This window comes from Larimichthys crocea, chromosome XIV, assembly GCF_000972845.2.
Source record: "Larimichthys crocea isolate SSNF chromosome XIV, L_crocea_2.0, whole genome shotgun sequence".
In the NCBI taxonomy this organism is placed as follows: domain Eukaryota; kingdom Metazoa; phylum Chordata; class Actinopteri; family Sciaenidae; genus Larimichthys; species Larimichthys crocea.
The window spans coordinates 65,890-135,780 of NC_040024.1; the positions used below are offsets into that span (position 1 = coordinate 65,890).

A 69,891-nucleotide genomic window follows, 5' to 3' on the forward strand; every position below is an offset into this window, starting at 1 on the left:
AAAGGTGAGCGGTGTGAAGGTGTTTTTGTCATCACATTTTCACATTTATTTTTATTAAAGAGAGGGTGGGGGGCTTGACAAAGCTTGAAAAAGGCCTAAATAAATAACATCACTGACATGTCATATTCACTGAGATGATCCACATAACAAAACTTATGAGCACATAAACAAGTCTGAAACTTGCAGACAGCCTCTTTAGCCTCTGTCACACATTATTGCTGCTTTAAAGAACAACCACACAGAGCTGAATAAACGAGAGGTTTGAATTCTACAAGATGCTGTAAATGACTGAACCAGATGAATACTTTTGACAGGGCTGTCACATTTGTCATTAATCTACATCTTGCTGAGTAGCATTAGCATTAGTACATTTGGGGCAATTGAAATGAACAATCAATACAGTGTGTTTAACCTCACAGGTCATTTAGTTTTAGTTTAGTTTTTCTTTTATTGACTCTTTCCATTTTGTTAGTTCTTGTACCAGTTTATAGTCTACTTGCCAGCCCATATGGCCCTATTGTGAACCCGGAAATGTTGAGTATTCGTGTGTTGACTGACTGATTGTGTACTGATGATGTATGTTCATTGATTTTCAAGTGATTACACACAGATTCTTTTCCTCCCACGTCTTGGAGACATGAAATAAACACGGCTCTTGGGCAGCTTGGTTCTTTTTTTTTTTTTTTTAGTGTTTCTCAACATGATAATCTGTGTTTCCAGGCAGCTCCGGGTTATCACACTGCCAAGATGATCATTAAGCTCATCACATCGATTGGAGACATTGTCAACAACGACCCTGTGGTGGGAGACCGCCTCAAAGTCATCTTCCTGGAGAACTATCGCGTCACTCTGGCTGAAAAGGGTAACCTGTTGATTTATAATCTTGTAATAATAACGTATGTTGCTTTTGAAATTTAGGACCTGCTGTTATGGCTTATTGTTGATAATCAGTTATTATATCTGAGTCTGCTTAAGTCTGTATGTAGAAGTGAATAAAGAGAGAAACTGTCTCCTGTCTCCTGTCTGCAGTCATCCCTGCGTCTGACCTGTCGGAGCAGATCTCCACAGCAGGCACTGAGGCCTCCGGCACCGGGAACATGAAGTTCATGCTGAACGGAGCCCTCACCATTGGCACCATGGACGGAGCCAATGTGGAAATGGCGGAGGAAGCTGGAGAGGAGAACCTCTTCATCTTTGGCATGAGGGTGGATGATGTGGAGGCTATGGACAAGAAGGGGTGAGTGTCATAACAGTGTGACCGGAATGATATTAAACATGGACTGAAGTCATCAGGTATCAGGTTTATTAGGTCAAACTAACAAAGAGAAACTAATCAGATGGACACCCATAATCCACGCTGTAACGTTTGCATGAACGTCTTCTGTCCTCAGCTACGACGCTTCGTCGTACTACAACCGTATCCCTGAGCTGAAGCAGGCAATGGACCAGATATCTGGAGGCTTCTTCAGCCCCAGTCAGCCTGACCTCTTCAAAGACCTTGTCAACATGCTGATGCACCACGACAGGTTAGAGCACGGCGACGCTGACCAATCAGAGCTTTGTCTGTGCTGACAGCGCCACAGACCTGCAGTGTTTCCATTCTGAGTGTGTGTCTGTGCTGCAGGTTCAAGGTGTTTGCTGACTATGAAGACTACATCAAATGTCAGGAGAAGGTCAGCGCACTCTACAAGGTCAGTATGGAACCAGTACAGAAGATCAGTGTTTCTAAAAATGATCATGCTTTATGAATGTGTAATAAATCCAAGATCTTTTGTTTGCTCTGCTCGCCTCAGGGAGCAAACACACAATGTCTGACTGATGTCATCTCCTGTTTCAAATTTTAATATTAAATGGAAATTAAATTCCAGCAGGCATGGTTGTGTAATCACTCGTTTGTTAAGTGCAACCTTATTACATTACACACTGTCAGGGCCGGTCTTAGCTATGGGCAATGTGGGCGGCCGCCCAGGGCGCAGTCTCCGTGGGGGGCGCACGATCGCCCAAAAAAAGGGGGGGGGGGGTTCGCCCAGGGCGCAAATGTGGCCAGGACCGGCGCTGCACACTGTTCTATGGGCTGAAATATGTGCCACCAGAAACTGAATTTGAATCATTTATATTTGAAATGTTCAGTTTGAATCATTGTATTGAAAATCTGAATTGTAATTTGAAATTGAATTTATTAGTTTGGAACTGAACATTCAGTTCTCACAATTAAAATAAAAAAAACCAGCAGCGAGACAATTTTTTATTAATCCTCTGCACTGCACTTTTATTTCCTGCAAAACTATAATAAAATGATTTAAAAATTTACTGGAACTCCAAACCACACCACGCTGACTAAAGACAGCTGGTGAACCACAGCTAGATGCTAATTTAGCCCCACTTTCCTCTCTTTGATTAAAAAAAAAATCAATTTTAATACCCCAAGATCTTCATGGCAGTGTGTAAAAAGGCGGAAACAGTGTGAATAAACTACATTTGCTTCAAATATTTAAACCTATGAATGAATTTCTGAAACTAGTGGAAGAGGAAGACACATTCTGTTTGTGTAAATTCACATTTTACAATGTGTAAACTCAAACATCAAGTTCTTTATATTAACATCCCTGCTTTGAACTACATGTTACTGTAGTATAATATACTGTACCATATGATATTCTGCTGTGCTATAACTCATGGTACTGTATGGAACTATCTGAAACTACAGCTGTGGAAAGAAATGGAGGAACTACTGCAAAATGATCAGTGTTCTTCTGCTTTTACTGCTTCCATTTTTGTTATTCTATAACCTGCTGCTAACATTTCTGCCACATTTGACAGGCAGGCAGGGAATTCAAACTGTATTTAAATATATTACTGTTAAGAAGTTAACCTGTGCTAACATCTATACAAATAGAAAACTATGTAAAAGGTAGGAAGTAAAAGTAGAAATAGTTTTCAACAAATGGGTATAAAGAACTGTGTAGTCTGCTGCTTCACCTTGTTCTTATGAACCTCAGTATAAAGATGGAAGTGACCTGACACTCACTGTATCCCTCTACCAGCAAAGACAGAAGTGAACCATCTCTTCCTCATTCAGAACTTTTCTTTTCAACTCTTTCTATAGTTATTCTTTGATTCCAGTAACTTTTTAGGTACAATGAGAACTGTTTGGTCATCCAGAGGACAGTGATGGTCACAGATGATGATTGTTTTTTTTATACTTTTCTTTGTTAAATAAGATTTGTTTCAGGTGATCACCTCATCAGTACTTCAAGTAGAATGAGGTGTGCCTATGTTGGACTTGGACTCCTACTTCTGTCAGGAATCATTTCAGTCCCCTCTTATGTGACACTGACTCTTCCTCCTCCTTGCTCTGTGGTAACAGGACCCTAAGGAGTGGACCAAGATGGTGATCCATAACATCGCCGGCTGTGGTAAATTCTCCAGTGACCGCACCATTTCCCAGTACGCCAGGGAGATCTGGGGAATGGAGCCCAGTTTGGAGAAGATCGCTGCTCCTGATGATCCTCGCTAAAAACCACATCTGCCTCCTCCAGCTCGCTGTAGCTCACCGTGTGGTCCAACCGCTGAAGAAGAAAACCCCATGTAGCTTTTCACTGTGTACTGTGGCATGTTTCTTTCTTGTATTGAAGTGGGCTTACTCAGAATCTATATATTTTTCCCTCTGTGCACCAGCAATGCATATCCTCACTGTCGAGCGAAAACCTCCACGTCAGCCTTTCAGCAGCTAAGAAACAGCCTAAATTCACTGTGGAATCATGGGATTCTTCAACATTAAAGAAATACCTCCAGTAGACTTCTGTCTTTAACTGAACTTGGTCTTCCCTTCTCCAGTTTTCATGCAGTGGTAACAATTCAAACTGCATTCCCCTTCCAAAACCCAGCAAATATGCCAACAAACCTCAGCACTGTCATGGTTTCTAACCAACCCATTGTCTTCCATGTAGTGTGCTCCACAGCATCATGGCAGCACTGTGACTTGATGGTGTTGGAAGGAAGCCACGCTTCCATATTCACCACAGATTAACCTTCATATTAATATTTCATATTAATGTTTCTCTCCGACTGCTCTGTCAGTGTTTTCTAGTGTTTGCTAAATATAATAATTTGTGTGTGTGTTATCATTAACGGTCAGGGGAGCCCTGTGATGTCCTCAGCATGTTTGTGTCTGTCTCACTCTGCTGTACTCCTCAAAGTGGCCTATGTTAGAACATAACAGCCTTCTCTGCCTAAAACCCAAGTGACTGAACTTATCTTTGAGAGATGCCTGTGTTCTGTGGTGTGTGTGTCCAAGACACTGTGATAACAACATATTGTCCTGCTTCAGCTACTGTATCCGACTGTGTGACTGCTGTGTTACTGCCTGCAAATGCTGCAGAAAGAAGAAGCTGTCCACTAGACTGAACCTAACATTTCACTGTCAGTCAGTGTTTTACTTGTTCTTTTCTTTTTTTTTAGACAATAAATGTCAAAACTTCATCAACCGTCAGACGTCTCAACTCATTTCTGCACCTCTGTAGAGACACAGAAACAAAGTGTCCAACATCAGAATCAGAAATACTTTAATAATCCCAGGAGGAAATTATTTTAGTTGCAATACTCCAGTATAAGTAAAACAAGTAATCATCAATCAATTACGAATAAATATTATATATATATAATAAAAGGTATATACAAGATCATTAACATTACATAAATAAAGTACAACAAATGCAAAAGTAAATGTCCGTGTATATGTCAGCTGAGGGAGGCATTATAGAGTTTAATGACTGCAGGCAGGAATGATTTCCTGTGTCGCTCTGTGGTGCATTTCAGAGTGAGGAGTCTGAAGGAGCTCCTCTGCAGAGCCAGTGTGTCGTGGAGAGGGTGTGAAACATTGTCCAACTTTGAATGAAGCCTGGACAGCATCCTCCTCTCTGCCACAGTCGTCAGAGTGTCCAGCTCCTCCCCCACGACATCGCCAGCTCTCCTGATCAGTTTGTTTAGTCTGTTGGTGTCTTCAATCTTCAGCCCAGTGCCCTGGCATGTGACAGCGAAGAAGATCACACTGGCCACAACAGACTCGTGAAACATCCTCAGCATTGTCCGGCAGATGTTAAAGGACCTCAGCCTCCTTAGGAAAAAGAGTCGGCTTTGGCCCTTTTTGTAGACAGCCTCTGTGTTTCCAGTCCAATTTTTTATTCAAGTACATCTCAGGTACTTATACTCCTCTACAGTATCCACAGGGACCCCCTGGATGGAAACAGGGGTCACTGGTGTTTTTGCCCTCCTCAGATCCACTATTAGTTCCTTCGTCTTTGTCACATTGAGCTGCAGATGGTTCAGCTCAGTTCAAGTGACAAAGTTGCCCACAACAGTCCTGTATTCACTATCATCACCCTTTTCAATACAACCAACTATTGCTGAATTATCAGAGAACTTCTGGCAGTGTCAGGATTCGGTGCAATAGTTTAAATCTGAGGTGAAAAGGGTGAAGAGGAAGGGAGAGAGAACAGTCCCCTGTGGGGCCCCAGGGTTACTGACCACCCTATCAGACACACAGTTCTGTAGGTGTTCGTACTGTGGTCTGCCCATCAGGTAGTCAACAATCCAGGACACGATGGGGCCCTCCACCTGCATTGCAGTCATCTTCTCACCCAGTAGAGTCGGACGGATGGTGTTAAATACACTGGAGAAGTCAAAGAACATGATTTTTACAGTGCTCGCCGGGTTGTCCAGATGAGTGTAGACTCTGTTCAGCAGGTAGATGATGCCGTCCTCAACTCCCAGTCGGGGCTGGTAGGCGAACTGTAGTGGATCAGTGAAGGGCCTGACCATACATGTAGGAGAGATGAAGGTTTCTCAAACACAAAAAAAGAAGCAGATCAGAAAGAACATGGACCAATATGATCATATTTATCAAATTTAGAAGCAGTATGTAAATATTTAATTGTTATTCATAACACTGCAGAGTAGTTGCATGTAAATAGTAGAAGTATAGTTATTAATAGGAAAATAATTATAGTTAATGTATGTCAACAGCTCCTCCTGTGGATATCTATATGTGGAGGCTGCTAAAGATCAGTGACAACATTTATGTTGTCCTAACATAAAATATGTCATATGTACAAAATTATAATTGTTACTGTACATTAATAAACACTTAAATTGTCTTTATATCCGCTGACAATGCTGACAGGGTGCTTCACTGATCACTGTGCTGATCATGGTTAGTTCTACTCATCCAACTTCTGCCCTGATGTCACAGTGATGTCATCATCAGATGGGCTCATTTTTAACAGAAGGTCTGTTTTACAAAGTGCTGTGGCATTTAAATACTATGTAGGGGTCTAATTTGGAACCCCCCAAACTTTTTAGACATGTAATATTAAATCAGCTGTACGTGTCATTGCCCTATATTTATTGTAGAGATACATGTTTCCTGGTAGGGTGACATTCAGACAATCAATCAAAGTCACTCTTCAGCTGCTGCAGCATAATCTACTTTAAAGGAAGGCAATGTAGCTGAGCCTCCTTCTACTGTCTGCCACCAGAGGGCGATGTAGGTCCTGGATAACAGAGTTAATGTTGCAATCATTAGCTCATATTAAAAACATGCCATGGTCATATTCTCTGTCTATCTCTAATGGCAGAAAAGAGAGAAATATTTCATGCTGTTTCATAGTGCTGTAACCATCTGTGATATCCTGCAGAGAGACAAATGAGGAAGCTGATTCATCTGGATAAATTACTATATTAGTAATTGTCTCCGTTCTTAGTTCTTTTTGGCCTTTTAGTGTTTTTGTGTGTGTTTCTCTTGGACTTTAGAGAGAGGTCTAAGATTTGAGATTTTGGAAAGAACGTCCCCATACAGGAACCAAGGATTCACTGAATGCTTTGATGAGTATGAAAATGATGTGAATGGTCCTCCTGTATAGTTCCACATGCATGGATGAAACTTCTCTGAAGCCACTTTACATGAACATTACCCACAGCTTGTCCTGTCTTAAAGGACCACTGTGCAGGATTCAGATGCATCTATTTCAATTTTTCAGTTTTATTTATATAGCTGAAATCATTTCATGACACAGCAGGTCTAGACCGTACTCTTTGTAATATTATTTATAGAGGCCCGACAATTCCCAGCATGAGCAAGTACTTCCTTTTTTTGTATTGATGTAGTTGCTGATTTCAACCCCTTTAAACATGAAAAACTCTACAGCCTGTGTTTCGTTTGTCCACTCTGGGCTACTGTAAAAAAAATGGTGGTTCAACATGTGAAAGTCGATCTCATGAAAGTCTCATTCTAATGGAACAAAAACATGATTCTTATTTTAATGAATGAAAACATAGTTATGAATGTTATATTCAATTTCTGCAAATAGATCCTTCAAAATGTTACACACTGGATCTTTAATTTCACTTAAGATTCAAAAATAAGAAAAATCCAAAAAGCGATTACTACACTCGTGTCTACATCTATTAAATTCAAATAAATTGTCTTGGTTGTCAATACATACCTATTAATACACTACATGGTCCAGGAAACTAAAAGTGTCATCAAACCTAAACACCTTAATATTTTAGTGTTCATGTTGTTCCAACAACCCAACAATTGTGGCGTTAACCCATGTTTAAATGCAGGACAGGACATTCTTCTAATTCTTTCAAACCCAATAAAATCCTCAAGACATTAGTAAATGAAGATCTGCAAGAAGTATATGTTATGTAAATACAATAAGGACTCTGGCTATACTTACTTTACCACTTTGACAAATAAAAAAAATCGGATCTAAAGGGCAACTTACTAAATTTCTTCACAAACTTTAAGCCTTTATCAACTGATGCTGTTTGCTCAGTTGCCATGATTCAGCTGTAAAGACTGAAAACTGTAAACATGAAGCGTTTCATGTTTATGATGTGATTGTCACATGTCATAATGACATGTTCTAACAATATAACAAGTAAAATAATTTATTGTCAAAACAACAAAGGTTTCTTGTTATCATGTTGTATGTCATATACATTAGTTAGAGTGAATTCAACAACAAACATTTCACTCTATTTTAAGACTATTAATTATGTTGATACAGCAGAAACGTGTTGACTTCTTCCATTATTCAGACACTAGAATTCTTTAGGGTAACCCATCAGCAAATAAAAGTTGTTACAGTGTGACAGTTTTGTGATTTCACACTAGGCCTCAGACCTGTTCCTCATGCCCCTCCCACATCCACATGATTGACAGTTGTCCATCACACCAGGTCCCCTCCTTCCCTCCCATCCATCATAATAAAGCCCGGTTCCCCCCTTTGTGGTTTCAGTTTTCTCCACCTGATCCCCAACTCCTTACACACTAAGATGGACTGCAGCACTTACGGTAAGACCAGTGTTCGCCCACGTGTTCAGTGTTTGTTCAGGATGCTTCTGATGCATTTCTTGTTTGCTGTGGTCATTGTTGAGTACTGACCTTGACTGAAGGTTTATTAGATGTTCTGGCAGCAGTTTACTTTACACCCTATTATTATTGTGTCTTGACAGACAGTACATGAACTGTAAAGACTTCTCTGGTTGTTTATGAGACATTATTATGAGGTTGTATGCAGATATAAAGACATTTTTAAGTTTTCCTTAGTATATTTGTCAACAATGATTTCCTCTATGACCCATCTGGTATATAAACAGATAATAAATGATTTATTCACAGCTTTAATCATAATGACATGAGATTACACACATAAACAAAACTTTTTTGTGTTATTAACCTTATTATCTAGACATTCACAAGCAGTTTGAACTCTTGACAGATGTGTTTGAATCTCATCATGACGCATCAAACCTGAAGAATCATTCTTTACCTTTTAAATAGTAGTCTGAAAAAGAACCTGTTCTGTTGCATGACCTTCATCAAAGGATGGAGTTGTAAGTAAATTAATAGTTTACAATACATCTAAATAGAATAAACTAGCATCTCCTTTAACTTGTTATAGACGCAGTGGGAGTGAGTGCTTTAAAATCACTGATGTCATCATATGTCATCATAATCAGCATATGTACTGTACAGCTGATCTGTGTGCTATAGTAAATATTTACAGGTGTTGTGTTATAAATACAATGGAGTGAACAGCCGTCAAAGATTTTATGTGTTACATGACTTATAATAACTCATAACTGTTCATGTCATCATTATGTCATTATTACATTGATCAGTTGATCGGTGAGGGATGCTAAGCATTTTTAAAAATATCACTGTAGTTTGTACTGTATATAATTAATATACAAGATAAGAATACAATGCACAGTATATATCGATGGGATTCCTTAAAAAGCTTAATAGCTCAGATGAATAAAGAAAATAAAGCTCCTGTCTACAAACAATATTGCACAGTTTGAAATATTGTCTCGGCTGCAGTGAACTAGGAGGAGATGACTATCAAATCATGTGTTTCAGAAATTGTTCATCAAATATACAAACTGATGCATATAATATAAAAACACAGGAAGCTACATCAAAGTGGGCATGCACTATATATATATATGGATATATATGGATGGTATACATAGAATAAACAGCTTTCAAGTGACCGGAGTATGTATGGCGACACAGTGTGACTGCTGCTGCAAAGCAATCACACATATTTCACATTTCATATTAATGTATAATATGAAGACATATTTCATATGATTACTGGATGCTATAAACACTTGATTTACTGTTTATAGCTAAATGGGGATTGAAATAAAGCTGTAATGAAAATATACTGTATGACTGTTCTGCTTTTAATGAACTTTCACATGAGGGTCCTTGTACTTTATTGTTGTCCCAGAGCTGGATACCCTGGAGGTCCCTCCTCTCACCCCAACTAGCAAGGAGGTTCTCAGCCAGGCAGTGAAGGCCAGCTTTGCTGGATTTGCCCAGGAGAGAATCAACCATCACTTTCCACAGGGTACAACCTGAACCCATTTCATTCATCAATATACAGCAGGAGGGAGAGGTAGGAACAGGTTCTACAGAGCTATAGATTTATTCATATTGGTGTTTGTCCAGATCCTACCTTATGGTCTCAGTGGGAGGTGAACTACTGGTTGGACTGGTGCCAGGCTGAGTTTGGTCTCCACTGCCTGGCTTCAGACCTGAGAGGCCTGCAGGGCGGTGATCTGTGTGGCCTGGACAGAGAGGCTTTCCTGGGCCTGATGTCCGACTGCACTGCAGGAGAGATCCTGTGGGAGCATCTGGACCATATCAGGAGAGGTAAAGGAATGTTTCAACCAAAAAAACAATTCTTCCAAACTCATGGATTTGTTTGAAATGTGCTTTACAAATGCTTTGCACCCCACATTTAATAAAGTTCTTTGGCCATTAAAGTCTAACTGTGGCATTCATTCATGTCACAGGAGGTTTTAAATGAATCATTACATTTACACAGTACTGGAGCTTCCTTCATGCTTTTTAAAGTCAACATCACCATCAGCATGGACAGATATTATTGGTGAATATAAACCACTTAAAGTCATAAATGGAACAATGTAATGAATCATACATATGTAATGTACTCTCATATTCCTATCATGAAATAATGTGAAACATGGCCTCCAACAAAAACATCTTTTGAATGTGATTCTCCAGAGAATGAATATGACTGCAGTTCTTTGTTACCAACATGCACAATGCCATCTTACTGCCAGCTTCAAATCATCAAAGGTAATATTGTGTCTCCTCCACCTTTGGCTGTTGTAATGTTCATAATTACCATTATTACATGTAATTAGTTCATTGGTACTTGTCATGATATTTTTCTGATTAGATTTCTGATTGTATTGTTTCCTTAGAAAACTACTCAGACTATGTTCAGGAGCCTTCAGACAAACATGGTTACCATGTTCAGTATGATCCTACTGGGAGGACAGATGGTCACCCTCTGGACCCTGTGACTGTCCAACATCAAGACTACTACCTGATCAAATCAGAAGATCCCAGCAGGAACATGACCTCAGCTGCTCTGCTGCAGGAAACAGGTGAAAACTGTTAAACATTATATATGTTACAGTATTTATAAATGACATCACAGCAAATGAATGCAATGTCTTTTTTGTAATATGATGCAGCTGTGATTGCATTTGACTTTTGTTATGTCATGACACTTTCCATATAAAACTGGTCTAGACTGTATTCTATAATATTATTTACAGACCCAACAATTCCCACCATGAACAAGCACTTGGTGACAGTGGCAAGGAAAAACTTCCTTTAAGAGGCAGAAACCTCGAGCAGAACCCAGCTCATGGTGAACAGCCCTCTGCTGTGACCAGGGAGAGAGACGACATCTATGAAGGAGTAAAAAACTATAAGTAGCTAGATTCTCCAATCCAGTTGAATAGGAGAAGTTCCAACTGGAAGTTGGTAAAGGCCCAAAAGGAACCTAAAAGAAGATAGAATAATAGACTCAAACTAACCAGGGCAGGAGGACAAGAATATGATGATAGATACATAAAAAGGCAAATGTTTGCTCTAACAACTGTATATGGTCATTTTAGATGTTTTAGATGTTGGCACTACTTTTTTAGCTTTTGAAATGAATGTTTCCTCAAAATGGTGGGAGAAGTCCGTGGGAAAGATTCATGGTTTGTAATCCAATATGGCCACCAGTAACTGTTTTAAAGCTGAGTGCCCTTCATCCATCCTGTTTCCCGTAGATACAGACTCAGAGGTGGACATTTCTCACAGTGACGACTCTGACATTGTGGATTCTCTATCGTGGACTGCTCCACTCCAGGATGTAGAGCCAGTGACAGAAGAGACCATGTCTGAAGATGTCTTCACTTTACCACAGCCACACAGGAGCTTCAAAGAATATGTAGGCAACAAAACAGATCTGGGCAGAGCCGTGATTCCGGCAGCTATCCTTGCTGGTTACACTGGTGAGTTGTGTTTGATGAAATTTTTATATCTCATATAGATTCATGTCAGTTGTAAATATATCAAGGTATACTTCTCACTGTTTTTCAATAGGAAGTGGTCCCATTCAGCTGTGGCAGTTTCTACTGGAGCTTCTCACAGACCGCAGCTGTCAGTCATGTATAAGCTGGACAGGAGATGGGTGGGAGTTCAAGCTGACGGACCCCGATGAGGTACATAATGCCTGTATGTTTTAACAATGTGGGACATTAGACACTCTTTTTGTTTTCACAGTCAGATAAGAAGATCAACACAGATTTTTTTTGGGGGCCTTTTCAAGCTCCTTTTTTTGACAGAGACAGCTGAAGAGCGACAGGAAATGTGTGGAGAGAGATGGGAAATAACATGCGGGAAAGAGCCACAGGTCAGATTCCAACCCTGAGCTTCTGCAGCAAGGACTGAGCCTTCGTACATGGGGTGGATGCTCTACCAACTGAGCTAAACACCGCCCCGACCGGATCAATTTTTAATCAATAAATCAGTCATAAATAATGCTAAGACATGGAGTACCTAGTCAAATGGTTACAATGCATGTCACATGGTGACTTTTAGTGTATATCATCACCCTCTTTCTCCCCATTTCCTGTCTGCCTCGTCTTCTGTCACCATCAAATAAAGGCAAAAATGTACCCCAAAACAAACAATGCTCAACATTAAATCTATAAAAGGCAATATTCTTTATAATCATGAGTTAAGATGTAGCTTTGTCTCCAGGTGGCCTTGCTGTGGGGCCGGAGGAAGAACAAACCCAAGATGAACTATGAGAAGCTGAGTCGTGGACTGCGATATTACTACGACAAGAATATCATCCGCAAGACGGCTGGCAAACGCTACGTCTACCGCTTTGTCTGCAACTTGCAAGGCCTGCTGGGATATGAGCCTAGTGAGCTGCACGCCATCAGTAACAAGAGTCACTGATGACTCAAAAACACTGGCAAGAAGGAACAAAGAGACATTTTTTTATGTGGGATCCTTCAGTTTATAACTTTTTATTATTTTCATGATTTATGAAAATGCACATATATACACACACACACACTGTAAATGAGGATAATAACTGTGAGTTCTGCGTGAAATGTAATGGTTGGGTCTCTGTAAATAATGTTATAGAGTGCAGTCTAGACCTGCTCTATATGGAAAGTGTCACAAGATAACTTCTGTTATGATCTATTAAAATAAAAATAAACAGAAAAAAGATGTGCGCTTCATCTTGACTGTTATGACTGTCAAATAATTAAACTCATAGCAAGGTAATTTTTCCTCTGATGGGTTTGGTTTGTCAATATATATTATGCCATGTTCTATGTTAAATAACAAAGGATACGGTGCCCTCATAAAAGTCAACTCAAGCGCTGATGCAGATGAAAGATCTGGAAACAAGCTTGTAAGTTCAATTAGCATTCCCATTAGCCTTAAAGGACCATTGTGTTGGATTTAAATGGTAAATGGACTGTACTTATACATCTCCTTTTTAGTCTTGCGACCACTCAAAGCGTTTTACGTCCACATAAAACAAATTTAGAGGACTGCATTCTTCCACTTACGTAACATCGCTAAAATCAGACGCACTGTCTCTCAGGCGGATGCAGAAAAACTAGTCCATGCATTTGTTACTTCAAGGCTGGACTATTGTAACTCTTTGTTATCAGGCTGCTCTAATAAGTCTCTTAGGACTTTGCAGTTAATTCAGAATGCTGCTGCACGTGTTCTGACAGGAACCAAGATCAGAGATCACATCTCTCCCATTTTGGCTTCCTTGCATTGGCTACCTATTAAATCTAGAATAGAATTTAAAATTCTTCTCCTTACTTACAAAGCTCTTCATGGTCAGGCACCATCGTATCTAAAAGAGCTCATAATACCTTACTACCCCTCTAGAACACTGCGCTCTCAGGACACTGGGTTCCTTGTGGTTCATATAGTTTCCAAAAGTAGATTGGGAGCCAGAGCTTTCAGCTATCAGGCTCCTCTTCTGTGGAACAAACTACCTTTCTGGGTCCGGGAGGCAGACACGGTCAACACCTTTAAGAGTAGACTTAAGACTTTCCTTTTTGATAAAGCCTATAGTTAGGGCTGGCTCAGGTCATCCCTTAGTTATGCTGCCATAGGATTAGACTGCCGGGGGACTCCACCCAGGGTTATGCCTAGCCAGGCACGGTATTGGTTGAAGATGCAGTCACATCTCCCTTACCGAAAACCCTCTCTCTCTCTCTCTCTCTCTCTCTCTCTCTCTCACTCTATCTCTATCTATCTATCTATCTCTCTCTCTCTCTCTCTCTCTCTCTACTAACCAAACTTCCCCAGAGTTTCTGTGCTCTGTCGTCCAGCAGGTGCTCGTGGATCGTGGCTGCTGCTGTGATCCTGCACGACGTCCACTACATATATTATTACTGTCAATATTACTACCATATCTGTTACTGTAATCATTTTATCATTCATTGTGATTCATTGTCATTTTGTCAGTCATTGTAATTGTACAATATGTTTGTGTTAATTTGTCCTGTACACGTGACATCCATTGCACGTCTGTCCGTCCTGGGAGAGGGATCCCTCCTCTGTGGCTCTTCCTGAGGTTTCTTCCACATTTTTTCCCTGTTAAAGGTTTTTTGTGGGCAAGTTTTTCCTCACTCGAACCGAGGGTCTAAGGACAGAGGGTGTCACTCCCTGTACAGATTGTAAAGCCCTCTGAGGCAAATGTACTTTGTGACTTTGGGCTATACAAATAAAATTGATTTGAAATTGATTTGATTTACAGTATGTATCTCATTCACACACAATCATACACTGATGGCATTGGCTGCCATGCAAAGTGCCAACTGCTCATCAGTTTGAGGAGCTAACCAGTGGACGACCCACTCTACCTCCAAGCCACAGCGCCCCTAGTGGCTAGTGGCATCTAGCAGTGTAGTTGCTGATTGCATCCTCTTCACCTCTTCTTCATACCATGAGTGACAACCTACGGTGGCGCCAAATGCATGAAAAAACCAAAGACTGTATAAAATATGGATGGATGTAGTCTCTGTGAGATTTTGAAATTGTGACGCTTAATATGGTGGCCCTGGCTGCTATCTGCTCCCAGCTAATCCAAAAATGGGCAAAGATGTGGGTGGAGCTGAATGAATCCTAGTCGCTCAACCAAGCCTGCTGTGACTGTACCCACTTGTCCATGCTCTTAATCCTGCATAACTTTAAGCCTTAATATAATGTGAACAGGTGAGTTGTATATAAATTCACCCTCAGTACAGTTGTCATGAACGGGGAAATTAGCTACAGAGACCAAAACTGTTTTTTGTACCAGGCTGTAAACATGTTTATTTCTGCTGTGAAGTTGGACATTTGAACATGGGGACTTATGGAGACTGACTCACTTCTGGAGCCAGCCTCAAGTGGCCGTTTGAGGAACTGCAGTTTTTGATGCTTCCACAACATGCTGGACTCTGTGGAAGAGGACTCGCTGCGTACAAAAACATAATGATTCTTATTTTCAGGTGATTATACACTAATGAAAACATGCAAACTAAAATTAGAACGTCTCATAGTAAGGGTGGCTTTGCTCTCTTCAGCAGTTGCTCAAGCCACGGTAACGCACACAGATTTTCAGTGTAGTCCAAATAATTCCAATAAGAATCTAAGCAGACAGCATGATCCATCTAGTCTGAGGTGGTGAACACAGAGATCCAGCCTGACAGAATCCCTGCCAGGAGGTCGTTTTACAGGGATCAGCTGGTGGTTGGCTTAATGGAACCTGATTGATGTATTCGCTATTGCTCAACCAACTCCTCCAGCTTCTGAAGTAGGTTGTGTGTGGGTGACTGGAACAGTCAGCTACCAAAGAGAGATCAAGCGGTCTGATTTAACATCTCCGATACCACACAAGGCTTTATTGATTTATTGCTGTCTAATTTCAAATACAGCAGGGGATTTATTTCTGCTCCTGTGGATTGAAGAATGGCTCCTTTCAGTCTGACCTTGTTTTGTCTGCAGAGGTGGTTATTAATGCTGATGTGCTGAAGAAATGTGTTTATTGAGATTATGCTGGGATGAAATGTGACTACCTGTACTTGATTTTTAAGCCCCAGTGTTTTCATTAGTGTGATAATGGCCATAGGGCCAAAGCACATGCTTGCCTTGAAACTAAGACCAAACAGAATACGGTTCCTTGGATATAATTCTTCTTCATAATCCAGTTTTGCTTCTTGTTGTGTTATTTTTGTTTCTAATAGCTCTCAAGGGGAAACCACTGTGGTATAAATTACAAGATCAGTGTCATATTCTCTGTCCTGACCAGTGAATATACTCATTCCCAACACACACTCTCACACACACATTCTCCCCCATGTTGGGTCTTCCATTAGTGGGCCTTGGGAGGGTAAGTGGTGGAAGTAATCTTCCCGCACTTAATGCTCTCGCTCTGTTTCTGTCTCCTGTTCACTGACGGATCAAATTAAATCAGCATTCGGCCACTTCTTATAAGAGATGTTGAAACCTGAATGTGTCATACACAAGAAAGCACTTCTTTATGTGCAATGTGACTCACTCAAAGGTTAAACATGTTTTCTTCTACAGTATCTTTGGACCAAAGACATCATCATCTTTTCGAGTTTTTCTATACTGCCTGACAACTAAGCAAACTCCATTACTGATGAAGACCATGAGGTGTGACTGAGGGTGGACTAGGACAAAGACACACAGATACACACTGTATGTGTGTGTTTTTGCTTTAGGCTACCTTTAGTTTGCACAGCTATCCTTGTTAGGACATTCCACTGACTCTATTCGACTCCTTAACCGTTTTTACCCAAACCTAGCCTTTACATAATGTTAATTCATACCTAACTCCTACACCTTACCAGGATCTCAGAAATCATGTTTTGACAAAGTAAACCTGGTCTTTGGTTCCCATAAGGACTTGTGGTCCCTATAAAGACAGTGTTTTTACAAGATATGGTCCCCAATAGGTAAACTAAAACACACACACACACACATTATTATATACAGTAATTTAAAAACTATGTATTGAACATGTTTACAAACGAAACAGAGTTTGTATGATTGTACAATATCCAACTGTATAGAACATTTTAGTTCTAAGAAAGCCTTACCTAATTTGATATTTATATTATACATGTATTTTTCCATTGCTTTAGGCAGACATCTGTGCACCTAGTGTGGACACAGGTCAGTTCAACCTAAACAGCTCAGGTGGCTAATGTGTGTTTGTGAAATCAGCAGAGCCTTAAAAAAAGCCACAGATTGACTGATCAAAGCACACAGCTGTAGTGTGGCCCTGAAAACCATGCAGGGGGTCTGTCTGCTCTTAACACCTCATGGAGATCTCTGATCTTTGTGTGAGGCTGCACACACACACAAAATAGGCATGCATGTGCATTACAGAGTAAAGTCAATGAGCCCTATGGTGATGTTTTGTATTAAAAATGTATTTGACTCATTCATATTCAATGCCCATTCTTGACATGCTGTTTGCCTGATACACTTCATGTGTTGTTGGATCTCATACAAACCCGTACACATATGGACCTGTTATTGCTCTTCCACTGAACTAAGTCCACTGAACAGCTAGTGACCCACAGAGGCTGCGGTTATTTTAACTACAACACATATAACTGATAAAACTTCATGTTCCATTTGGGCAGTGTTCTGAGGCTGGAGTTTGTCTGCGTATCCTGGAACAGTGAACGTTTAAATTTACATTATTTGTGCACTTTAAAGAAATCTCATCCATGTTGGATTAAGAGCTGAAGTTTGTTCATGAAACAAGTCGAGACAAACAATCTCTCCACAATGTGCACTGAGTAGTTCATTTACCTTGAAGTTTGATTTTGAATTTAAAACTCAAAAAACATCTATAGTTCATGGGTGTATCAAAACCTGAGTGCAATTAAACATAAAAACATATAAAATTAGCATGGATCTATTATTTACACCACACAAGTGGAGTACATCATTTTGTGATAAACTGGCAACTTGTGTTACCCCACCTCTCACCAAATGTTAGCTTGGATCCAGTCCCACCGAATGAATGAGTTCTTGACTATGAATGACACATGAACCAATTAAAAAAATGATTCTTGGGTTACATGAGGGATTGTGTGGATGAAACACCACATTATTTTGAAAAATCAGTAAAGCTAATGGCTAATGGTATTTCCCAAACTTTCATGACTTTGTACAAACCCTGATTACAATAAATAAATGGCCTGGAAATTCTTCATTTTCCCCAACTCACCTGCTGGCTCAGGAAGTCTGGACCACAAAGAGTCAGACAGTCCTAACCATGGAGACCAAGTTAAACAAAGTGTTCTTTACATTTTCTGCGTGGTTGTTATTTCTTGCTTATTTCTATGCTTCTCATTGTGTATTCTATATTCACTGACTTCCTCAGAGAAGTGATTCAGTTTTGTGAATTCCCGTCTCCAAATATCAAACAGTCAACACAGACAAAATACAGCATCAGGGGTTTTATTGTCACCAGAACACTCCTTTAGATTTCTCTCAGTAACATTGATTTACAGGAAACTAAAGAGTGTGTCAGATATGTAGATGACCTGTTTTATATTAGCATTTCTAAACTTGTGAGTATGATATAATATGCGTGCGTGCGTGCGTGTGTGTGTCATTGTGACTTCTGTTTCTCCCACTGTTCTGGAGTGACGGTCTTCTGTTCAAAAGCGTGGATCTCTTTCAGCTCCTCGGCTAGGCACGTATTCACCATCCTGTGAAAACACATTCATCAATGCTCATATTAATCAGTGGATGTTCAAGATGTCTTATGCTGAAAAGTTTACTGAAGCTTGATCAAGCAGAATGGAGGATTTAATGATACACTTGTCATGACATGATGCCCCCTCAATTCTGAAGAAGCTGTCCTCAATCTGCCCTCAGTACACAACTACTCTATGTACATCATTTCTCATTAGTCTACAAACAAGGGAATATGTTTACCTTTTTGTTTCCTAATGATGTTCTGTGATGTTATATGCTTATTACGGCAGACGCTGTCCACTGGCTAAGTCTGATTGTAGCATTTTGGTGTGAAAATCTAGGTGTGTGGTCGCCGACCTCTGATTGGCAATAGCTGAAGGAGGCGTGGCCCCTAACCCTGACTCTAATCGATGGGACGCATCTGATGCAGGAACCGCCTGATCTTTGGCAGCTTGGTTTTATTGTGTTGAGCTTGCCTCGTTGTATTTGTATATTTCATTGTAAATATATAAAACATGCCTGTTGGTTGAAGTATTTGTTTTCTCCTCAGGAGCTGAGCTTTTTTATTTATTTCACTGATTTGCACACACTTAGAGAGATTTCTGTTCTCAGTAGGTTTAGTGCTGCTTCACTGTGTGTTTTGGTTAACAGATAATAGTTTAATTTGCTCCCTTACAGTGTACCTCACCTCCTTTTGTTGTAATTAATCAGAATCAATTCAATTAATTAATAACATTCGTTTGTTTTGTTTTTTTACCAATAACAGCTGGTTTATGTTGCTTCCTTTCCCCAGAGAGCCGGGATGTAACAATACCTTTACTACACAAACACAGATTCAGAAATATTTTCTGGTCCTCCAGCTGTGTACTACAGTGTGTGATGCAGTGTGTGATACAGTGTTAGTGTGTGATGTAGTGTTACAGTGTGTGATACAGTGTGTAATGCAGTGTGTAATGCAGTGTGTGATACAGTGTGTGATACAGTGTGTGATGCAGTGTGTGATACAGTGTGTGATGCAGTGTGTAATATAGTGTGTGATACAGTGTGTGAAGCAGTGTGTGATGCAGTGTGTGATACAGTGTGTGATACAGTGTTACAGTGTGATGTAGTGTTACAGTGTGTGATACAGTGTGTAATGCAGTGTGTGATACAGTGTGTGATACAGTGTGTGATGCAGTGTTACAGTGTGTAATACAGTGTGTGATGCAGTGTTACAGTGTGTGATGCAGTGTGTGATGCAGTGTGTGTGATGCAGTGTGTAATAGTGTGTAATACAGTGTCTGATACAGTGTGTAATACAGTGTGTGATGCAGTGTGTGTGTGATACAGTGTGTAATACAGTGTGTGATGCAGTGTTACAGTGTGTGATGCAGTGTGTGATACAGTGTGTGATGCAGTGTTACAGTGTGTGATGCAGTGTGTGTTACAGTGTGTGATGCAGTGTATAATATAGTGTGTGATACAGTGTGTGATGCAGTGTTACAGTGTGTGATGCAGTGTGTGATGCAGTGTGTGATACAGTGTGTGACGCAGTGTTACAGTGTGTGATACAGTGTGTAATACAGTGTGTGATGCAGTGTGTAATACAGTGTTACAGTGTGTGATGCAGTGTGTAATACAGTGTGTGATGCAGTGTGTAATACAGTGTGTGATGCAGTGTGTAACACAATGTGTGATACAGTGTTACAGTGTGTGATGCAGTGTGTGATGCAGTGTGTGATACAGTGTGTGATGCAGTGTTACAGTGTGTGATGCAGTGTGTGATATAGTGTGTAATACAGTGTCTGATACAGTGTGTCATACAGTGTGTGATACCTGTGTCTCTGTAGAAGTGGTTTGCCCTCAAACTGGGACGACACCACTAGGACTTTGAAGCTGGCAGCACATCTGTTGGGTGATGTATCCTCCACCTCCTGCAGAACACATGGGAACATTACAGCCTCCAGTTAGCTCACATTATGATGCTGCATTAATGCAGGATGATAATGATAATGATGATGATGATGATACCTGGCCTCCACTTTAACTGACTGGTTCTACTCTGAGAACCAAAAACTGTACAGCCTGTACAGATTAGCAGGAGTCTGTGTACATACACACACACACACACACACACACACACACACACACACACACACACTAGGGGAACATGGAATATAAATAACAGACAAAAACTTACCACGTGCACCGCCGCGAGCTCCTTAATGAGTTTATCCCGGATGTGGTCAGCTGTCACAGCCATGTCTGTGTGAACACACACACCGTGAGGTTAATAAGCAGTCACAGTATTTACAGATACACGTTTTCTGAGTCTGCCCAATGGATGTCCACATGCTGACACCGGAAGTACTGTAGTTTTCTGTAGTTTCAAAGCTCCGCATCTCTTGAACACAGCCGTGAAGTGAAGTTTTAATTGACACGTTTATTACCAGAGGTTGTGTGTTGTTGCGTGGTCTGTGCGGTGCTCTTGCTAATTTCCGTCACTGTGCGTGACGACCACCCCGTCACGCACGAACCTCATCGCCAACCGAGGAAATGACCAATTACATCGCGGCAGTGAAAACTACGGCCAATCAGATGCGGCATATACACATGGTGGGTGGGACATATTTTTGAAAGTAGCGAATCATAACAATAGTGGTCCTCGCAGAAAGGCGAAATAAATATTAACAATGATTTACGTAAACGAGAATACGTGTTGAAAGTTTGTTGAATTTAAGGTGTTGCGATATTGAGGACTTGTTATTTATAGCGTGAGCTTTTTTATTAGACTAACATTCAGTCTCCTGTGAGACATTTTGATCAGGCAGCTTTGTGGGCTGCTAAGAGAGACACCGTTTCCATGCTCATGTAAACATTGCTCAGAGGAAGTCAGCTATGGCTGAAACACATGATTTATGTATTTATGAAGAAATATTACATGTAATATTATCGTAACATGTAATATTCCAGCTTTTAATTGGCTGACATGTTGTAGTGTTTATTTTTAAGCTGTACACGTCATGCTGTTATTGTGTTCGCTTGTTTAACGGACGTCCTGATGTTTAATTAGTCGTTAATTATCTCTGATACTGTTGATTTCTGTCTGCGATGGTGGTGGAGGTGGAGAGCTTCTTCGGGGTGTACATGCTGTACTGCACCAACCCTAAGTTCAAAGGTCGTATCTACATCGGCTTCACGGTGAACCCCGAGCGGAGGATCGGACAGCACAACGCTGGGCGGCACAGAGGGGGGGCGAAGAGGACCAGCGGCAGAGGACCGTGGTATGAAGCACCGCGATGTGAAGCAACGCGATGTGCTGCATGGACACTGTGTGCTGTCCTCATGATGTTGTGCATGTGTTTGCTCTGTGCAGGGAGATGGTCCTCATCATACACGGCTTCCCCTCTGACATCGCTGCCCTGAGGGTGAGTGAGTCTGCTGTGCTTCATGAATGATATGAAATGTGACAGTTATCAATATTTACCTGAAAGTTCTGTTCCCGTACAAACGCACCTGAAGCTGAGTTTAGACTTTGAAGGGAAACTCTTTCATCTGCTCAGTTCCTCACCCCAAAAATGTCCCTGGTCAGTGTGTCGTGTTCATCATTTAGCATCACTATTCTGATAATCTATTAACCATTATCAACTAATTTTTATGCACAAGTAGGGTTGCAAAAAAATCTGGAAACTTTCCATGGGAAGTTAAGCTGGGGAATTTTGGAAATATTCCAAATCAGAAACTCCATGGGAATTCTGGAAATATATGTGATTCACTGTAATTTAAACAAGTTGCGTTATATCCAAACATAAATATAAACATTTCGGCCAATTTTCAAATTAGTAAACTTCTGGTTTATTCCTGTTAATTCCCATAAATTCATGTTAATGCCCATGAAAAGTTTCCAACTTTGAAAATTCCTGAAATTTTGCAACCCCAATCACAAGCAGACAAAACAGTTTTCAGTCTTTTAGGTTCCAGCTTCTAATACCACATTCAACTGAATATCTTTGTCACGTTGTGTTTTGACAAACTGGGATGGATGTTATTAATTTCACAATGATGAATCCAGAAAATAATCATCATGAAAATAGTTGGGGGCAGTAGCTCAGTCTGTAGAGACTTGGCTTGAGAACCGGAGGGTGGCTGGTTCAAGTCCAGTATGGAAGGTGGACTGGTCGCTGGAGAGGTGCCAGTTCACCTCGTTAGCACTGCTCTTGAGCAAAGCACCAACCTTGTTCACCTCAAATTCTCCTTACATCATTTAAAATGTACGTCCAAATGAAGTGAACCCCAGTTAATATTAGTTTTAATGTACAGCATAAAAGAAAATTTGAGCTGATTAATCTGCAGGCGTCATTGCAAACAATAAGTTACTGATCCAAATGGTTTTCTGTTGCTCTCCAGACTTTAGATCAGCTCACCTGAAGACATGAGGCTGCTTAAGAAATCTGTGTGCCCCAGACTGACATATGTTTAGTAAATCTATCACATATTTAATCCCATGTACACGTAGTAGTACTCTATGTATTCTGTCTTTACTAAATTCAGGTTATGTCCCTTAAACATTCAGTGTTCATTTTTCTCAGATTTCATTCATACTGGTCTTGAATCAGTTCCAGTCCAACATGTAAGTGCCTGATTTTCCAGTATTTTCTGGCCTGTGAATAATTCTGAGTTCTCATCGCTTTATTTGTCAGTTTGAGTGGGCGTGGCAGCACCCTCACTCCTCCAGGCGTCTCTCCCACGTGTCTCGGCGTTCCCGGAAAGAGTCCAGCCTGGAGTTCCACTGGCGCGTCGTCTCCAACATGCTGCGGGTGGCGCCGTGGAACAGACTGCCACTGACGGCCCGCTGGCTCAAACAGGAGTACCGGATGGACTTTGAGCCCAGTCTGCAGCCTCCGCTGCACATTCCCATCGCTTTTGGGAGCGTGAGAGCCAAGAAGAAGCTGCCGCTGCAGTCTGCAGGAGAGGAGAAGGAGGAGGAGGAGGAGGAGGAGGAGGCGTCCAGGTGTTTCCTCTGTAAAGGCCTGGTTAAGGTAGAGTGTCTTCACATTCAATGAGGATTTTGTTCTGTTCTGTGATGCTGTGTTTTTATTAAGGGGAGGGGGGTCACAGTCACCTGCTGGAACTATTTGTGGAGAAACAGCAGTGTATCCTTCCACACAGTACTTCTGTGCAGCATCTCCGGCTGTAGCACTGCTTTGTTTTTTTGGTTGCTGTACAGCTATGATCGCTCCAAGTCTGGTGAAACTCAGTGACAGCAAGGCCCTAGTTGCTGTTTTGACTTTGGACAGAGCCAGGCTAGCTGTTTCCCTCTGACTCCAGCCTTTATGCTAAGCTAGGCTAACTATGGCCTTACTCCAGCTCTGTACTTCACACAGACATGAGATTGATATCTTGTACTCAGAAAAGAAGAAGCATGTTTGCTGTCATGTAATCATTACTGTCATCTCCCACAAAACATTGCAGCTATGCACGTTGTGCAAGAAAATAAATCTATGATTTGGTGGCAGTGTGTAAAACTCTAGTTGCAGACAGTTCATTAAGAATATTTTACTGAATTATTATCTCTTAATGCATCTATAAATGTTTTGCAAGATATCATGAACCTGTAGCATTAATCATCATGATACAGATCACAAACAGAAATCAGAAACTGAAACTTTTTGTAAAAAGCAGTGTAGCACTAAGCTCACAACTGGCCACCAATGATAGTTTGGGCTGAAAGTATGAGGACAAAAATGTTCCATTGAGTTCTCACGTTCACTTCCCCTCTGCTGTCCAGATGGCCCCTGTGCAGCATTTCATGTTATGTAATACTAAGGGCTGAGGAGAAGTGAATGAGGAAGCGGGATTAATAACGAAAGAAGCTAATGACGCTGGAGAACAAAAAACATTTGTTCCATCATTCATTTAAACAAAGAAAATGGTGTATCTGTCGTGCATGTTAGCAAGTTAACTATTGGACTCTATTGTTTGCATGTTAGCATGCTAACGTTTGTTTAATTTGTAACATTTGGCACGTTAATTATTGTTAACTGTTCTGGATCCAAGCACCAACCTCTGTGTCTGTGTAGTCTCCATAAGTCCCCATGTCCAAATGTCCAACTTCACAGCAGAAATAAACATGTTTACAGCCTGGTACAAAAACGTTTTGGTCTCTGTAGCTAATTTCCCCGTTCATGACAACTGTACTGAGGGTGAATTTATATACAACTCACCTGTTCACATTATATTAAGGCTTAAAGTTGTATGTTAATATGCGTACACACCAAACTGTACAACATAAAAGTAGATAGTAGTGTCTACCCCCCCACCACCCCTCCTCTCTCTCTCTATCTATCTATCTATCTATCTATCTATCTATCTATCTATCTATCTATCTATCTATCTATCTATCTGCCCCTCTGTATCTTTAACTGAACCGGTCGTGGTGGATGACCGTCCACCAATGAGCTTGGGTCTGCCCGAGGTTTCTGCCTGTTAAAATGAGTTGATTAAATGAGTTTTTCCTCGCCACCGTCACCAAGTGCTTGCTCATGGTGGAACTGTTGGCCTCTGTAAATAATATTATAAAGAGTACGGTCTAGACCTGCTCTGTATGAAAAGTGTCATGAGATAACTGAAGTTATGATATGGTGCTATATAAATAAAATTGAATTGAACTGAATTAAAACAAACAGGTCAGATACAGCAATACTTCCTTCCTGAACCTTTCACTTCATTCTGTCAGAATGAAGTCTGAGTTGAATCTTCAGGTGAACTGACATCTTTGTCTTTTCCTCAGGCGTCGGATAAGCTGAGCTGTTTCCACCCGTCCTGCGGAATGAGCAGTCACGTGACCTGCCTCGCCAAACGTTTCCTGAAACCAGAGCCGTCCCACCTCCTGCCGGTGGAGGGCCAGTGTCCAGCATGTCGTCGCTCTGTGCTGTGGGGGAGTCTCATTCGCCACAAACACGGCTGCTTCGGAGACCTGGAGGAGTTCACGCCATCCGCATCCCAAGTGAGTTATTGGACAACAGAGACATGCTCAGTCCTATCACTAGCCGTGTTAGCATATTGTAAATAAATAAAGGAATTAAAACCAACAAAATGACAACCAAAATATATGTTCAGAATCGATGTATTACATGTGAATGTAGCTTGTGTTTCACTCTTGTTTTCCTCTGGTCTCCCACAGAGTCACTGGGCAGATGAACTGCAGATATGAGGAAGTGGAGAACTTTTATTTCCTCCGGATGAACTGTGCTGTCACATGACACTGTCATAGAGAATTATGTGTGTATGTATGAGTATGTGTGATGGAATATGTCTTTTTAAACTGAACAGGAATGTAAAGAAACTTCCTAAAATCCAACATCTGTACAGGACGTACCATTTTTAATGATCATGATGTATATTTTTAGTCGTGTCTGCTTCAGTATCCTGTATGTGTTAATGTATTTTAATGCACTGTGTGACAAATAAAATAAGTTTTGTATTGTACACGGAGCATCTTCCTGCCTGAACACCAGTGTATGTGATTGGGCATCGTAGTGTGATGTTGAAAAGTCTGTTTAAACTTTTCACTGCTGCTGCAGCTTAAACACACCACCCACATTGAAATGAATGTCAGCGTTAACCTCACAGGAACTTGTCACGTTGTGACTGATCACAGTTGGCTGCTCCAGTGATATTTGAAGTGTGTCATAGTAGGAACCAATAAGTGTCTCTTGTTTATTTACAAAATGATAGATTCATTTATAGAGAGCTCACTCTGACATTTTTTCTGGTGATCTGTGTCATAATTTCCAGGTGTCATACACTCCCTAAAGACATTGTACTGCAGCATCTTCATAGATTCCATTTGTCCAGTGTGAGAGTTTTGTCCCTTTGTGTTTTATAACTGAATCAGGGAGGGTACCATTAATTATGACAAGCACATGAGCTCAGTTTCTTCAGTGTATCTACAGACCTGATCCATGAATGAATTCACTGTGGATTCGCTGGACGGAGGATGTTAGCAAAGCTGACCTCCATCATGAACAACTCCTCTCACCTCCTCATGAGACTGTGGAGGTCTTAAACAGCTCCTTCAGCAACAGACTGCTACTCCACCATGTAAGAAGGAGATCTACCACAGGTCCTTGATTCCAACAGCTGTCACACTCTTTAAAACCAGCACGACTTCATGACTGTTTCTATAGATTTCTCACTTGTGAATCATTTATTATCAACTCGTGTATATGAAGTGAATTTCCCTGGTGTGGGATCAGTAAAGTCTGTCTAATCTTCTCTTAATGGTTGAATAATAAGAGGAACGTGTCACTCTGAGGTATCTGTATGACAGTCTTGTTTTACAGTTACAGCATGTTGGCACCACACCCTCTGAAAACTTCCTCTTTCATGAAAAATAGCCAGACTCCATCAGGTTAGTTTTTTTATTATCCATGCTTGTTAGTTGTAGTGACAAAAGAAAGGACAGTAAAGCTTCATTTAGGTAGAAATCATCAATCAGAACAAAACTATTGTCAGAAAAACATTCTTGTACTTCAGTTGTATTGTTATCTCTGTGATGATTAGCAGTGCATGTTAAAGTGTGACTGTGTACCAAAACGTACCCTCAGTCAGTTCAGTCCCTCAAGGGCCTTTGCTGCTGCGCTCCTACTCGGTCCGCTATGACCACTGTTCACTGACTTTAAGACTTTTCTCTACATGTGCACTGTTATACATACATACAATATTTCAGATGTTTGTCCCTTTGAGTCTACAAAAATAGATTCTGATTAAAGTTACCATTAGAGAGAAGTACATATAAAAACATATATTGAATACAAAAATGTGTTAGTGGACATTTGCATCTGGCTCAGTCATGGGTCACTCTGTTCCCCAGCTAGTCTCTAACTTGAATTGCTGTTTGGCGGTGAGCAGCTGGTGCACAGGTGCCAATAAGCAGGGTGGTCATCAGAGTTTCTTGGCTGGAGAACCAAAAAGCAACAGAACTCCTCAGAGTGGGGGAGACTGCAGAGTTTTCACTACAAGCAACACAAATTTGTCATTTGATCCATCACTGATATAAAAATACTGATTAGTGCAGCGTTAACTGTGTGGCATCTGTGTATAGTGTGCACTCGTCCGCTCCGTCTCCTCACTGTTGCTGGACAGCAGGGGTTTGTACAGTGATCACCGGCTGAGAGGGACAGAAATTATGGAAAGGTTACTATTTCTATGACACGACTATAAAACCTTTCTGCAGTTACCATCAGTGTTTACTCACCATTTTGGGAGCCGGTGTGCAGCAGTTGACTACCTTGCAGCAGTAGGCGGCCAGAGTGGTGGAGATGGTAATCAGAGCAACCTGAATGATCAAACCCTCCGCATAAACGTGGGACACGGTGGCCTGAACAAAAAAAGAGACAATAAAGGCGCCATATGTAAGATTCTTAACACTTTAACTGATATATTAAGACAAACTGTTTTGATTTTAACTAACGGCAAACTAGTTAACCGACTGACGCTAAACTATGCTTGGCTGGTTGGCTGTGGCTCTTTTGTCTGGTGCTTCATGTTGTTGGCTGCTGGGGTGATTTGCTAGCCAGCCGGCCAGTCATGCTGACAGACCCTTCATACAGACACATTGCAACTGCTTCTGTCTCTTCAACTCACAGTTTAAAGATCCAGTGTGTCAGTTTTGGGGCCTCTATTTTCAGAATAAGACAGACATGGAATATAGTATTCATAACTATGTTTTTATTCATGTATAATCACCTTAAAATAAGAATCTTTTTATTTTTGTTATTTAAAAATTCTCCTTTTATATCTACAGTAGGAGTGGGTCCTCTTTGATGGAGGCCGTCATGTTGAAACACTGTGTTTCTACAGTAGCCCAGAACAGACAAACTAAATAGTGACTGTAAACAGGGTGCTTAAAATGTTGTTTTTACTTTACTAGAACATATAAAAAAAATTTAAAAAAGATAATGAAATATATACAGAATAGTACAATCACAAGCTAATGTCACTAACTAAAGTATAATGTAACGAGCGTCATCACTGTCGCTGACTCTTCAGGTGCAGCGTGTAGGATTTAGTGCCATCTAACGGTGAGGTTGCAGATTGCAACCAACAGAACACCACTCGCCTCACCATCCTATTTCAAGCATGAAGGAGAAACTACAGTTGGTTGAGAAGCTAGCACAATACAGAAAAGGTCCTGTGTAGAGCCAGTGTTTTTCTTTATATATATATATATATATATATTATATATTATTATTATATATATATATATATCTTTTGAATGTTACACACTGGACCTTTATGTGCCGCCTGAGTGTTTGTAATACATCACTGACCACCAATTTAACTTTAAAACATAAAGATATAATTCTAAAGAGCAAACATAACTGACCTCAATATTACGGCAGGTTTCACCATAGTGTAATGTGAAGTTGTCATCGTGATACTGATGATAATCGCAGTAATGATTCATGTCCATTTTAAATAGACATAGGATGAAGTTGGAGATGGAGGCGCCACAGGCCACCACCTGCATCCCCAAACAGGCCCTCAGCTGTGGGAGAACGCAGGAGAACATCTTTCAGACATTTGAAATGACAAAGACAAAACACGCTGCTTAGGAATTCAGCCTGTTTACACAGTTAAAGGAGCAGTATGGATGGAAGTCTATTGGCAGGCTCAGTGGACTTGTGTAACAAGCAGCTCCATTCAGCCACTGACTCATCATGTAGAGGAAGTGGCACACACTGAGAGATCTTCTGTTTTTTTGTGTTGCAGTGAGAGTCCAACAATGAAATAGTCTTTATTTCTCATGGCAGCCATCTGGTAGTTTCTGTTAGCAGGTCTCCTCTGTGTTTGGTAGCTGTGATATTTTCTTTATGTACTGTTAATGACAGTGTTGACCAGCCAGGTAACTCACCGTCGGCATTTCAAGGTTCTGTGCTGCTACAGCCAGAGCTCCAGCTATAACCACCTGTGGATGACACATAGCAGGATAAATAAAGTAGCCTGAGTATAATGTACTTGTAATTTTATATCCCCACATCAACACGCATACATTTTATTGAAATGTTTATGGATAAAACAGCCAGATTAGTTCTACTCAACCTGTGAAAAATTGCTTGGTCATGTCTAAGAAAAGAATCCTTGTGATACTAATTACAAACTGTTCATATTCAATACCTTCACAATACGGAAAACCCTCATAAAAGTGTCTGTTTAGAATATATAAACAGCATATCTGATATTAATACATTCATTACTAATCCTTCATTTAGAAAGCATGAAAGTGCATTTTTTAAGTTCTACACCACCACCAAAAACACCTATATCACACTATATATCCTGTTCTACCTTGAAAGACTTGAAAACACAAGTCATAATGATTTTAATGGATTTTACTTTTAGTGAAAATGGAAAGAACATTTATAATAATCAAGTATATAATATAACCATTGCAACCATTACACACTGTCCTTACTGACACATCCTCCTCCAATCAGCTTTCAGAATGACATGTTGGGTGTATTTACTTCTGTCAGATGTCAAAGGGTTAAACAGAAGCTGCAGTTTTCTCACTGTGTTCACAGCCTCCATCCACAAAAAACAATATGTTGACCTCATAACATTCACACTCATAATTCACTGTTCTCTCGACTAAATGAATAAATATGACTCTCAGAAGTTATTTCAATATGTCATGAGTTTTCATTTGAATCGTCGTGCATCATGTTTTTTTGCAGCTCCCCTCGCTACATGCTACCTGTATATAAACATACATACATACATACATACATACATACATACATACATACGGAGGGCGTGTATTTAACAGTAGCAACAGGGTTATTTACAGCAGTGTGTTGCTGCCATGCCGGAAAAGGTTTGTCCGTCATAATAACATGAAGATGTCTTGCCAAAACAAACTTTTCATGTTACATTGAGCTTCTGATCTGTTATTCTTTTACGTCTGCCGTGCCAGCAACAGGCTTCCGTAGTTATCCAGGCTTCATCTCGGAGATGACAGACTGGAAATGATGCGTTACAAACTGGACATTCAGTTTTAAAAACGTGGCGATGCTTTTAGTGTTTTTGACCCAAAGGCCATTCCATTTTTTTTTTTTTAAGATATTTTTTTGACCTTTTCAAGCTTTATTTTTGACAGAGACAGCTGAAATAATGGTGAAATAAAAGTTGAATAAAGTAAAAATATAAAAGTTATTATAGGCCAGGCTTAAAATGTGAAACATTTTAAAAAATGAATTACATGTGGGGGTCCCCGTTCTGTTTGTTTCTCATCCAAAAAGGTTGAAGACCCCTGATCTAATACACATTTCACCTGATGCAGGCGTCCTGGTGATCTCAGGGATGAGTGTTTCGTGTTCTTACCATGATGGATAAAATGAAGAAAGGGATGTCAGTCCTTCTCTGACTCAGGTCTTTGGACAGAAACATGCTCATCAACAGGACCTGAAACAGACTCAGGCCGATCTGAGTGATCTGAAGCAGAGAGAAGACTGAATGTTAGGACTGCAAAACTCCAGACAAGTCTCACACACACACACACACACACACACACACACACACACACACACACACACACACTGTACCCCCAGAGCTTTGGGCTCAGCCTCCAGATACTTCTGTTTTCTGTTGACGTTCTTCTGGAAGCTCACAGCGACCAGAGGGCCCTGAGCTGAGCACATGCCTTCCTCCACAACTGCTGCTTCATCTGAAACACACACACAGTCTGCCGTGAGTCTCGGCCGTTATTAACGGGAACGGATGGAGCAGAGAAGCGCGTGCACCGTAGTCGCGCGTGCAGCCAAAGTCCAGCACATCTGGATTTCATCACTGTGGACAAACATGGATCTGCGCAGTTCTCTGAGCATGAACCGACGGTAAACATGAGATCGACGGTGTGTTTTTACCCGCCATGGTCGCAGTCAGTCCGTTGGTCGCGGAGCAGAGGTCTTCGTGTTTATCTGCTGATCGCAGCTGCAGATCGGAAGTTTTGCAACAAGTCGTTGGATGTGGGTGACCGAGTCCCGCCCCTGCCCCTGCTGCAACATGACTCCTCATCCGGCTGCACATTTCCTCTCTGAATCCCACGATCAGCTGTTTGAAACCATGATTATGATTGGCTGAGCGTTTCCTGATTCACGCCAGTCTGCTGTCACCTGGGACAAACTCAGCAGATGAGACTGATCTGAGGACACATCACGACCATTCTGTTATTCATCATCTGTATTTCTGTTTCCAGGATGTGTTTTATTGTGATTTTATGAAGTTTATTAGTAATATTGATTTCATAAACATGCACCAGTGCCTCCTCGTGCTTGTTGACCAAAGTGACTAGAACTAAACACACTTCCTGTGTTTAGTTTAATTTCTGTCAAAGTAGAATTTATTTTCATTTCAGTCAATATGTTCTCAGATCAGTCATCTCTGACCAGCTGATTATATTCTCTAAGCTATTTCACTGATGCACCATGGCTCTGATCTGAGTGTTTTAAATATTTATTCAGATATTTTTGTTTTATTTGAAGCTGTGAAGCATTACGTAATCACATCTTTGAAAATAAAAAATGACGTCAGAGAAGCTCGCTGGAGTCCGCTCACAGGAAAGGCGGGAAAGTCAGATGAGTGTCAGCAGTGGCTGCCAAACAAAAATATCATCATTTTTAAAAAAGTCAAAGATTTTCAGATAAACACTGCTATTTTACAAATTCACAAATTATTACTTTGTAAATTATTGTACTTTTTAAACAATTTCCCGCAATTTCTGATTCTGAGTATTTCTGATTTCTGATACTTTAACATACATGCATTTGCATGTCATTTTATTAAGCAGAAAAAATACTGTATATATATCATAGTATTCTTTTCTGTAGAAAAATGAGAAATAACAAATCTTCCATGATTTGCATAATTCTTAAAATAACAATTTGATTTACAAATAACATCTGAGATTTGTATACAATTAAAAAACAGATAACTACCATCTATATCTGTTATATAACTACGAATTTTAAGTAAGGTTAATCAATGCTGAGTGTAAGACATTTAGACTACAAATAATCTCTATTAATCTGCTATTTATTTATCTGCTATGTATGTATATGTATACAATTAAATACATGTGTATATAATTTATTTTCTGTTTATTATGATGATGATTATAAACTGTGCATATGTGAATAATTATACTGTGATGTTTAATCTATGACATGGAAGTGGAAGTATAAAGTACAATAAATCAAATCAAATCATACTTGAATAAATGACAGTTATCTTAAAACTTATGTACATTCTTTTGTAAATGATATGAAGACACACACCACACACACATAGAAATACATCAGTCTTTATTGGCACAAGGAGTTATTAACAGGAAAAAGTGCTCACACACTGTGGCTGAGTGTACAGACAGTAAAGTCCCTCGTCTCTGTTCACGTCCTTAACTTCACAGCATCACCTGATGGACTACATCTGGAAGTGCAGCTGTGAGCAGCAGCAGGTCTGACCCTTCATCAGTTCAATGAGTCCAGTTTGATCCAATACTCAAATATCAGGTCACACAGTTAAAGAAAACCACCTCGAGGACAGTTTTGGTTTGAACTGAAGTAGTCATTCTGAAAACTGGTGACAGCTACATCTGTGGATTATACTGAGTAACCTCCACGGATTCTGAAAATACAAGCTGCTGTTCACTTTTATCTTCACAGTATTAAAGTGGCAGCAGTAGAAGTGAGTATCTCAAAAACCTGAGCATAAAGAACACGTCTCTTTATAATTTGGATGAACTGATCCTTTAATGTGCAGCTAACATGTGGCAATCAGGGAATTTCTTCATTATATCTTCAGTACCACAATCAGTGTGTCAGCATATTTAAAGGACCAGTTTGCCTTTGCTTTCTCATCAAGACTTCAACACTTCTCTCATATCTGTCCTTATTATCTGCAACTAAAGCTAGGAGACAGTCAGCTTAGCTTAACACTGGAATCAACTAGAAAACTTCCAAACTTCCAAACTTCCAAAACTTCCAAAACTGTAAACTTGGTGGGGATGAAAGACGTGATGATTGTAACTAATTAGAGATCTAATCAGGATCAGACCGAGCTCATTACTGACCTGCATGGAAGGTCCATCCCTACATTTCTATGAAAACACAGCATCATCTACATATAGCATGAAAAGCAATCAGTGCAATTATAGTTGACCAGGTAGAAACAATCCCTGACAGACATCCAATTTATTTTCCCTTTGTGCTGATTAATGATGCATACATACACACTCTGTGTGATCACCTGTAACATTAGTGATTGGATAACTTCCCTTTCTTTTCAAATCTAAAAGCCCCAGATGACAGAATACACAAGATTTGATTCAATAAAAAACAAAAGGAATGACAAAACAGTTCACAACATAATCCCAGACAAGATGCTTATCAGTTAGATAGAACTGATTAACTTAACTTAAAATATGAGTTTGTTTTACTTCATGATCCCACCGCTCAGTGACATCATAACGTTAGGTTAGACTGATAAAAGTAGCCAATGTTAGCCTCTGGCCACAAACTGGATATAAAAATACATTTTTATGACGAACACTCTGGCTGTCTGTAAGGAGAAAATATATAACCTGAATTGATTCTAATGAGACATTTTAGTCAGTTGTATCTTTGAAGATGTCAGATGTGTCATTATTATCATAATTTGTAGTGTCCCAGTATAAATGTGATTTCAAGGGCTCCTGAAATCACATTTCTGGGGTCAAACTTGTGTCAAACCTTTTGTAATTCTATAGTTTATTAATGTTCATATTCTACAACATATTGTACAACATTCTCATATAAAAAGACTGACTCTTGGTGTGGTGAATTAAATTGATTCATTTTGTATTTTGGCTTTTACATATGCTTATGTATAGAGTACAGAGTATGCCACTGGAATAATGATACAAAATATTAGAAATGGATTAATTAAATTCAGGTTTAAAAAAATAACAAAACATTTACACATTTCCTTTTAAATTTAAATACTAACCAATGAATTAATTTTGTATTTTACTTGAATTCAATTTAACAATGTTGCCTAGTTGTGATCGATTTTAACGAATACTCGATTTTAAAGCTTCTGTCTTTAATTCAAGGATTAATTAATCAATCAGTGGGATATCAAAAATTGAAATGCCTTCAATTTAAAAATTTAATAATTATGTCAACATTTGAAGACAGAATAGAAGCAACATTCACACAGAATGATCTTTTTTTAAAATTTCTTACTTTGAATTTATCAATACAACTTCTATGTGCTAATTTGATTTTAAATCCATTACTAAACTGATTATAATGAAACACTTTAAGGGTCTACGATTATTTCAGTGGTATGCTCCAGCCTCCATACATCAAACAGTTAATACAGTAAATTAGATTAGTCAGGGGCATAAAATGGCAGGTCAGGCTTAAGTGGAAGTGCCCGTTAGCCCCTGAGAAAGATCACAGCCTCACTGACTTTGGTGCATAATGGGAGTGACCTCTGCTTCACCTCTGCCCGGCCTCCCTCACAGGGACTGGTAGCCGTCGGTCCTCCTCCTGCGGCTCAGCAGGTAGGCCACCACCACGACGAGGATGAGCACCAGCAATGTCACTCCCACCGCGATGGCAACGCGGTAGTCCGGCCGGTCGGCAGCACAGACGTCAGCTGGAAAACACGAGACGTGTCAGACATCTAATATCAATAACACACACATAAAATCCTCATATCTTCAGACACATACAGTATATTATTTCTTTAATGCAAATAATATTAAGAAGTGCAAATATGATTAATCATTTAAAAGGTTCTTTACTTTGTATGGAAGTTTCTGAGTGCCTGTGTTATAAATGATTTGATGATTTTTAATAAAATAAATGTATAATTTATCATTAAAAAATAAAAACTGTTGATGGGTGAGAAAGTAAAAATAAAAATGTTTGAGTTCAGTTTTCATTTTCAGATGCAAAGTTACAACCAAACTGACAATGAAAAGATTCTCCCGGGCGACTTTTGTGAAACATTTCAGAGACAACCTTTGTGATATCGACCATAAACATGATCATAAAAAGGTACAGGTCTGTTGTCTGATCGTTTGAAAATGAAAATGAAACGTTCCTTCCCGTACAATGTCCAGATCATTATGGCAGTGTCATGCTTGGCAGTACACTTTAAATCATCTGTCCATAGATATCATTTTAAACAATGATTTTTATTAAGAAAACAAAATAAAAAAAGTAATTTAAAAACATTTTTTTCATGTATTCACAATTGTAAAAGATTAAAACAATTAATATAATTAATTAATTAATAATTAAATAATTAATTAATATTTTTTTTAAGTCTTTGAGTTTGTTTAAACTACATTTATTCGTTTCTCCTCTGTTTTGGCCGTCAGCACAGCGCTGTGTGGTTTAATATGGAATTACAATATTTGCTTTAGCGCACAGTGTGGGTCAAAACTGTCCAACAAGAGCAGAAATCTATCCATGAAAACAAGTGCAAAACAAAGATCAATATATTCTCTGTGAGTACATGCTGTGAACAGTCGTGCATAAACTCTACATGACTGTCAAACATGCAGCACCGTGACAAATATCAAGAGCTGCAAGGCCAAGCTTTGGCACTCATCTCATCGTTACTAAAGTAAGTCGAGGCTGCATGATCCTTTTGTTTCTTCACATGATAATGTCAACATCCCATCAGAGACATGCTGCTGGTGCAGTTAGACTGTGGTCAAACCTGCTAGTCCAGGTCTGCAGGTGACTCGTGATACAGTTACTGAGTGTGTTAACACGCTGTTCTACTGACAGCAATGTGATTCAACTGTGATTAGTGACCTCGCCCTGACGACTTTAGAACGAGGCAGGGATCATTACTGATAAATTTATTAATAAATTAATTAAGGAGTCTACAGAAGACTTGTGTTTTTGGTTTCAATATTTGTGACCTGAAAGTAATACTCTTTAAATCTTTGTCTAAACCAAATACATTGTATACACTGATGCATTCATGTGTACATAGTATTTTACTGTCGTATCTGGTAGAAGTGCAGCTAATAGAATACTTCTGGGTACTTAAATCTCTGATAACAAAACGTTTTTATAAGATGACCACATGACCAGATCGTCCATAGTCCAGTCCAAGAACTTCTAACCCACGGTGCTGATCACTGATTGGCCGTGTTATTATGTCTAGTGCTGTGATGATGCTCTTCACTTTTCTTTTCAGCTTTGGCTACTGCTGCTGCTCACACTCACTACTTCTCCTGTTTTCTCCAGTTATTAAGAGGAAGTTGCTCCTATTAAAAGGTTGCTAGTCATTGAATTAAAATTAACGACTAGTATTCATTAGTGAAAGTAACTAGACACATTTTTGAGTACTAATTTTTGAGGTATTTGTACTTTACTTATCTTTACTTATACTTTACCATTCGTTAGTGTTGTTACTTTTTGGGGTACTTTTACTTTCAATACTTTAAATATATTTGAATTATTTTTACTTCTATCTAATTTTGAATGCAGGTCTTTTATTTGTAATGGAGTCATTTTCAGTTCTTTTTTTTAGTACAATTCTTCTTAGTTACATTACTGAATCAACAATAGAAGAGACAGATGAGGTAAGAAGCTCTCACTGAGCCTGATGATGATATCTTCATGGAGACACTTACATGTGCCAAAATCATTGCTCTTGGTCAGATTGAAGCCCTGCATCCGGTCCTTTGTGATATCCAGGTACAGTCCATTCCCCATGTAGAGTGACTCATTCTTGCAGGAGTAGGCATGTCCGATTTTTGCGGGGAACAGATGCAGTGACTGGTTGTTGGCAGAGTACTCTTTGTTACCTGTAAGAGTTCAACAGAGCATTTCTCATGTGATTTGAGGATATAATGACACCTCCCTTAAAAAGAACTGCTGACGGTCAGAATTAGATCCAAACTTGTTTGACTGCATTGCAGGAAGTAGGTCGGCGTCACATGCTAACAGACTGTTTTTATATCGAGCTGAACACTGAAAACAAGGAAGTTGTCGGCTCTTGAATGCTTCTCGTCTATGTTAATATTTACCGGTCTTGCTTAAGCTCCACCTGCAGCTCTGTGCAGTAGTGTGCATGCACTGACCCACTTTGAAGAGTCTAAAGTTGAACTAATAAAATCAGTAAATCATACATATGGACTGAAGCAAAAATGTGAGCAGTCATGACTTACCTCCCTCGCCAAATGGATAGTCGAGGTTGAAAGACAGACTATCAACAAAGGCCTGATTATCAGCAACGCTCTGAGGTGACAGAAAACAGGTTCAGTTGTAATCCAGAGGTGGTGGGTGTTCATATTTTTAATCCATACTGGAATTACATGTAAGATTTTAATTTACACTTCACCAGACTGGATGGATGGACACATACACTGTGCAACAAGCTGTGTAAGTATCTCTTCTGTCATGTGTTATGTGGTCACAGCCCGTTTCAGTGATAAACACCCAGTTTGGTAAACCAACAAATGCAACCGAAGCTAACATATCACTAATTGTCTTTCTCACTTTCTCTTTAGCAAAGAGCAACACAAAATAAAACAAAGAACATTCAGGTTGAAACTCTCAATCAACAGAAAATGACTGATTTCCTGTTTTTGTCTGTTGTACATCTGATTGGCTAGATATCCTTTGGGTTAACTGTTGGACACCAGACCTTTCATGACTTTTTCATGAATACATTTAGCTATTTTCTACATTAAATGATCCATCAAGAGTCTGATCTGTATTCGTCACAGTGGATTCACGTTCAGTGAAGTACAACCCCGGTCTTTCTTTGTGGACGGTTGCTGCACCAGCTGTGGTTGTTTGCCTTTGCAAATATGATTTGCGTTAGATAAAGGCACTGTGCTGTATTTGTTAATGTCACTCTATCTGGCTTGTGCAGTTTTTTTTGGCAACGATACACTGGTATTATGCCTCACCAAGCAACTTCAACACTCACAACCTGTTCATCCGGAGTGTTGCTTAGAAAACCACTAAATGAATCACACAAGCGTTGTGGAGTGAGGAGGTGTGAAGCAGCCCCCCCCCCAGCGCCTGTCACATGCTCTTTGAACAGGCTTGTCAACTAAACTTCCCCTTTTCTTAACATTTCTCCACTGATTCCAGTTTCAGTATGAGGTTACGAATCAAACAATTTGTTATAAGACTGAATGTGTTAGTTGTGTTAATGTCACAGTGTTTCATCGCTCAGGATTTTCCGTAAAATTCAGTTAAAAGGTACTACAAAGACTGGCTGTGCGTTTGTGACAAATTTAGGGAATCAAAAGTACCTTGTTGAACGAGAAGGTGATGTGGCCCTCTTTGAAAGTTAGGGTTAGCTTGGCCGTGGTTTCCTTACAATCCCCGCTGGCTGTGGTTAACTTTGGCTGAACAACGAAGGTTCCATTGGCCTGAAAGATAAAGAAAGAGAATTCAGGCAACCGCTGTGATCTTGATCTTTAGAGAAACCACTATTATCTGATCATGCAGGATTAGTAATTGTCATATGATGAAAGGATGACACATATGTAACCTTCCACAGTGTTCAACAATGGCACAACAATGAGGAAATCAAACTGTGGGTGAAAACATTTTCTTGATTCCTGAAAACGTGATGCTGATGACTGCCTTTCTGAAAGCTGAGTCAGAGGCTCGTGCAGACTATTGATGAAATCTATACATTTTCAGATTAGATTAATTTAACTCTAAAAAATGAGCTTGAACTATCTTTCCTGGGTATCTGTTGAGTCTGTTTTGACAGTGAAATTTACCTTCAGCGTTTCAAGTCGGATCTGTAGCCCCATCTGAGCCAACAGGCACACTTTTTTGTCTATTGTCACATTGTAGTTTCCCACAGTCACATTGGCGGGGGGTGTAGGTTTAGGAGACGGGGTTGTAGTTTTTGGGGTGGTGGTTGTAGGCTTGGTTGTAGGCTTGGTTGTAGACGCGGTTGTAGGCTTGGTTGTAGACGCGGTTGTAGGCTTGGTTGTAGACGGGGTTGTAGGCTTGGTTGTAGGCTTGGTTGTAGGCGGGGTTGTAGACGTGGTTGTAAGAGGGGTTGTAGTATTGGGTTTAGGGTCTGTGCTAAACTCCTCCCCAGGAATCACAGTTACAGAAGGTTCGTCTTTAGCCCATGACAGCGCTTCAAGAAGGCATGGAGAGACAAATGACTTTCATTGATCATACATTGAGCACTAAATTTGAATGATCTTCCTTAGTTGATTTTCTTTAAACAGAACAACAAGTTGAAAACAAAACATTTGGCATCCTATTAGCTGAAATAAAATTGTTCCGGCTAATGAGCTAGCTGACAATTGCCTATTTACACATCCAGCAGACTCGCTACCTGATGAATTAAGTCCATTTTTTCTTTCTTTTTAGCTTTGTTTTGGTCTCCACCCAATCTGTCTGCTGTGTGGCGCTGAGCAGGTAGTGCACAGTGGGCCATTGAAAATGCCCCTAATGACGTATGACTAATAATTTAGCCTAATTTACACGTTGTGAAAAAAAACACTAAACACTCAATCATGGCTGGCTGATAATTCTCTGGGGGGTTGTCTACAAACACGTGACTCCTTTTACATTACACCAAATCACTGAATCTGTTGTTAGTGTAAAAAATACTGATGAGTTCAGCTTCAAAGTTTTTTGGTCCATTAAAAAATGACTGAACTGAGAGCAAACAAAAATGATCTGTTCCACAGCGTGACTGCTTTGCATGTCGACGTCAGCGTTGCCATATTTAAACAAACAAGTCCACAGCGCATTTATGACACTGTGATGTGTTTTCAGCACACAGCTTATCAGCAGGTTCAGGCAGTTATTATCAAAATGTCCCAGTTAGGATTCAGATAGGACATAGACTTTAGTGTTTGGTGTTACTGACTGGGTTCATCTTGAGCTGGGCAGAGTGATTTGGGTGGATTTTAAACAGGCGTAAAAGAGTAAATAGAAACTCTGACCTCCAGTCAGTGGTCAGCATTGAGCAAACATTCACCAAAGGGAACACTGATGAAAAAAAGCAGGAATGGATATCTAATCTAAGTCATTAAACGGGCTTAATTGCCATTGAAATGATTAGTTAATATAGTTATTTATTTACTTATATTAATTGTAGTGCAAAAGAAAAAAAAGATTGCTTGAGTAGTATAAAATCATAACTGCTAATATTCATTCACTGTCTTTCTCCCTGGACTTGCTGATTCTTCCTGTCCTCCAGAAAAAACAGCGCTCTTCTGCCAGCAGGCATGTGACTCAGACCTGTAACACCGCAGAAAGACTGCGGAAACTTCTGCTCCCGAAACAATCCAGGAAGTCACAGAGAGGTCTCATAAAAACATGTCATGTCTCATTCTAACAGTGAGAGCATGCACAGGCTTAATAAAAACATAAAGTCTGCCTGCAAACATTTAACACACGTTTTCACACGAGTTATTACACTGTAGAACATTAACACATGATAGAACACATCTTCATGTACACACTCCACAGGGTCTTCACTGACACACACACACACACACACTTCAGACTGCTTGTCAAACTCCAGACACACACACACACACACACACACACACACACACACACACACATACAGTGTGTGTTACCTGACAGGGCGCACAGCGTCACAGCACACAGCACAGCAGCTCTCTTCATGGTTTACCTCTGATCTTCTTCTGACACTTGCTCAATGTGCAACAACTGCGCTGCGTCCGCACTGATAACTGAGGAGGGGCGTCAAGCTGCCGGAGCCACGGCACGGGACCGGAACGTTTGAGCTAAACAATAAAAGCATCCTTAACCGTTCAGGGAAAGATGCAACAAGTGGGTAGAGATGATGGTAGAGAGGAGAGCTGGATGTCCTACAAGGACATATATTTATCTTATTCTTCATATTGATTTAATATTACATCAATAAATCACATTTATTTTTTTCAAATAAATCTTTACGATTCGAAAGATTTTGGTTTGGATGCTGTAAATAAAATATGTTTTTCTGCATGGGTTAAGGAAAAATAACAGTGCAAGTCATTTGTATCTTTTTCATACATTAATATACAGTATTATTAATAATAACTGTTAAGAGTATGCTAAGATAAAATACACAGAGGTGATAAACCAATCATAATCTGGATGACACAAGCCTTTTATTTTGAAAGCATCCACCAGAAGCGCTAGTGTTGACAATGGAGTGCTAATAATGACTTGAAACCTGCCACCAGCTGATATCAATAGTCAGGAAACGAAACCAATGTGAGCAGCAGGGAGGGGACAGATGTCTAAAAGTGGAGTGAAAGGTCGCATGTTATTTTCCAGAACAGTGAAACGCAGCCTGTGTTCAAATGGACTACATTTACCATGAGCAGAGCTCAACTACAGCAGATCACATGTGTTACGTTAACTTTAGGCTGACCTGTACAATACATGTGAACACACACTGAAAGAAGTACTAGTAATACCATAAAGACAGTATGAGTGGTGGTAGTCAATTTAACTCTGGTAACAACTGCAATACTACTACTACTACTAATAATAATAATAGTGCTACTTTAGTAGGAGTAATAATAATGTAATAGTAGTAGTAACTGTCATGGCTATGACAGTTACTACTACTATTACACATATGTGTCTTGTAGTAGTAGTATATGACCAGTATTAACAGAGGTGGTAGAAGTTATCAATAGTAGTAGTAGTATTTGCAGTTGGTATGAGTTTATGAGTAATTTCTTTATCCATCTTGTGTATACGAGCTGCTGTAACAAGTGATTTTCCCTGATCAGTAAAGTCTATCTTATCTTATCTCTTTGTTTTTGTAATGTAACAGTTATAGTTATAGTGGTTGTGTTTATAGTAGTAGTAGTTCTGGTAGTTGTAGTAGTAGTTGAGGTTGTACAGGTAGTATACAGAGATTTAATGTAATATTGCTGTCAGAACCAATAGACAGAAAACACACGACGTTTCCTTTCCTCATGTGACACAGAAAGAGGAAACAAGTTGTTTCCCAAAAACACACACACACACACTCACACTCACGCACACACAAGCATGTGATTTACAGTGACACTGTGTAACTATGTGCTTGTCTAGCATGCTGTCTGAAGGAGGAAGCTACATATTGCTATGGTCAGGCCGTGATTTCACCTCAGCCTTGTGACTGAGCGTGTCGCAGGTGTGTTTGAAGTGAATCTCTACATGTACCCAAACATGTGCTCTGCTGCTCTGTTCCCTTTGTGTCAATGTTCAGATGAATTGAAACAGAGCGGAACAAGAAGAAACAAAGTATCAGGTGAATTTCCTTCAGGCATTCCAGCAGCCACACTGAGGCTGAGTGTACCGCACTGAGGCAAACTTTGAAGGGCCACTTCAGCATTTTGTCTCTGGAGGGAACTTTCTACAGTGGAAGAAAAAAAGCCCTGATGACATCATATTGAATTTTTCACACTTTTGAACTTTAATAACTCCTTTAAAACAAGACAAAACAAAAAAACAATGAACAATGAGGCAAAGAGTAACTCATAAAAAGTTGCATTATGGGAAACGTGGGATCCATTTTTGACACATAGGATCAAGACGTCACAATATCTCAGCCTCTGCTGCTTTCATTTTGACTCTTCTTTTTTCAAAACCAATCTTAAGTCCTTCAACTTGAAATGAAAAATTGCTACAATACTTGTTTAAAGCACCGTTGTGTAGGGTTTAGTGACATCTAGTGGTGCAGTTGCTGACTGCAAGCTTTCGTTTAACCCTCTCCTCCCTAGTGTGAAGGAGAAGCTACACCAACTGGCCACTTTACAAGGTCCACTTGTACGATCCAGTGTGATCCAATACAATACAACACAAACAACTCTGCCATAAATTCTACTTTTATGAAGCTTATACTGTATTAACAGACATATTAATTAAACTATTATCTCCAGGTTGTAGTTTGTTAAATTGGACTGCACTATAATGCAGAGGTGTTTCTAATATTTTGGCCACCAAAATGAACATACATGAGAGGGCCAAAATATTATAAACCTCTTTTAATAAAATGCACTCCTGTACAACAACAGCACTATAACCTTAATAATTTGATTAGATTAGATTCAACTTTATTATCACTGGCACAAAGTACAAGTACTGACACAATAAAATACAGTTTAGTATCTAACAAAGTGCAAAAAGGCATTAAAGTGCAGAGTATGAACATATGTACAAGTATATATAAATATGTTAGATACGTTAGATACATACAGTGTTAACAGTATGGACAGATTGATAAGATATTACAGCTTGTGTAGAAACAGTATTTGGAGTATAAATATCATTTTATGTGTAATTATACAGTATAAGTTAATTAAGCTGAGATATATTGTTTCAGTATGAAATATAATATATATAAATATATATTTACAGTATTAACAGTAATAGTGCAGCTGTGAATACAAGTGATTAAATATAGCTAACATCATACACAGATTAAACAGCTTGAAATGACTACACTGTAGATATTTACAGTTGGAGAACATCAGGAGGGGGGAGTCAGGGATGGAGAGTGTGGGGAGAAAGAGTTCAGTCCATGAGGCTGTAGGTCAGAGTTTAGCAGGGTGACTGAAGCTGTTCCTGAGCTTACTGGTTCTGGAACGGAGAGACCTGTAGCGCCTCCCAGAGGGTGGTGCTTAATAAAGGAGGATTACAGTAGATTTACAGTTGATTGATTTGAATGTAAGCTTCGTATTGAATCCACTAACAGTATAAAGAATGGACAGTGCATGCGTGACATCACCCATAGGTTTCTGAAGAGCCATTCAGCTCAGAATCTGTGGCCATGTTGGCTGTACTGCCTCTTACTGCCTCCCGGCTAATCAAAAAGTTGAGCCGAGGAAGACTGAATGATGCCTGGATGCTCGAATAAGCCATAAATAACAGCACCCACCTGTCAATCAAAGTGTCCATGCTGTTAATTCTGCATAACTTTAAGCCTTAATATAATGTGAACAGGTGAGTTGTATATAAATTCACCCTCAGTACAGTTGTCATGAACGGGGAAATTAGCTACAGAGACAAAACAGTTTTTTGTACCAGGCTGTAAACATGTTTATTTCTGCTGTGAAGTTGGACATTTTAATGCATGTTACTAACTAAACTTCCCTGGAGTTTCTGTGCTCTGTCGTCCAGCAGGTTCTCGTGGATCGTGGCTGCTGCTGTGATCCTGCACGACGTCCACTACATATATTATTACTGTCATTATTACTACCATATCTGCTACTGTGGTCATTTTATCATTCATTGTAATTCATTGTCATTTTGTCAGTCATTGTAATTGTACAATATGTTTGTGTTGATTTGTCCTGTACACGTGACATCCATTGCACGTCTGTCCGTCCTGGGAGAGGGATCCCTCCTCTGTGGCTCTTCCTGAGGTTTCTTCCACCTTTTTTCCCTGTTAAAGGTTTTTTGTGGGCAAGTTTTTCCTCACTCGAACCGAGGGTCTAAGGACAGAGGGTGTCACTCCCTTTACAGATTGTAAAGCCCTCAGAGGCTAAATGTGACTTTGGGCTATACAAATAAAAAAAAAAAAAATTTTTTTTTTATATAAACATGGGGACTTATGGAGACTGACTCACTTCTAGAGCCAGCCTCAACTGGACGCTTGAGGAACTGCAGATTTTGACACTTCTGCATTAGATTCATTTCCTACCCACGGAGGTTGTAGCTTGATTGAATCACATTGGACTGTACAAGTGTAGAAACATGAGAAACATGACGGTGCAACATGGTGAACTCGTGGAGGACGACACACAGCGTCTGTAGATATAACAGGCTCAATTTAATTCACTTCAATTTTTTATTTTTATTTGCATAGCTCCAAATAATAACATTTCCATTTCCATGTAGTCATTTAACTTTATCCAAGGCGACTCACAGAGAAGGGAAACAGTCATGGTACAGTGTGATAAGAAAGTGTTAGTGCAGCAGTAAGTGCTGTGACAATTCATAAAGGGGTAGATTTATCATGTCCAGTTGTTGACAGTGTTGGAGAGGAGGTCCTCTCTGAAGAGCTGGAGGTCTTCAGGAGGTTTTTAAAGGTAGAGAGAGACACCCCTGATCTGTTCTGGTCTGTTTCACAAACGAGGAACAACAGACAAGTACAGTTGAGCGAAAGGGTTACAGAGTCAGGCGTCATTCACTGCAGGAGCGCAATGGTTGTGAGGTAACATAAGCCTGAATAAGGGTGCTCAAGTAGGTGGGTGCAGAACCAGAGACAGCTTTGAGGTCAGAATTAGAGATTTGAATTTAATGTGGGCTGCAACAGGTAGCCAGTGGAGCTCGATGAGGAGCGGGGTAACATGTGACCTTTTGGGTTGGTTGTAGACCAGGCGTGCCGCTGCATTCTGGATCATCTGAAGAGGTTTCACTGTGCAGGCTGGAGGACGTTACAGTAATCTAGTCTTGAAATGACCACAGCTCGGGTCAGGAGTTGTTGAGTTAGGTAAGGCCTGATTTTTCTGATGTTGTAAAGTGCGAATCTCATGACACTTTCCATAAAGAGCAGGTCTAGACTGCACTCTTTATAATATTTACAGAGACTGAACAACTCCCAGGTAACAAAAACATAATGATTCTTATTGTCAGGTAATCATACATTCATGAAACCTAAATTTGACACACAGGACCTTTGAGGAATATAGAGAATCCATTGTCTATGTTTTGCTGTAAAGAGTATGTTAATAATATATGTAAACACGGAAGTAAAACAGGTTTGTAGTTTTCATTCTGCAAAACAAAACACACGCGTGGTGTGTGAATGTGAGCGGACCTCACACACATTGCTGCTGCTCTGCTCTCACGTTCAGACAGAAACACAAGGTCAAATTTGGTCTCGTCTTAACTCTGTGTTGTCATTTTCCCCATTGGTTTAATTTCCCGGGAAAATATTATGATAATGAGGTCACTCTCTGCCAATCCCGGCTGCTGCAAAGCGAGCTAGCCCCGCCTTCGATGACGCCAAATGAGAGGAAACTGTATAATGCCATAAAAGGAAAATACTCCCGCATGCGCAGTGGCTTGAGTTTTGTTTGAAGTGAACTGCTGCCTGGGACTGCCCTACAAGCTGCAAAGTCGCCAAGCATTTGATTTTAACAGTATATTTTCACATTCCCTCCGTCTGCTTTCAGTGCCTCTATGCATCGTAGAGACGATGTTAGGCCACCACTACCCAAATGCCGACAAGTCGCAACAACTGGTCAACTATGTGGAGGATTACCTGGAATGTGTGGAGTCCCTGCCTTTGGACATACAAAGAAATGTTTCCCTGCTTCGAGAAATTGATGCAAAGTATCAAGGTACTGTGTTTCCACCTTTCTATCGTTAATTGCAGGCTCGCTGTGTGAAAGTGGCAAACATTGACGGCAGTCTGACAGGGTGTGCTGAAATGGTGGAGCAGGCGCGAGCCTTGTGTTCCCATTTTACAAAAAGCGAGCGACCCTCGTTCATATCCACTTCCATAAACAGCAATGTGACGAGCACTAATGTGGAGAATCGTATTGTCGAGCCGAGTGTTCAATAAACAAGTCAGCCGTCCGTTCAGAGAGCACAGCCCGGATACACTCCGTCCTGCTCGGTGTGTGCCACCAAACTCAATGAAGGAAATAGTCAAATGAGATTTTCCCTTCTCCCGACAAACGTACACAGACATTATGACCGTGTACGGAATCTGTTATCAACACTTCGTGTTCAATGGCAAATTCGGCATCGGTATCATTTAAAAAATGCCACTGTGTAATCATAAAATCTGAACTTTTTCGATAGGTACACACTGCCGCCCACTACGTTGTTTCCGCGGAGGAATATCGTGCGACTAGCAGAAAAACAGTGAATAAACGTGAGCTTTTATTCGAGTTAAACGCTGCCTGGTGTGTTTAATGCATGCCGAAGCCCAGAGCGTGGAGCAGAGGTGTGTCGGAGAGCGTAAATTGTGTTCATTGAGGTGTGAACCCTTGCCATGACCATGGTTAACACAACACTGCCGTTTCTTAACGCAACAACAATCCTCATTGTTGCTTTATGTTGACGCAGGGTGAGCGGCGGCGTACAGCCCGCCTCGGCTCCGCGACGCTGCAGACAGTTTATATGGAGACACCGACAGCGTGAACGACGCTTTACATTTCGACTGTTTTAAAGCGTGATTAGACATCTCCGAGGGCTGGTACGGTGCCTGCCTGCCCCGCCGCTCCCGCTCCGAGCACCCCGTCGACTGTGAGCCGCAGAGCCGGATGGCTCTTCTTCTAGGCAGCCCCCCTTCCAACGTCTGACTGGCGTCATTTCCTGTAGGCAGGACCTGACTGCGGCTCAGCGCTGCTGCTTCACTGAGGCTTTACGGAAGTGGACATTGTTGACGTTGCGTTACTGACTCCTTCTGGATGTAGTCTTTAAAACACATTTTAAAAGTCCTCTTCCCTCCACTCTTTAATTAGACTTCCCTCTGCTCTCCATGTTTTCCAGAGTTGTGTGACTGTCACTGTCTTTTCAACACGTCACTCTCTTTATGACACTGTACTGTAATAGTGATGGGAAGTTCGTTTTTTTTAGGGAGTCAGATCATTTGACTCCCAGAAGGCTCTTCGTTTTTACCTTGGCTATTCAGCCAAATTTATTCATTTTGACCGTTTGACAATATTCAAAATATTCAAAAGTTAAAAAAAACATTTTCTATTATCAATAAATTGCTGTAGCCAATTGTTTTTCCTTGTAACTCTCTGAAACCATCCAATGAATGCACTAACTTGCTTTTAGAACCACTCTGCTACACAAAGCAGATAGAAACTCAAGCATAGAATTTTTTTTTTTTTTTTTAAAAGGTGACAGCTATTAACTATTGGATGCACAGTTTTCACCTGAAGGTTGTTTGTGGACCCTGCTCGATATGACAGCTTCACTTCTACAAATTCTGCATTCTGCCTTTGTGTTTTCGCAAATATTAAAATGCGTCCAAATGCTATTTCTTTTTCTACTGTCACTTATCTCATCTATCACATTCAGTTACTAGAGCACCGGCTCCCATCATTCACTTAAATGAGCAGGCTCTTTGAACTGGCTCGTTTTCGAACGTCACATCACTAGTCTTCAATGATCTGAAAAGTGTACCTTTAAGGTTTCCTGTTATTTCCTTTACTTTACTTCTTTCCTTACCTACTTTATTTTGAAAGTCTGATGTTAATTTGTCTGCTTTTGGTTTATTAATGTGATATTTCCCATTGACTAACTATTGTTGAACTGGCAAACATATAAGCATTGTGTGTATATATAAGCAGTGTATTTATTTGTTGGTTTGTTTAACAGGCACAGTGAACATTAATGTTACAGTTTCTTTTAGCCTCTGGACAGATGTTACAAAGTCGTGCTAAAAACAGAACATATGACTGAAATTACAAAGTTATTATGTTCATGTGTGAGCATGCAGAACAATAATATATAAAAACTAAAAAATAAAATATTAATGTTAGTAGAAACATAATTTTGCTGTTTGAGTTTTTAGGCACTGTTCAAAACATCCAACACAGAGGCTCATAATGCTAATGTACATACAAAACTATGAAGTAACATGTGGGATATCAATTTGAATAGATAAACAACAGCATTGTTGGACACAAACTGAAACATGCAAAGCAGAAGCACAGTTCCAAAAAGCATGCACGGTCTATATAACACGTCATGCTTGTGAGCTGAGACAGTACTATGAGTATTGTACAAACTGTACATTCTGAATGATTTTTGGGGGGGCATACACCTTGTATGTAACCTTTTGATAATGATGTAAATTTTTTGTAAGTTTCAAAATATTAAAAAAGGTAACTTAACAAACTATACACACAAATCATTGTTCAGGATAATTCAGACCAGAGGATCAATCAGACCATTTTTCTGCTTATTGACTCTGTGTCATTAATGATCATATACGTTTGTCCTTGCAGAGGTGCTGAAGGAGGTGGATGAGGTGTTTGAGAAGTACAAAGGTGAGCAGGATGCCGCTCAGAGAAAGCGCCTGCAGATCCAGCTGCAGAGAGCGCTCATCATCAGCCAGGAGCTGGGCGACGAGAAGATCCATGTGGTGACCCAGATGACGGAGCTGGTGGAGAACCGCTCCCGTCAGATGGATTCCCACTCCCTTTGCCTCCAGGAGCCAAACGAGGCAGAGCGTCTCACCACGGAACGACGCTCCAGCGTCCAAGATTCCCCAGCCCCTGAACGCACCTCAGCACGGCGCCCACGCCGGCAGCGTAACAGTGAGAGCCGCGACTCCAGCCACCCGTCAGCCAACGGCTCTCTGGTGGACGACCCCGTGGAGGAGCTGTCCATCCCTCCACCCAGAGAGAAGAAGTCAAAGTCCGCAAAGAAGAAGAAGCGCAAGGCCAAACAGGAGCGAGACGCCTCGCCAGTCGACTTTGCCATCGACCCCAACGAGCCCACTTACTGCCTCTGCGAGCAGGTGTCATACGGTGAGATGATTGGCTGTGACAACGACCAGTGCCCCATCGAGTGGTTCCACTTCTCCTGCGTGGGACTGACTTATAAGCCCAAGGGCAAGTGGTACTGCCCCAAATGCAGAGGGGACAACGAAAAGACCATGGACAAAAGCCTAGACAAAAACAGAAAAGACCGTCGGTCCAGGTAGTGACCCGTCTTCAGTCGGCCCTCTCCTCAGCCTGAGGGTTAGGACTATCAGCCGTAGTTGGTAACAGTACTTGTGATGTTGTAAGAGCACAATGGAATACCATTAGTAGCAGCGCTTCTTATTAATCAAGGACAAGTTGTGATTGAACTTGTGCTGTTACATCACTGATTGTTCCCACTGGCTATAAGTGTCCTGTAGTCTGTAGGGATGTCCAGCTGCTGCGAGAACCGCCAGCTTGAAGCGACCATCTTCCTGAAGTGTTTGTGAAACTTTTTTTATTTTGAAAAAATGAAAGCATCCTTTGGTTTACTGTCCTTTTTTGTTCTGGACGAAGCCTAATAATAAAAAAAGTTATTCATGCTCATGGTCATTATTTTCTTCAGTTTGGCCAAACAAACTTTTTTTTCTTTATTTTAACTTTTTTTCTGTACTTAATTATTTGAAATGGATGTCTGTCTCTATACAATAATGGCTTGTAGAGAATAACCTGTATTATGTTTACAAGAGGTTGATATTTAATTGAGGAGATGATTGTTGATGGGACACTGGAAAAGGATGTCATGTTTGTGGGGAATTAATGTTTTCACTGGTTCACTATCACTATTGTGTAAATTTCTTTTTATATTCATTAAAACAAACTATAGTCATTCAGTTATATTTAGTATTTGTTCTCCATAATGAAGGATGCAACAAGGCTTCTGAAACAAGCCAGTACAGTCTGCTGTGCTTTAAGAGACGTCAGACTATTGACTGATAATAAAAAATGGACGATGTGAAGCCAAAGCAGTTCAACCCCCCCCCTGGTGGCTGGCTGCAGTACAGGTCATAAAGCCCCTCCCCTCCATGTTAGCAGATAGGACACATGTCAAACTAAAAAGTTACAGTACACATAGAATCCATTTTTCCCCAAAGATGGTTTCTGTCATTGATGTTTGTTCAAGTGTTCATTTCTCTTGTAAGTTTGGTTTTAATGATTGGTTTGATGTTATGATTGACAGCTGAGCCCTGCTCGAGATTGAGCAGATAGGGTGTACGGGCGGGACCTTGATACTGCAGCCCAAAGTCGGACCACAGCTGCTGCTACACAGAGTCTGGCTCCAAATTATGTCATCAGCACAAGATGACATCAGCTGTATCTGAGAGATTTTAACTTCTCTTTGTCCAGGGTGAAAAATCTGATCATTTCCTGCTTCTCACCGAAGACTGACAATGAAAAGTCTTTACAAAAGAAGTTCATAACCTGCAGTTTATGCGTACCTGAGGGTGAGAAAGGCTCAGCTGGAAAGATAGAATATTTCTATAACTATATAACTCTGATCTAATCAGTCAAACACAGAGCAGATCTGTAGCATCAAAAATCTTTAAACACACTTTAGCTTTCATTGAACATAAACATAAGAGATGTTTCATAAGATTTCAAAATAAAAGTTTATTATTATTGACATAAATATAACACGCATAGCTAAAATGTCCAAAATACTTGAGTACAGCACTTGTTATTGTTTGTACTTTCTACAACTTAGACAGTGTTAAAATGATCCTGACACACTGATCATCAGTAATTAGAATCCAGTAATAGAATGATATGATTTTGCAGAATAAATACTTAATTTTGGAGGCTACAATATACTAAGAGTTGTCTGTAATATTTACGTCTACACTCAGGTCTGCAGCTCACAGTGGAGCTAACTTCTAAAACTTATTTGAGTATTTTCCCTCAGATCCAGTGAATATGTCATGCACACATTTGTAGAATCAGTTTACTGAAAATCCATGGACATAATACATTTATCACATCCATGTTTGACACATAGGACATCTCTGTCAGTTCACTGTTTGAATGTATCTCGAATGTATAAATAAATTAATAACGCACATTGCATGATAATTGTTGGACATAATGCAGATAAAAGTGAGTTGGCAGTGTGATGGTGTGTCAGCACAACATTACTCCAATGAATCAGTCTTTCTTCTAAATCCTCATGTCATGTCATTTTGTTTCTCTTCTGTCATGTAGCACAGTCCATGTTCTCTGATGTCTGTCTGTCCATCACGAGCCCTCCTCTTCCTCACTGCTGCTGGACTCTCCAAACAGGTCTCTGTCTGTGGAGGCTGGAGTTTCCGAGCTGACAGTCCTGAATGTGGACCTGACGCTGATGAGGGCAGGGCTGTGGCTGAGGCCGAGCAGAACGCAAGTCTCGCGTCCATGAAGTGGCATCATGCAGCGTACGTGAGCGTCCATGGAGAGTACGGACAGGACGGTGCACGCCTCGAGGTCCCACAGGCTCAGCTGTCCTGGATTATTAAAGCGACATAAGAAGTCACATGAACGCATTGTGCTGTGTCTGATATAACAGTGGAAATAAGAATGTGTCCTCAGGTAGTGATGTGCATAGTTTGTACCTTGACTAGTCTTTAGTGGATTGATTTGTGGTTATTGATGGTGACTGATACACATCCCAGAGTTCCACATATATTGACATATTAATGACTACTGGTCATACCAGTCACACTTTAAGTGGCGAACTGTGCCCCAGCTTCTATGTGGTGAGTGTAGTGTAGTGAACAGCTGCAATTTGCTTTATGAAGAAAGCTGTCAAGAGATGATTTATTTTCTCTGAATGTCACAAACACTCTAAAATAACTCTCCAAATAATCCAGAACTCTGCAGTCAGGATAGTAACATGCTCTAAGTCCACAAGCCATGTAACACTCTTGCTGATGCAGCTTCACAGGCTATTAGTTGCCCAGAGAATCCACTTTAAAATCCTCCAAGGCCCTACATGAACATGCTTCCACTTACCTCTCTGACCTCCTTGAGAACTACCCGCTTACGCACTACTCCTCGGCTAGTCGGCCCAGAATACTTAAGATGAATCTATCTATGATGTAATAAGTAGCCTGTATTAGTTACAGCCTACTGTATTTAGCAAATTTGACATTTACATCACTGAAATGATGTTTTATTTAATAAATTTAAGATCAGTTGAAACAGACACGGACGAGCCACAGCTTAATGGATTTGCCGTACCTGTTTCACACAGGTGAATACGTTTCTCCTCACTCAACAAATCTCCAAATTGCGTGAAGGTGGGAGTCTGGGAACACTGTGGTTACTATTTCAGTGGTGAAATCAGTGGAAACAGACGTGCTGCTTATCTTGACAGGTAAGACTAACACAATATGGATACATAAAATATTTGAATACATAACGATGTGATCACAGGTCTCTTCATGCAGCCAGGAATAGAAATCAGAGAAGAGTTACTGCACACTTATTTATAATTAGAATAAAATATTACAATAAAGTTAGAATTTACTTCAGCCTCTAGCATGATTTTTTCTTTATTTAAAATGTGGGCCAATCAAACCTTTAATGTGGTCAGTTTCAAATATAATAAATCAAAACAGCACATGAATGGGCTGTTTCATTAAATGAAATTAGCTGTATACACCAGCCTGTACTGATTACACTCGCTCCAAAGTGTGAAAACACGCTGTAATGTGGCACCTTAATGTGAAAGAGCCTCGAGGAAACAGATGGGGTTTTTTTAGCACCACAGTGTGAAGACAAACACGCGCCTCATCTAAATCTTTCAATCCATTTCTAGGTGCCAGTGTTTGCTACCTGACAGCAGGATGGCTTTGGCTCCTCCCTCTGTCACATACACCTTGCTGGAGATGTCTATGCTCAGGTTCCCATAGCCACTGATGCTCCTGTACGTTCTCTGGGTGGGATCCCACACTTTGAGCCTATCAGACACAACACACACACAGAAAACATTTTCACATCCAGACATTTGTCTTCTCTATCACCTCCGACAACAAGGAGGTGTTTGGACTGTGGTGTGTGAAGTTATAGAAGGTGACCCCTCTACAAGGCTTTGACATTTAAGTGAATATAAATCTGCAATCAAATGGCAGCTTGGTATATGTACAATACAAGCTCACAAAAGCAAACCACCTTCCAGTCGGAGAAGAGGAAGAAACTTTTTTCTGAGCTTTTTACTGCATCTCACTCTACAGGTGAGAGGTCAGTCAGTCGTCATCACATGACATCACATCATGATCCACTGAGGAAAGACTGTGAGACGCGTTCAGGAATGAACTTTCATGTTCAAAACAGTCTCCAGTGTTGATGTTTCTGAGACATTTAAGTTGTTGTATGGCGCACTGCAGCAGACCTGTGAACACAATCAACTGCTGTGTGGATTCATTATCTGAGTAAGTGTTGCTGAGGAGAACTAGAGTAGCATACAAAGTGTTCCCCTGATATATCAGCACCCTTTGAAGAAATGAAGACAGGGCACCTTATGGACAGTGTAAAATGACTGCAGTGAGTGACGGCTGAATCTCTGACTTTGTTTTATACTTCAAACTCAACAAAGAGGTGAAAATACAGCAGATCATTTTCACAATAAATAGCCTAAAAATAAATCTGAATTAGATCAGATGATGCTGTTGATGTGTATGAGATCAGATGTCTGACTGTCATAACTGAAGCAATAACAAGATGTGTATCCAGTTCTGTTGGAGACCTTTCATCCAGACAGCTTTCTGAATAGCACACAGTTAAATATAAGGATGCACATTAATACAGTCCATAAATAAAGTTCAGAGCTCCCTGAAGTTCAAAAGAGAGAACACTGTGTGCGGCAAATCTTTTCTGGTTTTACCTCTGATGGTTTGCCACTGCTCTGCTTTAACATTCTGTGATTTACAGAGTTAGTCTGTTAAAGCACCAGGTGAGTGTTGGGTTTTACATCGCTAGCACAAGAGCTTTAGGATGCCAGGTGGAGGAAGTTTTCAGGCCCGGTGGGGAGTGCTGGCATGAACAGCCTCTACGGATTTGTGGCAGAGTTGAAGAGGACGTTGACGCAAGAACCAAAGGAGACAGTGAGCGAGCAAGAAGCCGCCGGACAAGAGTAAATGTGGGACTGACTTTTAGTGGTTGGTGAGAGCTTGGTGAAATAAAAGGCTGAAAGACAGACGCTGAGCTGGGCTGACTGCTGCTGGACTAGTCAGTGATATTAGCTGCTGCTGGTTCTGGTTCTGGTTCTGGGCTGACTGCTGCTGGACTAGTCAGTAATATTAGCTGCTGCTGGGTCTGCTGCTGGGGACCTGGTTGATGATTGGCTGTTAGCAAAGTTGTCGAGTCTTTTTGATCAGAAGTAATGTAATCAGAACAAATACTCGAGTACAGCTGAACATGTTTACCACAGTGGGATTACACACAAAGAAAACCTTCCTTAGTGTTAAATATGACACAGTCATCTTAAGAGACAATATTAATGTGTCATAGTAATGCTCCCTAACAACCTCCCTTGTAACAACAAACATTATGTCAGTGTCTCTTGGTCTAACTGACAGTCAGGTGCAAATTGTCCTACAGCCTCATACAGATGACCAAAATGAAAACAACATTACAAAGCTTCTGAAAATAACATTGATGTTTGAAGCAACAAATCTTATTAATCAGTGAGACTACAGTCCTTCACCTTGAACAGTGATCATGATAAACATTATGCACATTGTTATTAAAGCTTTGCCTGTAAAGCAGGAGGCTGCTGGGCTGAACTGATCTGTCTGCAAGTCTTCTGTTCATCATAGCTCAGTGACACAGAAGCACTATTGCACGACAACAAATTTGAATATTTAAGTGTTGTGGAGAAATTGCTGAAGTCAAAGGTCAATGGTGAGGTCAGGAGTTCAGAAAGTGTTCAGGAGCCTCTGATGTCTTATGCTGTATTATTTATTGACGCTTGGCCAAGGAGAATTAGAGACACTCTCAAAGTTCATCAGAAGTGCCTGAGTCGGTCTCACATTCTGCCCAACTCATCCTGGTGGATCGACTTTAAACCCCAAATACTATACGCCCAGAATTAGTCAAAGAGAATGTTTTTACCCATGCAGGTGTTATTGTCAGCATATTCTAGTCTGGAGACACAGATGTCTGTTTACGCAGATTGGAACATCAACAAAAAGCTATCTATTATGTCTATGAAGGCAGCAATAGGTCTCTTTGACCCTGGACACCACAGTGTTGAGATAGACTGACACCTACTGTTCCCAACCAAAGCCAAACAACTAATACTGCTGAGGACCTCAAGGCCCACACGTGACCTCGTGTTACCTAAGGATAGAAAATTCCATAACATTATGAAAGCTGAACACATACCTGTTCGTACCTGTGACTCCAAAGACAACTCTGTCTGCATTGTCTGTGATAGCTACGCAGCAAACTCCAGCCTCATTCCTCAGCCTCTTCCTCACCTTAAAGAATTAGAGCAAACATAACATGAGGTCAGTTAGAAAACTGCTGTTCAAGCAAACTGGAACAAACAGTAACAACGCACCGTTCCCTCGTGCAGGTCCCACAGGGTGATGTAAGGGGTCCTCTGGTCATGGTTGTAGTGGGTCAGCACCAGGTAGCTGCCGGTGTGGGTCATGGCAGCAGTGTGGAGGCTCAGCTGTGATGGTTTATCCTCCAGGGTGTGGACGTGTTCCTGTGAGACCACGCTGAAGACGTTGAGGTGGTGTGCAAAGTAGGAGCACACCACCACCTAAAATAAAGGATGCAGACACAGTGAAACATGATGCAATCAAGACAATAACCTCAAAACAACAGCAGCAAGATTATACTGACATTATTATTCAAAATGAATTAACATGATCAACACATGAAGTCAAGTTAGTATTAAGTAGTAAGAAGGAAGGAAGGAGATTTTTCCTTGCCACTGTCGCCAAGTGCATGCTCATGGTGGGAATTTTTTGGTCTGTAAATAATATTCTAAAGAGATTTATTTAATATTCTCTGCAGATATGAGTTTAGATGAATTATCCTGTCCTCTGTGCATTGTTCTGTTGCTGTGCACCTGTTCGTCTCCACTGAGGAGGTACTGCTCTATACAGTTGTATTTCTCTCTCTCCAGCCTCCTCATGGCCTCCTTCTCCCTCTGTGCCTCTCTCTCCAGCCTCCTCATCTTTGCAGACTGGCTCTCTGTCCGAATGTCCCACGGCATCACTGCAAGAAAAGTTACTCAGAGCTACCTATCTGTCCTCTAATGAGATATTAGTGAAGGGTGATTAAACAGGAAGTTTTTTTATAGCAGCACAGCATCAAATATTTATTTTTTAAATTAAAGAAAGGAGTGATGATTTTAGAGCTTCCCAGCTTCAAAAATGCATCTGGAGCGTCTGAAAGGGCGACACATATTTACAGGTGTGATGTTAAACATCTGTCTATGTGTTGCTTCCTCTTACTATGACAACTTAAAGTCCTCATCAATGTCTCGGTGTGTTTGTCCCGGCTGTCCTCTGTCCTCCAGTGTCTGTCCAACACTGACACAAAGTGTTTTCAGTATGTTCAGCTATTCTTCATGCTATTTTACAGTTTGTCATTTCCTGATAAACCATAAAAACTTGTTGATGTCATCCTGCACTCGGGGGCGTGTACTAATTTTACATCCAATGAAACGCCTTCTCTCTTCTGACTGCTTCCTGTTTGACCCAGTTGATCTCTGTTCAGGCCTCACTGATTGCTGTACAAAGGCACAGCTTTAGAACTTTATTCAGACAGAATATATTTGCTGCTTTTCCCTCTGATGTCCTCGACTGCTCAGCTTCAACTCTGTGATTTACACAGTTTAGCCTGCTAACTGCTAATTAACTGCTGAATCTGCTGTTAGCAGCTCAGCAGCCACACCTGACCAGGTACGAGCACTACCGAGGTGATCTACAGACCTACAGAGGAAAGACTGAAAGAGGCCTTTTTTAAAAAACTAAGCCATGTTAAGCTTTCTACTGAGCTTTCCACTGACGCAGATCAGAAGGTGTCCTTTGAGTCCCTAATAAAACATTATTTAAACATTATTCCGGGTGATTTATTTTGAGACTGAACAGATGGTGGTCTTGTCTCACTTTTCTGCAGTGACATCAGATTCATTTGAAAGAATCAAGACATAAAATCCTACACAAAGTGTCTCTGAGGAGTCGGTCCAGGATGGAATTTGGATTCACGGATAAGATTAGAATTAAAATGAGGTTGGTGTAAAGACTAAAGGGGTGTTGAATAGGGTGAAGGAACAACTCAAATCTACCTTTACCACTGAGTGTCAAAGAATTTCCACCCACACTCTCCAGAACATGTTCTTAGCTGGTTCACTACAAGATCACCAATGCTTGCTATTGAAGGATTCAATGAATTAGGTAAAATGTGAATGTTGCTAAAGAGTCTGATGATCCATCATCATGTAGAAGATGATGAGGCAACTCACCTATCGTCTCTCTGTGTGCTGTCACGTCAGCCTGTAGGTCTTGAACAGTGCTGCTGATGCACACGGAGGACTCTCTCTGGGACGGTTTGATCTCATGTTTGATGGAGCCAGAGTCCAGATCCCAAAGGATCAGCTGACCTCTGCAACAACACCCAACGCAGAAACAGAAATGTGACTGGGATCCTGCTGAAATAGATTCAATACAATGAGAACATGTGACCATGATTACATTTCAATGAAATCTGTGTGAGGAATAAATCATCAATGTAAGGTGTCACAGGAAGCCTCAGATGAAACCGCTGCATGTCACACATGGAGCCCACCAACTTTTGTCTTCTTCATTTATTGATTTTCAAGACATTTTTCACTCTTACCTGTATTTCACAGAGGAGCTCACCTGGTCTCTGACAGGCCCAGAAGAGTCCGTCCCTCTTCCAGAAGACGGTACTCATGCTGAAGACAGGGAATAACTGTGATCCCTGTCTGTCTCCTCACATAACTCCTCTTAATCAAATCATACACCAGAAGAGTCTGTGAGGGCAGACATGACGTATCAGTGTCACCATGACTGTACGGTACTGAACACATGAGCAGATGAATGAGGGTCAGCGAGAGTCTGACCTGGAATCTGCTGCCTTTGCTGCTTCTGTCTGTCAGGATGTAAAGTTTGAAGTCACGTGCGAGCACCACATCGGTGCTGCCGTAGAGGCCATGCTCCACCCTGACTGGCCGGCAGACGAAACGCCGCCTGCTCAGGTTCCACACATACACCGTCCCAGCTCTGATGGAGCGGCACACGGCGTACCTGCCAGCAGAGAGAGCCAGAGGGAGCCAGACTCCAGCAAAACAGACCACAACAGGAACACAGAGCCTACAGCGTGACTGTGAACAAGTACTGAGAACAGCTTCTGTTTACTGAGTTAATTAACACAACACAGCGCACAATTAAATATGCAGCTCTAATCACCATTCAGAGGTCTGTTTATTTAAAGTTCATCAGCACATGGTTATTCGTCATTAATAATTATCGAGAAACTGATCATTAAAAATGTCTTTTTAAAAATGCTTCTTTATTACCCAATGACATCATTTCACTCCACTTTCCCAGTGATCTGGTTGGTCAGTGGTCAGGCTGTGGTTAAGTTTGGGTGTGTGCCATGTGGGTCAGCCAGTCCCAGCAGTCATTGTAGTATTTGTATGCAGCCCAAAGGTGCAGTCACTTAACAAAAGCGGCCAACAATGAGCACAGGAAAAGGAAGTGATGTCACCTGTCTGATGTGGATAAATAATAAATACTGTGATTGAGTCAGGTGTAATATTCTATTTAGCGAGGCGGTGATGGTGTGTCAGCGTACCTTGGGGTTTTCCCCATGGGGATGACCTCCTGTGTACCGTCACTCCTCAGCTTGTGGATGTTGTAGGTCAGAGTCTGGTCAGTGATCCTGGAGGTCAGATCCCACAGGTGGAGGTACTTCTGTCCGCTGCAGATCCCCAGGCAGAAACGCAGGTCAAAACACAGGCCTGGAGGAAAAGTTAAAGATCTCTAAGAATTCTCTTAATTCTGATAATAACAGTTATTATTTAAATATTTTTTATTCTTATTATATCTTTTGACACTATTTAATTGAACAAACTGAAGGAGCTCACAGAAATATGTGACAAATACATTCAATTGAAAGGAAAAGTTAGTTTGTACTCGTGACTACACCCAGCTGTGGTGTAGTATGGTCCAATAGTAGCTACACTGTGCCCCTCTCTCTGTATAGTGTAGAGTAGGAAGCTCTGAATGGATGGATAGTGATGGCAACCTCCATGGCTGTGAAGCCAAACCAAATGCAGAAGTGCTAAAAACTGCAGTTCCTCAAACAGCCACTTGAGGTTGGCTCCAGAAGTGAGTCAGTCTCTATAAGCCCATACCATAAGTAACATGGCAGGCAGACAACATGCTATGGTAACATGTTTAGTCAATGTTACAAAGCTATCATTGGACAATTGCTCATAAGGGGAGGGACTTATCAAACCCTAAACTACCTCCAGGTATCTTGAAAACAAACCTCTGGTCAGTACTGCAGGGAAACGAGCGATATGTTTGTGGTCCTCCGTCTCCAGATCCCAAGTGACCAGCTCTGTGATGCCAGTACAAGGGCAGGGGCAGAAGGCCACAGCATGAGTCCCCGCCTGGTTCACGGTGACCTGGGAAATGTAGTCCTGGCTACAGCCCAATATAGAGCGCAGGTAGAGGAAGGAGACAGTGCTGAAGAGTTCGATGTGAACGATTTCACCGTCCCTCTTGTATGGGTATCTGACACAGACAGAGTACAAGGTGGGTGGGAAGAGGAAAGTGTGTCACAATGAAGTCCAGGAACATCTCAAGAGAGACACAGCAGGTTTTATCTTGTCATTCAACTCCTTCTACTTTGTACACAGTGCAGATGTAAATTCACAGAGAGCTGCTGGATTTTATAACAAATACTTTAGCCTGCAGTATGTTTCTGGTGTTAGTGTACCTGCAGAAGAGCAGCAGGTAGTCTTCAGTCATCTCCACAGCTTGCATGGAGGCAGCACCATGCTGAGCAGACAGGACACACAGCACACTGCCCACTCTGGCACTGAATACTGCTGCCTCACCACCAGACCTCCATCACAGAGAAGAACAAGTATGAAACAAAAATTATTTAGAATTCAGGCAGGATTTATCACACTGAAGTATTTCATTTATTATTTGTCATGAGACTCAACAATTGACTCTTCAGTACACGATTTAAAGCACCAGTGTGCAGAAATTATTAGTATCTAGTGACGTGGTTGCCAATTGATTGCAACCCCTCACCTCACCCTTTTCTACTTAGCGTGAAGCTACAGTGGAATGCACGTGAAAGGCCCTATGATGGCCGAGTCACTGGAGGTCTGTGATTATAAAAGGCTCATTCTGAGTAACAAAAACTGAATGAATGTTATTTTCAGGTGAATAAACGCTAATGGATGAGTTATGAAGATTATATTCCATTTCTGCCAGATTCTGAGAATAGAGACAACTAAATTTGACACATTTCACTGGAACATTGCAGATGATTTGCAGCAAAGGATTTCCACTTCTGGTAAATTTGAAGACTTTATCGCTGCTGTGAGAACGTTCATTTACCACTGACACACTGAAGAGAGAGAAGTGTAAATGAGCAGATTATTACCCTGTCGTCTTGTATTACCAGCAGAAAACAGTGACCTAGTTTGTTGTTTACCTGATACCTCCTCCTGTCGGGTGTGAAGGAATGACTCCTGTGCTAATTACTCTGAAAGCATCCATGCCACTGCTTTTAATGCACTTTTAATTAGATGGCAACAGAATGAAGAAAAACTTGTATTGTCTTCCTGTCGTCCCCTGACCATCAGTATCATTCATCTACGTGACAGGAGCTGAAGCATGAAGGCATCACCGCCGTGCCACATTACATAGGTGAGGCACACAAGGAGTGGACGGTCTTAATAATTCACAGCTGTTTTCAAACCCGGTGGTGAAATTTGTCTGGAGACTATAGATGCCTGATTTCACAGCTTGTTAACAAAGGCAGGGATATGTGATATTATTTAAGAATAAGGTCACTCGAGTCGACACTTGTGACTCATGCATTTTGAATGTGATGCTGCTGAGTTCACCATCTTCTGCCATTTATAGTGACCTACTGGGATGTGGCCTGCTGAGTAGATGGGTTTGTGATACAACAAATAAGGCTGATATTATTGCAGTTATTATTTTTGCTACTGTACATATTGTCTCTCTCTCTCTCTAAACTATGATCCATGATCCACTATGAGTCAGGGTATCTGCCTCTTCCTTGCCACTGTCAGTGTTTTCTCATGGCGGGAATTGTTGGGTCTCTGTAAATAATATTATAAAGAGTATAGTCTAAACCTGTTCTACATGGAAAGTGTCACGAGAACTTTTGTTATTATTTGGCACTATATAACTAAAACTGAGGGCAGCACAGTGCTGCAATGGTTAGCACTGTCGCCTCATAGCAAGAACGTTCCTTGTTTAGACCAGTGGTGCCTTTTAGCCTTTCTGTTTGCATGTTTTCCCCGTGCCTGTGTGGGTTCTCTCCAGTCCAAAGACATGAACCGTATCAGGTAAATTGGTCATAGGTGTAAATGTGAATGTGAATGGTTGATTATACCCTGTGATGAACTGGGCACTTGTCCAGGGTGTACCCTGTTCTCACCTAAAGTCAGCTGGGATAGGCTCCCACCCTGACCCTGATGAGGGTAAATGGTTACAGATAATGGATGGATTGGATGGATGGATAGATGGCAAGAACAGCAGATATATATCCTAATGCAGTCCCCGCTTGCCCTCAGTGGCCAGCCAACCAGCAGATTATGTCTACATGTTTTCGTCTTCCCCTAAAGTTTCTACATTCTGGACTGATATTTTTGATGGTTACACAAAGATCTTCAAGAGAATAGTCTCTCCCAACCGTCTGTGCCATTTTTGGTTTTGTACCACAGTCATGTTCCATTAAAGGCAAGGCTTGAGAAGTTAAGGCCTTTACTTCCTTAATCGCTAGAAAGATCATCCTGCTTTGCTGGAAGCAGCAGTCTCCACCTAGCTTCACAAGATGGACAACAGACAATATGTATATAATAAAGTTGTAAATGAGACTTGAGGGTGGCTTCATGGGAGGGAATAGAATTCATGTGTTGATTGGACAGCAATTAGTAGTGTAAAGGTATTCTGTATACATTTGTATATGATTAGGTTGAAATAAATTGAGGTTGAAATCATCGAGGTGTTCATTTTCAACCAAATTTCTTTTCTTCTACTGTCTCCATAATACCGTTGAGAGAATTTCTGAGTTGATAGAAACACCTGAGGGTGTGGGCTGGGGGAGTTGCCCTGTGTTCTGACAGGCCAGGTCTGTCCTGACTCTTTGGCGGGGCTTGCTGGAGTTGGAAGCAGTCTGATTAGATGTTCTGCAGATCCTCAGGGCTTAAAGAACTACTGTTACCTCCGCTGCATGTTACACTTTAACTGTGTGTTTAACTGTGACAATGTGCATTTTTATTCTAATAAAAAGACACAACATCAATCAAAATTTAGGCAGCTACAGTATAATTGTCCTAAGATATGACCTGATTCTGTGAAGTGCAATGTATTTTAGTCTTGAGGTTCTTTCAGACAGCAAGTATTTGTGCCACCACCTCCACTGTTTCCAATACAAACACAGGCATCAGGCACAGGGTATCTTCAATATGTTTAAGATATGGCGCAGTCCTGACTCTGACCTGTAGGCAAAGAGGACGTAGTCTTTGATGGAGTTGTTGGACAGCAGAATGGAGCGGTCTCTGTGGATCGCCTCACGCTCCATGGAAATGTTAACATGGTGCAGCAGAGAGCAGGATGAGGCCAGGTCAAAAACCTGACACACAACACACACACACACATTTACCTCAGGCATGACTTCTATCAGACTTTTATAACTTTAACAAACATACAAGGGTCTCTTATTAAAGTTTCTAGTTTTGGACACTTAATGATGCAGCAGAACAAGAAAACATTACCCTATTATCACCTTATCTGATCACTCAGCAGATACAGAGCTACATTAGCTACATTTTTCAAGACCAATTTTTACTCCTTTTAACTCTGTTTTGATCTCCACCAACTCCTGAAAAAATATTTGACCTTTCAGCTACAAAACCCTCTCAGCATTCACCAGCTAGTCTATAACGCCACCAGTACCTTGACTCGATGACTTCCATCGTAGAAAACCACCAGCAGCTGACCGTCGCAAGTCGTGGTGACTACGGGAACGTCCACTGAATCACTCTCTGAATACACAACTCGCCCAGATTCAACCTCTCTCACCTTAAACACAGCCACAGGTAAAATTCATTTCAATTTTGCAGCAACAAACTTTCCGGTCAACTCTCTACTATAGTTTGTTATAACACTGTAGTACAAACTTTCTTAGTTCAGCTGAATTTGATATTTTTTTTGGCTTTTTCAAGCTTTATTTGATAGAGACAGCTGAAGAGTGACAGGAATTGGGGAGAGAGAGATGTAGAATGACATGCAGGAAAGAGCCACAGGTTGGACTCAAACCCTGGGCTTCCACAGCAAGGACTGAGCCTTCGTACATGGGGCAGCTGCTCTACCAACTGAGCTAAACACCGCCCCAGCTCAGGTGAATTTTAGTTCATTTAAACCAAGCAGAAAAACAAAATTTAGTCGAACCTGCAGACTTTGTCCCATGTGGATGATAAGCATTCTGTCATCCAGACTCAGGGTTATTGAATCTCCAACAACTCCCCCCACTGGATCCAGACTCCTGATGATCCGCCTATGCTCCAGATCCCAAAACCTCAGGCTTCCATCTGATTCACTGGTGACACCCAAGGGTCCTCTGTGGCCCCCTCCCAGGGCAGTCACATTGGTCATGTGACCTGATTAGTGAACACATATTTAATTTAATTATTTCTTTTTTGACACCCTCAATCTTGATTTGTGTAAGGAGAAACACTGACCAAATAGATATCTCAGGGAGAGCAACAGGGGACTAACTAACCGGCAATAGATGTGTGTACAGAATAGTATAACATAGCAAAGTTATATACAGTTAGGGTGATGAGGAGGACAGTTTATGTGTGACGTGATACCTGCCAGCGGGGTGTGTTGGAGGCCTCCTGGTGGCAGCAAAAAGGTGGAAGAAGGAAGCAACACAGTGAGGGTGGACTGCATACACTGGGCCAGTAGAGCATGGAGGTAGCTGAACTTCAACCGGTCACCTGGGTCAGAAACATAGCTTTATGATCAGCAGATATTCATGTAATGTAGCACAACTGAACAACTGAGCACAACTTACTGAAGCTGATACAAAAACCTCTGGAAAAAATGTTAGGTAAAAATCCCAAGTGATTGATTATCAGATCCACTTTGCAGGGGTGAAACTAACATGTTTCCCTGCTGGCATGCTGGCTAGTGGTTATCTTGCCAGTTCAAGGTTCAAGGAGTTTTATTTGTCATTTCAATGTTAAACATGGGATGGAATGAAATTAGTTTTCCCTGGTCCCAGAGCAGCCCACTGTCAAAGTATAAAATAGAATAGATTTAGCTAACTATGTATATAAAGAAACATAAAATATACAAAATAGGAGATGGAGGATAGTTACGGTAGTTTTGGTTTCTATGTGGAGTATGACATCAGACAATAGATGGGTTCCAAGATTGCTCATTCGGAATTCAGCTATCCATGTGAGTAGTCACTATGTCACCAACTTCTTGCACAATATAAATTTTAAGAAGACGCATGGTAGCTTGGGCTCAGGAAGTAGAGCACTGTCCACTAAACAGAAGGTGTTTCGATCCCCGGCTCCTCCAGTCAGCATAGTGAAGTGTAATTGGACAAGATACTGAAACCCAAGTCAGTGTGTTCTGTAAGTGTGTGTGAATGGGATTAGCTCCCTCTGATTAACAATCGACATGGCAGCCAATGCCATCAGCATATCAGTGTGTGCATGGATGGGAGAAGGTGATATGTAGTGTAAAAAATACCTTGAGTGGTCAGAAGACTAGAAAGGCGCTTTAAAAAGTACAGTCAGTGACTTGCTGTTCCAAATGCTTGTGGGACCAGGTTATCTTTACGGCATCTTTATGCACTACAGTGCAAATAAATATGGATAATCATAAATTTTTATATTATAGAGGCACATATAGTATGGGATATGACATACAAATTAGATTCTTTCAAAGGATACCTTTAGCAACAGGACGGTCCTCAATAATCATTTGTCCCAGTCGACCCGCAAGTTGGGAGGCCAGCTGACAGGGATCCTGCAGCAGAACTGCTCTGGACATTTCCAGAGCACCCAAAAGTACCTTCACATCCTCCAGCTCCCTAAGGAGAGAAGGTGGTGGGTGGGGGGGTTACACACTGTAGGCACAGAGGAATGGGGATGGCCTTATGTAGTGGAGAGAGCTTTCTTAAAACCGATTTCCTACTAATCCTCAGGAATAGAGAAGGCCACAACAAAACACAAGTGGCACGAAGAAGAAGACACTCAACAAGTACCAGATATTACAAGTAGTTCAGAGCTTCAGGAGGAATCAGAATTCCTTGTCATCAGCTGCACAGGCAAAATGTCTCCTATATCTGAAATACCACCTTTAAGGAACACACCTCCTGCCCTTAAGAATCCCCATGACAACAGTAAGAAGAGGAGATGGAGAATAGATAGAAACATGATTTGTTAAGGACATCTTCTTTCTGTCCCCTGAAAGGACCTACTTGTCTGGCAGCACAGCCTTGTTTAGGTCCTCCTCGATGTCCAGGACAGATAGACCCCAGGCCTTATGTAGCAGGAACTCATAGTTGAACATGCATTCAGACAGTAAGGGCAGGATTTGACCTGAGTGGACCAGGTGGAAGGGCAACCCGCGAAGCTTCCTCAGATTGAATCTGTAACTTTTAGTCATACCTTCACCTTCCTCATCCAGTGTCCATGCCAAAGGCTGAAATATATGTGCATGTTGCGACTTGGCTCTGTAGTAGTCTGCGTAGTCTGCGTGCAAAGCCATGCGAGAATCGTCTGTTTTTAAATAACGGTTTATGCACACATGGGTCAGCTTAGAATGTGTCCAGCGGTACACCCAAGTCCCGTCTGTCCTGACCTCAGTTAGGTGACAACCAAGGTTACGTTTCAGTCGAGCCCATAAGACATAGGGGATCCTCGGGTGGCTGGAAGAGGAGTAACATGAGGTCACTTCCTGAAGCACCTTCTCATCTTTGGCTAGAAGGTCCATTAACTCCTGATGACGGACATAAACATGTTTTATCAGAATTTCAAAATGATTCACTTCACATACAAGTATTTCTTGCTTTTTGCATTCCTGTTTTCTTAACAAATGAGATTCATAGTGTTAATTAGCACTGAGGGTATTTTAAAATGTAGTTTAAAAGTAGCTAGCTGTTTCCGCTGTCTTTTATTGCAATATGTTTTAAATCCCGTCTGCATCAGAAGCATAACAATGTGGACAAAGGACAGCATGCAGCAGATCTTGGGCGCAGCATGGGACCGAGAACTGAGCCTTGTGGCACACCACATATTAAAGAAGATGGTAATGTGGCTCCAATTCAATGTAATCCAACTCCTGACTAATGTTTGAGTGTAATCCCATCAAAGACAAAGATCTGATCTGCATTAGCCTGAAAGCTATAAACGTTCACTGTAATAAATGTTCACTGTAATAAATGTTCACTGTAATAAATGTTCACTGTAATAAACGTTCACTGTAACAAATGTTCACTGTAACAAACGTTCACTGTAATAAATGTTCACTGTAATAAATGTTCACTGTAATAAATGCCGTATCTCAAGCAAGAGTGAAGTATCTACAAGCTGACTTTTATTGTGCATTGAGTTTCGCTGAGAGTGATTAATGATCAGGTGTATGCACAATTTCTAGTTAAATGTATTTCCCACCTGTTCAGTGACACCCCAACGTGAGATGCATATCAGAGATGCAACCCTTTTTACCAGCTGCTTCCCCAGCTCTCTCTCCAAGCGAGCCAGCATGCTGAGGTAAAGACCCTCCAGGCTAGCTGGAAGGCTGAGGCTGGCCTGAGGGGAGTAAGAGGTCCAGAGTTTGCTCTCAGAGTAAGCTGTTGCCAGGTACAGAGGACAGGGACAACCCAGACAGGCCTGGACCAGGAGGTGCCACTGCTGCTCCTGCAGACGCCGCTGGTCAGTCCACAGCTTGGTCTTTAATGCAGCTGTGATGTCATCAGGACTGAGAGGAGGGAGGGACAGAACTGTGGGATGGGCCGACTGTTGGAAGAAGGTGAGAGAGAGAGAAGTGTCAGCTATAAATCACAGTGTTACATGTATCGTTTTAATATACATGGTTAAATATATGAGGACGCCATTTATAGTTTCTAGGAGCACAGAAACATACAGCTGTGCAGTCTCCTTCCACAAAACATCCAAGTAACTGGATGCCAGTCAGACATACACAGAGACGGAGAGACAGAAATCAGCCACACAGAAGGAAAGATGGAGTTTAGACAGGAAGAAGTTGTCAAAATTAACAGCAAATAGGAATCCATTTCATATTCTTTTCCGTGATGGGCACCACCCAACTTCCTCATGATCCTGCCTCCAGTTAATACAAGTAAATGGTGTCAGTAGAGATAGTAGCCAAGCTGAGCTGTTTGCATTGAGTAAATTGAAAAAAAAAATTTCTTGCTGGAGTCAAACAGAAGCCCTCAGTGCCAGTGCCTCTGGCGTAAAGCTGGAATTATACTTATCTGCCTGCAAATATAAAGACAGAAGCGTGCTATGGGTATCTATATTGCAGCTAATTCAGAATGCTGCTGCACGTGTACTGACAGGAACCAATATCGGAGATAACATTTCATTTTGGCTTCTGTGCATTGGATACATGTAAAATAGTACCATCATGGTGGAATTGTTGGGTCTCTGTAAATAATATTATAAAGAGTACGGTCTAGACCTGCTCTGTATGGAAAGTGTCATGAGATAACTTTTCTAATGAATTGGCGCTATATAAATAAAATAGAACTGAATTATAGATCTGAGGCACCGTTGCTAGGATGAATGTGACACTTGCTACAGAGATAAAAAAATTACTTGTGGTACTAATAACAGCAGCAACTGTTCATTCTGGCAATCACACAAAGATTTATCAATTTACTTCCTCCTTATAGTTGCTCCAGTGAACTTGTGGAAACACCTGGAAGACCAGTTACAAAACAGTAAGGCCTTGAACTAGCCAGTTCCAAAGTGCCTTGGAAAACACTTTCTGTGCTCTAAATGTTCGTCTGCAGCTTAAAGAAATGGGTTTCCATCAGCAGCCAGCAGCACACCGTATGTCCACTGAATGCTCAAGTTCAAGTTACACATGCTGTAACTATTTCTTGATGAACAGCAGTTTATACATCCGCACAGTATCACCCAATATAGTGCTCTACTAACAGTTCCAATTCTGGCAACCTCATTGTTAAGACAAAGCTCTGGAGAGCTAAGCACAGTAGCCACAGCTGACCACAACTTTTATTTGTACATTTCTGTTTGATCACATTAAACTAGGTGAGCTTTAGAAGTGTTAGGCTGAAAGACAGTCAGGTTAAGAGTTCCATCAGTTCAGCTTTACTGACCTGCAGAGTCTGAGTGCAGGGGGAGTCTGTGGTTGCAGAGAGGAGGAGGTGGACGTTTGGCGGTAGAGGGGTTGAGATCCAGGAGAGGTCCGCACCATGTTCC

The 69,891-nt window shown here is 40.9% G+C and overlaps 8 protein-coding genes across 9 annotated transcripts in view; 4 read left to right on the forward strand and 4 right to left on the reverse strand.

Moving 5' to 3' along the window:
- The window catches only part of pygmb (phosphorylase, glycogen, muscle b), a 14,447-nt gene extending 9,955 nt beyond the window's left edge, over nt 1-4,492 (forward strand). The window contains exons 15-20 of the mRNA XM_010751540.3: nt 1-4; nt 721-862; nt 1,030-1,237; nt 1,392-1,526; nt 1,625-1,691; nt 3,368-4,492. The exon at nt 1-4 is cut by the window's left edge and continues 55 nt beyond it. Coding sequence (XP_010749842.2) covers nt 1-4; nt 721-862; nt 1,030-1,237; nt 1,392-1,526; nt 1,625-1,691; nt 3,368-3,517 — 706 coding nt within the window. The 3' untranslated portion in view covers nt 3,518-4,492. The remainder of the gene's footprint in view (nt 5-720; nt 863-1,029; nt 1,238-1,391; nt 1,527-1,624; nt 1,692-3,367) is intronic.
- A 3,851-nt stretch (nt 4,493-8,343) lies between these two features.
- LOC104935674 (protein c-ets-1-B) lies at nt 8,344-12,856 on the forward strand. Its single transcript, XM_010751545.2, has 7 exons — nt 8,344-8,362; nt 9,810-9,929; nt 10,031-10,234; nt 10,813-10,998; nt 11,677-11,901; nt 11,993-12,111; nt 12,653-12,856. The coding sequence occupies exons 1-7, from the start codon at nt 8,344-8,346 to the stop codon at nt 12,854-12,856; spliced, it is 1,077 nt and encodes a 358-aa protein (XP_010749847.1).
- A 5,546-nt stretch (nt 12,857-18,402) lies between these two features.
- zgc:112271 (bolA-like protein 2) lies at nt 18,403-21,224 on the reverse strand. The gene is made up of 4 exons (XM_010751539.3): nt 21,091-21,224; nt 20,841-20,905; nt 20,477-20,574; nt 18,403-18,672 (listed from the first exon to the last, which is right to left on the reverse strand). Exons 2-4 carry the CDS (start codon nt 20,901-20,903, stop codon nt 18,573-18,575), a joined length of 261 nt encoding a protein of 86 aa, XP_010749841.1. The 5' UTR covers nt 20,904-20,905; nt 21,091-21,224; the 3' UTR covers nt 18,403-18,572.
- A 255-nt stretch (nt 21,225-21,479) lies between these two features.
- slx1b (SLX1 homolog B, structure-specific endonuclease subunit) lies at nt 21,480-26,128 on the forward strand. Its single transcript, XM_010751538.3, has 5 exons — nt 21,480-21,924; nt 22,017-22,068; nt 23,341-23,679; nt 25,431-25,646; nt 25,824-26,128. The coding sequence occupies exons 1-5, from the start codon at nt 21,752-21,754 to the stop codon at nt 25,851-25,853; spliced, it is 810 nt and encodes a 269-aa protein (XP_010749840.2). The 5' UTR covers nt 21,480-21,751; the 3' UTR covers nt 25,854-26,128.
- Nucleotides 26,129-27,049: 921 nt separating this feature from the next.
- On the reverse strand, nt 27,050-31,725 carry LOC104935666 (uncharacterized). Its single transcript, XM_010751537.3, has 7 exons — nt 31,570-31,725; nt 31,249-31,370; nt 31,028-31,138; nt 29,559-29,612; nt 29,031-29,192; nt 27,900-28,022; nt 27,050-27,812 (listed from the first exon to the last, which is right to left on the reverse strand). The coding sequence occupies exons 1-7, from the start codon at nt 31,718-31,720 to the stop codon at nt 27,771-27,773; spliced, it is 765 nt and encodes a 254-aa protein (XP_010749839.3). The 5' UTR covers nt 31,721-31,725; the 3' UTR covers nt 27,050-27,770.
- Nucleotides 31,726-35,204: 3,479 nt separating this feature from the next.
- cd68 (CD68 molecule) lies at nt 35,205-41,343 on the reverse strand. The gene is given in 6 exon segments (NM_001319937.1): nt 35,205-35,344; nt 37,347-37,520; nt 37,884-37,953; nt 38,982-39,101; nt 39,462-39,832; nt 41,295-41,343. Coding segments are annotated over 6 exon segments (924 nt in total).
- Nucleotides 41,344-46,717: 5,374 nt separating this feature from the next.
- On the forward strand, nt 46,718-50,989 carry ing2 (inhibitor of growth family, member 2). The gene is made up of 2 exons (XM_010751535.3): nt 46,718-47,012; nt 49,641-50,989. Exons 1-2 carry the CDS (start codon nt 46,868-46,870, stop codon nt 50,339-50,341), a joined length of 846 nt encoding a protein of 281 aa, XP_010749837.1. The 5' UTR covers nt 46,718-46,867; the 3' UTR covers nt 50,342-50,989.
- Nucleotides 50,990-51,132: 143 nt separating this feature from the next.
- Nucleotides 51,133-69,891, reverse strand: part of LOC109137463 (uncharacterized) — a 29,484-nt gene continuing 10,725 nt past the window's right edge. Inside the window, exons 14-32 of one of the 2 annotated variants that reach the window (XM_027288098.1) lie at nt 69,789-69,891; nt 68,095-68,439; nt 66,900-67,420; nt 66,370-66,509; nt 65,272-65,400; nt 64,850-65,058; nt 64,355-64,480; nt 63,898-64,031; nt 61,125-61,253; nt 60,672-60,919; nt 59,973-60,138; nt 59,239-59,422; nt 59,015-59,148; nt 58,618-58,757; nt 57,217-57,365; nt 56,698-56,904; nt 56,520-56,614; nt 53,970-54,094; nt 51,133-52,636 (exon numbers count right to left, since the gene is read on the reverse strand). The exon at nt 69,789-69,891 is cut by the window's right edge and continues 101 nt beyond it. In XM_027288098.1, the coding sequence (XP_027143899.1) occupies nt 52,392-52,636; nt 53,970-54,094; nt 56,520-56,614; nt 56,698-56,904; nt 57,217-57,365; nt 58,618-58,757; nt 59,015-59,148; nt 59,239-59,422; nt 59,973-60,138; nt 60,672-60,919; nt 61,125-61,253; nt 63,898-64,031; nt 64,355-64,480; nt 64,850-65,058; nt 65,272-65,400; nt 66,370-66,509; nt 66,900-67,420; nt 68,095-68,439; nt 69,789-69,891 (3,529 nt within the window). In that variant the 3' untranslated portion in view covers nt 51,133-52,391. The remainder of the gene's footprint in view (nt 52,637-53,969; nt 54,095-56,519; nt 56,615-56,697; nt 56,905-57,216; nt 57,366-58,617; nt 58,758-59,014; nt 59,149-59,238; nt 59,423-59,972; nt 60,139-60,671; nt 60,920-61,124; nt 61,254-63,897; nt 64,032-64,354; nt 64,481-64,849; nt 65,059-65,271; nt 65,401-66,369; nt 66,510-66,899; nt 67,421-68,094; nt 68,440-69,788) is intronic. The other variant, XR_003463760.1, reaches the window with a different exon arrangement.

Bases quoted from the DNA above. Each gene is read 5' to 3' on its own strand.
- LOC104935674 (XM_010751545.2), top strand. The intron at 11,902-11,992 runs GTGAGTTGTGTT...GTTTTTCAATAG, and splicing joins TATCCTTGCTGGTTACACTG to GAAGTGGTCCCATTCAGCTG. The intron at 12,112-12,652 runs GTACATAATGCC...CTTTGTCTCCAG, and splicing joins AGCTGACGGACCCCGATGAG to GTGGCCTTGCTGTGGGGCCG.
- zgc:112271 (XM_010751539.3), bottom strand. From the start codon at position 20,903: ATGGCTGTGACAGCTGACCACATCCGGGATAAACTCATTAAGGAGCTC. The intron at 20,575-20,840 runs GTAAGTTTTTGT...TGTGTTCTGCAG, and splicing joins AGCTCGCGGCGGTGCACGTG to GAGGTGGAGGATACATCACC. The intron at 18,673-20,476 runs GTATCACACACT...GTGTTTTCACAG, and splicing joins CCACTTCTACAGAGACACAG to GATGGTGAATACGTGCCTAG.
- slx1b (XM_010751538.3), top strand. From the start codon at position 21,752: ATGGTGGTGGAGGTGGAGAGCTTCTTCGGGGTGTACATGCTGTACTGC. The intron at 21,925-22,016 runs GTATGAAGCACC...TGCTCTGTGCAG, and splicing joins ACCAGCGGCAGAGGACCGTG to GGAGATGGTCCTCATCATAC. The intron at 22,069-23,340 runs GTGAGTGAGTCT...TTTATTTGTCAG, and splicing joins CTGACATCGCTGCCCTGAGG to TTTGAGTGGGCGTGGCAGCA.
- LOC104935666 (XM_010751537.3), bottom strand. From the start codon at position 31,720: ATGAGGAGTCATGTTGCAGCAGGGGCAGGGGCGGGACTCGGTCACCCA. The intron at 29,613-31,027 runs GTAAGAACACGA...TGTCATCCACAG, and splicing joins TCTTCATTTTATCCATCATG to GTGGTTATAGCTGGAGCTCT. The intron at 28,023-29,030 runs GTCAGTTATGTT...TTTTTTGTTCAG, and splicing joins AAACCTGCCGTAATATTGAG to GCCACCGTGTCCCACGTTTA.
- ing2 (XM_010751535.3), top strand. From the start codon at position 46,868: ATGTTAGGCCACCACTACCCAAATGCCGACAAGTCGCAACAACTGGTC. The intron at 47,013-49,640 runs GTACTGTGTTTC...TTGTCCTTGCAG, and splicing joins AATTGATGCAAAGTATCAAG to AGGTGCTGAAGGAGGTGGAT.